Raw genomic sequence first — 72,089 nt, forward strand, 5'->3', positions numbered from 1 at the left:
ATTTCAATAAGAGAACAAACCAAACTTTATATAGTAGATAATCATTTGTCATTGTTATTCTTATTATTATCTTTGATATTTTTATCATAGTTAGTAAAGTACAGGACGGCGATGATATACTACTTTAAACGTAGGAATATAGTTCGGTATTTTCGTTTAAAATTATGACAAAAATTTTGGCATAAAAAATAGAGATTGGAAAAAACGTACTTTTATTCATACGCGTATATTCGGAAAAAAAGTACTTAACAAAAAATGGCTTTAAAATTTAGTATATCTCAAAATTTGCCATTTTTAACGAAAAGCAAGTCACAAGACTAAAAGTAATTTACAAATTATTCTATAGTTTAATTAAGGAAATAATAACTAAATTTTCTAGTGAAAAATGTCAATAAGCATTAATTTAGTGACTAGTGACTATGGAAAAAGATTCTCCACAAGACAAAAAAGATTATTGCACATACAAGATCCAATATAAAAGTTTTTTAAAAAAAAAAAATTGGCAAACCCATTGACAGGAGAGGGATGCCAATCCCAAATTTAATATAAAAGTTGGTTAGTGCTTTATATTTCTAATTATTTAAAAACCTAAAGTAATGGTATGCCTACAATATAAAAAGTCTTAATGAGAGGCAAGAAGGTATTGAACTTTATGCATCCAATTTTGCTACGTCAACAAATTCTCACTTAATTACTGTCTTAGATTTTCTTCCCAGGCCCACTTACTTGCACCGCCCAAACCTTCTCTAATTACAAAAGGTACTCTATACTCTTTTTTTTTTTTTTTAAATGTAAGTAAAAGATTTCAAACTTAGAATTAAAATCTCTCACTTACACTTCCTTTTATCGTACCACACAACTCGTTCATCTTCCCTATAGTGCTTTATACTTTTATTTGTACCAGTGTGCAAATCGTCCCAAATGCTACATCTATAGACCAATTGTAAAAGCTCGAATAAGATTTTAAGTAATTGTGAGAATAATTGCATAGTGCAGTTAAAATATTCAAGATCATTTAACCTTTTTTAAGTAAGAGTACAAAATAAAGTATAAAATGATTGGGCTTTATATAGTAGATAATCATTTACCATTGTCATTATTATTATTATCTATTGTTGTTATTGTTGTTATTACTATTGAAATCTAAAGCACTTAGTATAGTAAAAAGGGATAATTTCATTTTGCACCATCTAACTATATTTGAATTTTCACTTTAATCCCTAAACTTTAAAACGAGGTACTTTCCCTTAATCTATAACATATTAAATTTATCCCATTCAAATAAAATTTATCCCACTTTTATTCGTAAAGTGTAAAATCTTTTATACTTCAATCCCTAAAGTAAGACAAATTTTATAATTAAAAAATTAAAGTGTTTCATTTTGAAATTTGGAGGCTAAAGTGAAAATTGACGGGTGTAAACCCAAATTAACGGGTTCAACTTTGACTGGGTCGGTGGTCAAACGCCCCCAGTCAATTACTTGACGCCGTCAGTAAAGCCGTCTTCTGTACTCTATACTGGTAGTCTGGAATCAGCCCATCAATGCTGAAGAATCCATCACTACCCTTTTTGAGTTTTTCAAACCAGGCCAACCGCCCCATTATTTACTATTAAACAAAACAAAGCATCCGACGACTTGTTCTTTTATCCATTTTTTATTTCTAATCAGCGACTAATCATCATTATATTGAACTAATTCCACAACTAAAAAACAATAATCAGAATACTCAGTCTTCATTTTGCATAATTTCATTCCTTCTTCTCCTCTTCTCTTCTCTTCTTTTCTTTAGCTTTATTGGCCTACAAATAATGCTGCTGCCGCAGGCCGCCGCTGCAGGTTTTGATTGATCGAAAGGTTTGGAAACCGAGAAAAGAGTTGGAATTTGGGATTCGGAGTTCGGAATTTTCAGCTATGGCGGCGAATTCGGGTAGTAAGGAGACGGCTTTGAGGCTGAGAGCGGCAGCGGAGGCGGCCATAGAGTGTATAGGGTTGGGTTATGACATGGCGGTGGACCTTAGGTTGAAGTATTGCAAGAAGCTGCAGTCACGATTGATCGCCGTTGATGATGATCAGGTCAGAGATATTGCGGTTCCCGGTGGAATTTTGGTCCAGAATGTTCCTAAGTCGATCAAGTGTGATAAAGGAGAGCGATTACGGTTTGGCTCTGATGTTCTGTCTTTTCAGCAGGTATGCTGTTGTATTTATGTGAGTTGAATTTGTCCTTCAATCGGTGGAATTCTCTGAATTGTTACCGTAAGTTTGTATCAGTTATGTTCTTTTGTTGTTTTGTTCTTGTTTGAAGCTTCCGTTGTCTGAAAATTTTCAGTTTTGATTGTTACACATGCATATGTATTGATATAAGAGCCTGTGTTGGAAAAATATTATGCATTTTCAAGTAAGAAGCATTTTCAAGTAAGAAGGTTTTTTTGGTTCAGTTACATCCATTGAATGCGAACTTTGTAGAACACAGGGAATGAAAAGGGTGGAAAACTTAAGCATGTAGTTAGAGTCAGGAGTCTATATTGAGCAATAGTTCCTCAGTTAGAATAGAAAAGTGTCAACTGATTGATTCTTTTGGAGGTATGGCTGTCTATGGTTCAGCTGCAAAAAACTCTTGTTCAAGGAGTGAGGGCTGCCAGAGCTATAGGCAGAGTCCCGCTTTCTTTGCATTAGCTGTATTGTTCTCTTGGTGAAGTTCATGCGCCAAAACATTTTAGCATTTCTTTTCATAATTTCTTATTTTTCTGCAATTTTTATCCTTTTCACCTTCCAGATGTCAGAACAATTCAACCAAGATGTAGCTCTTAGTGGTAAAATCCCAACAGGACACTTCAATGCTGCCTTTGAATTTACGGGTTGCTGGCAGAAAGACGCTGCCTACACAAAAGCCCTTGCTTTTGATGGTGTCTTCATCACCCTCTACAGCATTGCATTAGAGAAATCCCAAGTAATGCTAAGCGATCATGTTAAACAAGCTGTCCCCTCGTCATGGGATCCGGCTGCATTGGCAAGGTGAGTAGACTGGTTGCTTGGAAGTCAGATTCTTAAATTATTTATTTTCTTTGCTTTCCATTCGGTATTTTCAATTTGGTCCTCAACATGTGATTTCCTCAAGGCTTTATAACTTTGGCTGCTTGCTTATGCGGTCAAGTTTCTTTAACTTGTAGCTCTGTTTGTTGATTTTGGCTTATTTAGTAGGACAAACCATATTTAAATCTATTTGTTGATTTGTCATGATTATTAGAACCAGCCATCTTCTGTGGTAGTTTGTTGTGGTTCTTCATAAAGATGTTTTTTCACAGAGTCTTTTCTGGGATTCTGTTTTTGGTGTCCCAGCAATGACAATATTGCACTGTGACCAACCAAATTAGTTGAAACTTTGTCATTTATTTGTATACAATCTCATCTTTTATGTCTTTGTACCTACTGTTGCATGTGTTTCACCACAAAACTACATGTTTCCAAATTTCAACTGTAACCAGACATTTGCAGCCTCCTTATATGTTTTTTTGTGTTTACGGGTTTATTTAGTTTTTCTGGTGGCACCCACAGAGAGAGTGACAGCACAACGTTTATATACAATTACAAGAAAATGTTATCTTAAAATTTGAGGAAATGTATTTTATTTCTTAAACCGTTTGTCCCCAGGATCCAGCAGCATATATTTCTTATTTGGTTATGTGTGCATATCTTTGCAGGCAGTAACCTGTGCATTTCCAGTTTGTTTCCATGTGCATAGCTTTGCAGGCAATAATCTTTATGTAAAGATGTTTAATCTAGAAGTTATCTGCTTCTACCTTTTGCATTACAAATCTTTTAATCATCCCATTATTCTGGTGTTTTAAACCTGGCTGAGTTATACGACTGTGCTGGGTTTGAAACTATAGACTAATGTTTTGAAATGGTTGTTTCAGTAAATTTAAGGTCCGTTGCAGCAGAGAGATTTAACTTAGTAAAGACTGTCATTCCACTGAAGATTGTGGACCTGCAGTTGTTGGTTACAGAATGCAAAACTTAGTTGGCACATCTTGGAGAATGTTCAACCATTGTTAATGAAAGGAGTTTAAGTATAGAGTTATGTTAGTTCAATCAAGTGCTACTTGAAGCAGAGGATTTGAGCTTCAAAGTTCTTGCATTCAGTCCAAAGAGTGTAACAAAAAATGTGTGAAGCCAAACTTTATCTGACAGAGGATTTGAAAAGCAGATGCTTAATTCCTTACCATAATATCACCAGTAGGAATATATCTCACTTCCGCAACAGGAGGTTTTCCTGTGGAATGCTACAAGATGTCTACTTATAGTTCTCATGAGCTGTCATACTACTTAACTACTGTTGTTTATAGGTGTCATCACCTAGGCATGATAAAGATAATATACGATTCTAGTCCAACATCTACAAGTAGTTGATAACTTGTGTAGTTCTTTCTAGTTGTTGTTTAGTGCTATGGATGAATTTCTTTTGATTTTCTTTGTTTTCCAATGTTTGGAAATATGTTCCTCAGATTTGCTTTTTCATTTTGTTTTTATAAATATATCTTTATGGATGAGCTGAGCAGCATCTGTGATTTTCACAGAGTCAAACTTTACCTCATAAAATTGGAATCAGTTTAAGGTTATGTCCAGTCTGTGCTAACTTGGAGAAACTTAGGTTTATCGAGAAATACGGAACCCATGTGATTGTTGGTGTGAAGATGGGGGGAAAGGATGTCGTGTATGTAAATCAGCAATACTCATCACCACTTCAGCCTGCTGACATTCAGAAAAAATTGAAGGATGTTGCAGACAAGAGGTTTACTGATGCAAGTAGACCTTCAAGCACCCACAATGATAAAGTTTATATCAGGGAAATGGTGAGTTCTAAAGCTTATTGTCCTGTAAGGCACATCTTTCAGTGTGCCTTTCTAGGTTTTCTAAACTGTATCTATCCATGTATGTAGGTGAGATCTGATGCTTATTGACCAGCTGATATTGGGTTTGTCAATAAACATCTTGTTACTGGATGTGCAATTGTTTGTCCAGACAACGTCTGTGTTCAGCATGAGATATTATCCAGCATGTAGCTCTTGGCGGTTCTTAATACAGACACACTAAAGGAAAGTCACAAACCTAAGAATAGACAAACTTAGCAATGGAGTTACACTATATTGCGTCCGCACACGAAGACTTGCCTTGGGAATAGGGAAATGACCTCGCTTGTAGATAAGGACTCAAGACTCTAGAGTCTCTCTTGCATTTCATTTCTGAGTATTGAGAATGGTGCTGTGATTCCTTTTTAAGATAGTAATGTTGTTAGTGTTTGGGAATGGAAAGATGCTGTCATCAAAATGTGGGGGAGCATAGAGAGAGTTAAGCTTTAATCCTGATCTAAGAGCCAGCAATGTTTCATACGATTAAAGCTCAAGCATCTAAATCCATTTTCAGTTCTTGAATGGTATAGGTAGCAGCATAATGCAGAACTCATCTGATTATGGTCAAAATTACTGTGACAAAATTGCATTTATGTTTCTCCATTCCTAATAAGTGCATACTTGATTCTTTCATGTCAGTCCTGATGATTTACTATTTGTTCTTTCTTTCATCATCCCTGTCATGGCATCAACATCCAGTCATGTGTCAGTAGGTGTTCACTATTGTGGGCTTTGAATTCTTAAGCACGTCTCTTTTCTAATTTCTATTTCAGCTGGATGGCAATGACAGTGGTCAGACCTTCATGGATACCACTACAGGGAGCATTTATTCCCAGAATGAGGTACTTATGCTCTATATATCTTGCTGAATAAAAATTCTCATGTAAGAGCGGCATTTTGATTCCTCGTAACAAATATTTTTAGTACTATATCTTCAAATTAGAATCATGGAATACTATTTCTGCTTTGTTCCCTTGATTTTCTGGGCTAGTAATGTGATACCTGAACTATTAAAGATAGAAAACAATCTATGGTTTTTGTTAACATTTGTTTAGGCATTTATTCGGTAATGTCAAGGGGAGAATAATAGTGTAAGTCCTTTTCAAGCTGAAGATTAAGCAAACTAAAAGCATATCTTATATCTCCTTAAGCACCAATGGATGGGAAAAAATGCATGGTAAAAGTTCCAGAAAAAATAATTTCAATATGCTGCTTCAAAATTGTCGGATATGAAAGTATTGCAATGAGAGAGAATGAGGAAGTAGCTCAATCAATATTCTGGTGTCACCGCTGAATGTAGAAATTGTGAAATATGAGAATTTGTCCTATATATTTTGTTGAAATGCGACAATTTCTTGCAAGTGCTTCCAAACAGTAAAACTCATCTGAGTCAGCAAAATCTAAGCTAGTTTCGGGTGGAAGAAGGGCAACATAGGCATAAAAATCAAAGACATAGGCTGTGCAGAGGCCTTTGTCTCTAACTGAACTGCAGTGACGTAGCTTCTTATGCTGCAGCCGATACCATCCTAGCTTCCCATTCTTTTCTACTGCTAGTCTGATTTTAAGGATAGCGGGTAAGCAGGAAATCCCGTAGATCTGATCTGAGATCTTGCCGCGTTAAGCAAGCTAATTAGAAGGCCCTTTGCTATCAATAAGAAGGAGATTCAATCTTCAAGTACTATTTTTAATATTGACTTTAGAACTGCTTTTATTTTCCCAAAGTAATTTAAAAAGTACCACTTGAATAATATTCAGACATATCTCTTGATTTTTTGTAGCTGATGACAAGGAGGTTCAAAATTTGGCCCTTAAAGTATTGTATTGTGTCCTAACTTGGCATAGTCTTTTTGATGACTTACCTATTGAGATGTCAATTGCATTAAGCACCATGGAATTGAACTTTTTCATTTTCCTTCTTATGCCTGACTTAGAATAGGTGAATCTAAAGTGGAAGTTGATAAGACCACCTTCAAGCCTGTTAAAAGAACAGGGCAAGAGGAAACCCTTCTTTTATGGTGCAGGAAAATTTATTTTTATTCTTCAAAATACTACTCATTTACAAAGTCTCATGGAGGAGCCTTCTTTATGCAAGGAATACATCAAACAGGAACCAATTGTCCCAATAACAAAGTTGCAACAGCTGAGAAAATGTCTACGCTAAAGTTTCATTCAGTAAGCTCCAAGTTCCTGCCATACAGCCACAGTACACCTAATTTCCTTCACAATATGATTAGTAGCAAATACTACAGATGGAATACAATTTCTGAACACAGTACCATTCCTTGACCTCCAAATACCATGCAAAATAGCAGCAAGAGACAGTTTCTTTCCTTATCATACAAATGATTTGCGGTCAAAGTGATGGCTTAACCAGGACAATCCAAAAGGCCAAGCCTCGACGAATCTATAAATAAAGAACAGTCCAAGTATTCTATGCCACACTGCAGCAAAACATGTAAAGATTGTACCATTTGTGGAGTTAATGCCTGAACAATGTATTACACAATCCTCAGCTTCATCATTCCCAGCTTCTCAGTCTGTCAGCAGTAGATAATCTTCATTTGCATAACAACCGAAAGAAGAAAGCATGCCTAGCACAACCTTTTTGTTTAAATGCCCTTAGGAGGTGGATTCTGCTAAAATTGAAAATTTATTTGTTTCTTCCTTGTGTTATGTGTTTAGTACATAGCAGACAGCAATCTAACATGCTGAGCTGAGTAGTGTGAACTTTTGAATATATGGGGCATAAAAGTTTTGGATGTAATAAAGGTCAATGGAAATCAAGATAGCAAATTGACATCAAACGTGAGTTTCAGAATTAATCACCCTGCAGTAAAATTTAAATAAATTGTCTTACCTGGTTTAGATAGAAACTAAAATGCTGAATGGCCTGATTTTCTCTTTATTGTCTCCCAAAACAAGCAAGAGATAAGTGTTTTCAACTAATAACAAGTTATTGTTTTCAGCGTGATTAAAATTAAATCAAAACAGCTGTGCTCTAAAAAATGCAAATAAATTAGGATGAATAAATATTCCAGTCTTTGATTACAGATATTTTGTGTTTTTCTAGACCATGGCTTTGAATTTGCTCTTCAAGCATATACCATATTACTTGTATTGACATCAATTTCATGATTATATCACTTTGAACAATTTGGATAAAATTCCGAAATTAAGGCTAAAGACCTGTTATATATTGTATAAACCAACTGGAAATTCTGTATTCTTTCTTTTTAGTAGCAAACAAAACATTAAACACTCAAGTTGAAGGTGATGATATTTGGAAGCAAAGAGATCGATGAACTTGATGGGTTTATTCATTTCTAAAGCAGGATATTACATTCTTCTGTAGAAGGAGGGGTGGGAGCAGTAGCAGGAACTTGTCCCATAGTAAGTGGTGTCAAAGTGTCCAGCTTGAACCTGATGTGATTTTGATGTCCTTCATACCAATCTCATCATTGCTGAGTGGAATTGATGGAAGTGGATTTTTGAGCCATGCTATCAACCTTTACCTACGCTGTAAGCTCTGTCTTCAACCATATTACGCAAACTCTGTGGAATACTATTTTTTAATTATTTTGGTGGTAACTTAATTGCTTTGGCCCATTTTAGTTGTTCTGAGTAGAATTGACATCCATTACCAAGTGGCTGACTCGGTTATTTATTAGTTTATTGTGAATGATATGCCTATGCATTCATGAAAGTGCACTGTAGCTCTGACTTAGTGTTTTTTGTTACAATAGAATTGAGAGGTTCCAAAGTAAGGATCATCCTTTCCGGAGACAGACAGATGTGTTTGTTTTACATTTCATAACATGTTTTGTACCATTTCTACATACCATGATATCTTTGGAAAATCAATGAGCTCTGTGGGTATGTAAAATCTCATCAAATCAACATTTGTTTACTTGTCTTCGCTTCTTGGTATATCCAATAAATTGGAATGATAAAGCCATTCTTTTTCACTAGACAAAGTATATCTCCTGAGTTGTGCTATCCTGAAAAGAAATCCGGCAATAATGTGTTGTGAAGCTAATGGAAGTTGCTTTCTAGAGCTTAATTATTGGGTCTCCATCGAATCTTTCCCCTTTAGAAAATCTCACAATGGTGCTCTCGAGTCTGTGGGATAACTAATTTGAGTTGTATAATAGCCTACTGTTAGGCAATCTGCGCTTGTACATCTATCATGCTAGGATTTGTTCATTGTTAAAGACAGTTTTTGAGGATTGGCATATTAGATGGGTTTGGGGATTGGTACATGTAGCCTGCACTTGTCTTATACAATGAGACAAGCTTTGAAGATTGGCATGTTACATAGGTTGACAGTAGTCATTCAATCATCGGTTTTATGTCATGTAATTTTGGCTTTTCTTTCACCCATTACTTGACAGACTTCCAATCAGTTTTCCAAGCTAGTGGACCAGATTAGTTAGTGGGATTACTCAGATAAATAAATTCATTCATTTTTGTCCGCTCTTTTGGTGAATTTAAATGTACAAATGCCAAGTTGTTGGCCATCACGGCTGCAATCAATCTGGAGATGGTGCAAGAATCTCTATAGTTGGAATGTCTTTTTATCCACGTATTTAACATCTTAGACGTTTAATTTCCTAGTTTTAGTTGTATTTGCTGAGGTGGTTATCTACGATTCTGATATTGTAAACCAACTTCAGTATCAAACTCTCCATTTCAAACTGGTTCCAGTATGTTGATGCTATGAGCTATTGAAATTTGTTTGGGGGTAATGCTGCTCACCACTTGGATATGGATATCGTTGTTGTACTTGTTTCTACTATGTAGTTGTCGATTTGGAAACTTTTTGAGAGCATTTGGAACCATTCCAGCATGACTTGAATCACATATTCACGCATTATGCTTCTCACTTGACTCCCTCACACTGTCATATCATCTTAGGGTCCACTGTGGGAGAGCCTAGAAATCTTTCAACTTCTTTGACAAGTGACCTACTCTTGGTATCGCTTTACTCTGGGAAAGGTTGAGAATACATAGATTAGCAAATTGAGTAAAAGGTGTGGCCTTACTGAGGAAGAAGTGAATGCTATCTGTACTTGCTGCCATTGACAACATTTCTCCTATTCCAAGCCAGGTGTTTAGGGCAAGCTAGACAGGAATTTGTGATGCAGTCAAAAAAGAGCTCGCGGAATCTAAAGTTGAAGACTTTTCACGATTTTTCTCCAGCTTCATTGAGGCATCCCTGGACCATTAACTGTTTATTTGGCAGTTGGAATACGTAAATTAAGAGTCCTTGTTTAAGTGTCAACACAGTAGGAACTATATCCTCTTGAGTTTTACTGCTTTCTAGAATTTTAGGTCTTAAGGGTATTTTAGCCTTTTTAGTGTTCACACAAAATTTTCAGTAATTGAGTTGTTGAGTGTTACGAGGTTATTTTGATTGTATTAGAATCTAACTGGAGTTGGTGTTGTAGAAAAGTCCCAGGAAACTTCTTCAACTAATTTTGCTTGTGAATAGGAATTGGGATTATGAATATGATTCTGTTTTTAGGGTAGCTTATAGCTTATAGGTACTCTTGTTACAGCTTATATTACATGTAGATTGATCAATGATCAAGAAAGAATTGAGTCTTTTGTTTAGTCATTAATTTTCTTCTTCCTCATCATACCCTAAATCCTCTTCTTCTCCACTTTCCCCCCTACTGTTCACTGGTAGCGGTCACAGCCCCAATATCTTCTCATTCCTCTGCTGTGCTAGTAGGCAAGTTTTTCCTGTCTTCTCCTCCATCAAGTGGTCTTTTCTAAGTTTCATAATCAGAAGTACTTGATTCTCTGATTTAAAGTCAATTTAACTGTCATCTTAAAGACTTATTCCTCATTTATGGAGAGAAATGTAATAACATCATTAGGTGCTCTCTCTCTCTGATTGATTGAATATTTGGTGCCCTTCACTATTTGAACTATCACATCCTGGGACCTCACTCCATAAACCCTCCTCATTCTTGTGCTAGTGTGAGAACTTTCAGTGTTACCCTCCCTATTATATCCATAATTTGACCATAAATACACAAGATGTATATAGTCACAGTTCCTAGGGACTTGCGTCTTACTGGTCAATCTATTTACTCAACTAATTATAAGTTTCTCAGAGAATTTTTCGATAATATTTTGGAATCAAGCCTGTTTTTTGAATGTCGAACCTCACTTTTTTGTTGTTATTTTTACTGCCTTTCATATATTATTTTGTGCAAGAATGTTTTGCTTTTGCTAATTTGTTTGACATTAGGCCTATAATTATAGTTGCCAGAAGGACAAGAGGTTTGCATATATCATGGAAAATGAAGTGGGATATGTTCCATAATCTGTGATAAATGTAAATGAAAAGCATAACTTTAAGATTTAATTCAATTCCTAGCAGCCATTCTGTGGATACTAGATTTAGAAAACTAAGAAGAAACTTCTAAGGAAAAGAATCAGAAAGAACAACATGCACATTTGACTCAAAAGTTGTAAAGAAAGTAAACTGTATTTACTTTTAAACTTTGACCAAAATCAGGAAGGTTCTTTAAATGTTTAACTGTCTGGTCCACTTGCTACTAAATGATTTTACCATATGCCATGTGGTTCCATCTTATAACTATTAATCCATTACTCAGAAACTAGAAGTCGTCATTGGTTAAGTGAAGTACATACATTATGTAACACAACCTCTCAGAGAAAAATTACTCTAATAAAAATTCTGGACTTCTGTATGTGTCCTCACTCGAAGCAGAAATTTTTGAAGAGTTCTATGAACTTCTTAGTTCTCTTAGAGGATCATGTCATGATATTTAGGCAGGGGATTTAGCAGCAAATTTTTTGTCAGCAATACTTTTCCTCTGTTTGATTGAATGCCTACACATGCTATACAAAATATCACAGCTTATTGTATCTATAGTTGGGATATAAGAGCTCTTCCGTTAGGAAACAGTTTCATTAGCTTGAACATTTGTGATAGTCCTAGCTTGTATTGCAGCTTGGTCTACATAGAGTTCCAGTGTCATGATTATTTACAATCATCTATCCAAGGTTATGTAGCTGCCATTGTCCTCTTTTTCACCTTTTAAATATCAAAGCCAAGTTTTCTGATTCCTCTATGTGCGTATGGTCAACATTCTTATGTCCATCTTTCAGCGTGTTGCCTTAGACTCTTTCCAGGTTCCTTATTGGTGAACATTTTCTTAGTCGCATCATCTTTATTTAGTACCAGATGTGAAACTTGGATTGAGAGTTAGAGAAACCATTTTATTTTACTGCTATTACCATGTATGATGTTATCTCACTCATAAATGAGCCAATAAGTGAAACACTAAATAGATGCAGAGAAAATTTTGCTGAACTGCTTCTGCAGATCACTGTTATGTAACAACTCCGAGGGTGGATAGATGGTCCACATGGTTGGACAAAGGATGAGCTTGATATGAGCAAGCAACAACTTGAATGAAGTATAATTTAATTATGCAAAAGCCATGTTAGGCATATTTACTAGAATTGGAACTGTCAAATTACGATATTCTCCTAGCATTGTGGGCTTAACTTTAGAAAGATGAAAGAAAAAGCATAAGTTGAAATTAAACATATAAATTTTTTTTGTAAGCAAAATTAAACATATAAATTTGATAATTGGCAATTTCACTTTCTGAGTTGATGAGCTTGGCATGTATTCGACATTAATATGTGGTCCACACTAGTGAGCAGTATGAGATGCTTTAAAGATCTCATCTCATTGTGCCTTCATTAATGTGTTTAACTATGTTACAGCAATCATAATATATAAATGGTATTTTTCTTCAACCTGGAAATATTAATCTCAAGTCTTGGGGATGCAGATAAACCACCAATTGAAGAACTATATCAGTTTTTGGAGTTTCAACTTCCTCGGCAATGGGCACCAGTATTTGGTGAACTTCCCCTAGGTCCTGACAGAAAGCAGCAGAGCGGTGCATCTTTGCAGTTCAGCTTAATGGGTCCAAAGCTATATGTTAATACAAACCCGGTAACAGTCTCATAAAATCGAGTGCGCTTAAACTTTTTGTTGGCATCTTTGCATTGACAAAGGACTTTAAACAGTTATCTGTTTCAGTTCCTTAACCTTGAAACAAGTATTTCAGCAGGTTTCATAGTTGTGATGTTTAGAATTCCTGTAATCTGCCTTTTGAAACTCTGATCTGGTAGTAAATCCTGCAGAAAATAATGATTTTTCTGAATCGCTTGTTTGTTCAAATTAGGACTCTAGTTTAGACTTATCAGAATATATATATATATATATATATATGTATATATATCATAAGCTTTGCATTTATATGGACCTAAGGGAATGAACTAGTAAATAAAGGGAAAGGAAAGAATGAGAAAGAGCACATAGAGTTGGTTGAATGAGGGTTGGGAAGTAGTGCTACATAGTAAGGGTTGGTGGGAAGGAGCTGAGAAGTGCTATATAGCAAGAGTTAGTGGAAAGGAGTTTTGAAGTGGTCTGACATACCTAGAGATATTAAGTATTTCACTGATGGTGATGTTGAAGCGAATAACATGTCTTGCTTTATCTAAAGTAGTGACCTCAAACTTGAAATCTGTTATGAAGGTCAGTCTGCTGGCTGCAGCTACTTCATTAGTGACTTCAACTTGATGTATCTGAAACTTTTGGTTTTGATACTTTATTTTCTTTTTCTTAGTTTTGCTTAAGGGTAGAAAGGTGTAGGATTCCTGATTGTGTCTTGAAATAATCTATGTTTCACAGAAGTTCTCTCCAGTATTATTTTCTACTGGGTGGGTTTGTTTTAGTTCCTTTATGCTTGCCACACAATGACAGGTATTTAGCACAAGTGTTTCCCAAAATAGTTGAGAAACAGTATTCTTCTTGCAGCAAAATGTAAATGGAAGTACTTATAACATGCAATTGGAGGTATTGAGCACATTTATTTCCCACATAAACTGAGAAACAATATCCTTCTGGAACCAGTGTATTTGGAAATGTTTATTTAATACAACAGGATGTACTTAGTGCAATTTCCACATAAGTTGATAAACTATGCATCTTTAAATCTTTTCTCTTCACCAGATTACCTGGACTTTCTTTGTGGGCCTTTTTATCATGTGCCTGTTGCTAATATGTTGTATTGGTGGAGGTTTAAGAGTTCAATAAATGAACCATGTGAGTGTGATACTTCTGACCCTACATATCAAGGCAGTGATACTTCTGACCCTAAATATTAAGGCATACAAATTGTGGCTGGCTGAATTCGCTTGTCCCTTTTTTTGTTCTTATGGATAATCACTTGGTTTCGCATGTTTATTACAAGTATTGTCAAAAGATAAGTGAGATTAACGCATCAAATAATGATTTTACTTTCACCTTGATTGCTTTCTTGACTTGCCTTCCTAATGTAATTTTAGATGGATTTCATCTGATTTCTCCTGTTCTCTGAGATAGCCATGCTGCTTTAGCACAACTTTGAGTGTAATGCTGCCCTTCTCACCATAAATCTTAGTGAAAAAAGAAAGGTTGTCAATAGGAAAGTCTTTGGATGACAAATATGCTCTCTTTAACGGGTTCATTTATTGTGTCTAGTCTTTTTGCAACTCAGATATGTTGAATAATTGTTTAACGATGTGATTATTTATTTAGTTGGTGCAATTACTTTTAATAGGTTGATGTGGGCAATAAGCCTGTGACCGGACTTCGACTGTATTTAGAAGGGAAAAGAAGCGATTGCCTAGCAATTCATTTGCAGCACCTTTCCTCTTTACCCGAGAGCTTTCAGCTTCAGAATAATTCAAATCACAATGCAGGTAACTCATATGACCACAGGTATTATGAGAAAGTCCAGTGGAAGAGCTTCTCACACGTATGCAGTGCTCCTGTTGAATCTGATGAGGACCTTGCCATTGTTACTGGTGCTGAATTTGAAGTCAAAGAATCTGGTATGAAAAATGTTCTTTTTCTGCGCCTTCATTTTTCAAAGGTCATTGGCGCCATGGTTGTCAAGAAACCTGAGTGGGATGGTTCCACAGTGCTGGGCCAAAAGTCTGGAATTATCTCAACATTGATTAGCACTCGCTTTTCAACTAGTCAGAAACCTCCACCAAATCCATCTGATGTAAACATCAACTCAGCACTGTATCCTGAAGGCCCCCCAATGCCAGCACAAACCCGTAAACTCTTGAGATATGTTGACACAAAGGAAATGACAAGAGGACCACAGGATTCACCTGGATACTGGGTTGTTTCTGGAGCGAGGCTTGTGGTTGATAATGGCAAGATATCTCTTCGTGTGAAGTACTCTCTTCTGGCTGCCATCTTGCCGGATGAAGAGGAGCCATTTCATGGATAATTTTGTGGACCAAACAGCTGAAGCAGTAATATTGCGAGGCAAAAGAGGGATGTCATTTCATGATTGAAGTCACAGATTTTTCTTATATTTAGCGAGGAGTTTTTGAGAGTTCTTGTATGGTTTGAATGGTATCAGGCAAATTGCTGCACTTCTTGTGTTCTAGCATAAAATTATGTACATAATTCTTGATGTTGGAAGAATTTAACTGAAACAGTTACTTGTTCGGAAATAGGAAATGGAGAACAGGTAAATATGCATCTTATTATAGGACGAAAATACTTGTTTACACAGTTTTCCTGTCCCCATGTAATTTCATATTGCCCGAAAAAGGGTGGAGAGGAGGGCGGGAATTCTCATTCAGTGGAGTTCCAAATCTTGTTTCTTGTTTCCTACAATCTTGAGATCACTGAATCATCTCCTTGCATAATATGGAAAATCCACAGGTCGGGTCTTTCTAGAAATCTGAAGAACAAATATTAGTTTTTTCTTTTTCAGTTGTCATAATTTCTACTAATAAAACTGGATGTGCAAGCTTCTAATGTATAAATAAATATGTGGCTAATTGTTCTTCTAGCTCTTGCTAGGTTTAATAAAATCAGAGTCAACCGTGAACTAAAATTTTGGGAAGTATTTGCTAGACTTTATTTATTCACGGACACAAGTTCAAGAGAATGTTTTTATAGCAACAGAGGAAACAAAAATACAGGCCCCAAATGCATAAGCAAATTTTGGAGTGTGTTTTTCACACCGATGGTAAGACAGAGTATGCTGTATCAAAGAAAGCCAAAAGCGCAACACTGGTGATAAGATGGTGTCTTTGTAGTTATGGAGATCAAAAGTTAAAACCACCAGTTAATTTGGAAAAAATGGTGAAGAGATGGCAAAATCGATAAAGTCAGGAGAGGAGTGAAGTGGAGGAAGCTTTGTTTCTTTGTAAAATTGATACAAGTCATATGAGGGGAAATAAACGGGCAATGAATTACGAAACTGCGAAGAAATCGAGATAAATTATTAGCCTAGGTAATGAAATAGTGAGTTTTTGATAATTGAAAATCCCTTAAAGAATAATGAATATAGAATAGAGATAAAGATGTTCATTCCAAATGGTTGAATAACTTGATGATTGCCATATATACAAAAGTAATTCCCTCAAAAATATATGTGAGAGTGGATGGAATGTCTGCATTCGACGTATGAGTGACAATTGTGCCAGAATTTTTTTATTTGAGTAATAAAAAGGGATAATTTCAGAAACCTCCCTTGAGGTTTTTGACAATTTCACTCAGTTCCCTTTAGGTTTAAAAAATTACACTTACCTCTTTTGGCATAGTAAAATACCTATAATGCCCTCCACTTGGTAGACAATTTTAAATTTAAGACAATAAATTTACAAAACCCAAAAAAAATCTATTTTTCTGTCTTTTATCTATTTTCGCTTCTCTCTTTTCTAATTAATAAAACCTCTTTTTATTATTTTCAATTTTATAGATATTAGCAAATTGAAATTACCAAATCAACAGAAAGAACAGATTATGTGTCAAATTAAGAGAAAACAAAGAGACTCACAGTGATACAAAAATAAATAATGAAATTGATGAAATTAGAAGAACTATAGATGTAGAATTTGTCATATTTTGTTTGTTGTCAAGAAAATCTTTTATAAAATGTCAATAATTACATAATGATTTCTTTCATTGGATTAGAAATTTTTTATTATGATTTTATTATGGAGATAGAATTTATTCTCTACTTTTGAGATATTAATATTTTTAAAGCCATAAGAGGTTTATAATGGCAGTTCTAGGTCAGACTAACTTGTATTGAAAAGGTATTTGAGCATTGACATTTAATTTTGGGGTACAACCAGTTGTCAATGGGGTTTGTGTGTGTATTTTTTTTCTTTTTTCCTTTTTTTCTGCGTGACAAGTTTGATACTGTATATGCAATTTGAAATTTTTTAGATGGCTATTTGGTTTTAAAATTTATGTTTGAATGATTATTAGAGATTAGACTTGTTGATTTATGCAAAGTATGAAAAAAATGATTGAGTATACTATATTTTTCTTTCTTAGTTTTGTACAAAAGGGCAATTTAGGATTTTTGTAAGAAAATCTATCTTGTTGAATCTACATTGTTACTAAACATTAAACGTAGGGGAGGTATATGTAATTTTTAAAACCTAAGAGGAGCTCTATGTAATTGTTAAAAATCTCAAGGGAGGTTTGTGAAATTATCCCTAATAAAAATGGCATTCAACATATATTTTAAAAATGCGAGCAAGCTCATATAAAATTTATAGTGTACATTGAAATGGTAGATATCATTGAATAAAATTAAAATGCAAATATAAGTGGTATTAGCTTATGGGGTAGGGATGCTACGAATATAAATTATTTACTGTTATAAATTTGGTAGAAACTGTGACTACATGAAGAATTAAGGTATCGATCAAGCAATGTACCCTAAGTCATTCGTACAACTCTACACCATAGAAAAATTTGAAAGTTTGTTTCGATGTTATTCTATAATTTCATAGGATTGTTAAACGTTTAAAGGAGAAGAAACTTATTAAAGTTTCTGTTTCAGAAGTATTTGTGCTTGAATCTAGTTTTTCTAATTCCGAAGCTAACCCTCGGGTATTAGATGCCAAAAATGCATCTCATATTTATGTGAACATGCAAGGATGAAAGAAAAGTAGATGACCGAAAAATGGTAAACTCTTCATATGCGCAGGCAACGGTAGACATGGTCATGGTTCCAAAATTGCCGGTTCTAGTTTAAAAACCAACGATTCCAATCCTACTAAAAGATGGGATTTGAACTTGCCCTTATAAGCATCTTAAAACCCCAATTTCGATCCAATTTTAGTTCCAATTTTATTTCAATTACAGTTCCGATTTCTTCCAATTATAGTTCCAGTTCTTTTAATTATGCTTAAACACTTGTTATAAAATTGATTTTAAGCAAATCTAATAATGAATGTAGAAAAAAAATAAGAACATTATTGCACTATCATGTTCAAGAAAAATTTTTTTTAAAAATGATGCAAATTTTATGAAAAAATATTATGATTCATTAGATTAGATTGGTTGTAGACTTAAATTAGTTATGGGGTCTAAACTTACTAATAGGAAGAGACAACGGGCTGTTGGAGAATTGGCGCTGCTGGTGTTAGATGCTGATTATTGATATTGAATTTTAAAATGGTCAAATAGATCTAGATAGCAATTTTTTTTTTTATAAATAGCTTGAACCGAATCTAAGTAGCCAGTTCTATTTTTCGTTCAAGTTTTCCTTTAGTAATGGTTATGGTTTCAAATCTAGTTTCCAAAATTTCTTTTGATTCCAGTTTGGTTCCAGTTTAAACCTAAACCGTGGCTATCCCTAGGCAATGCAGTAAGAGTTGTTCATTAGCCATAGGAATTTACATACATTACCTTGTGGACTTACTTTAAGATTAAGCAATTGTTACTATATTTCAATATTGATTGGAAATGTCTCAATATACTATTATAATCATTTGAATTGTTTGTGCAAACAATTACACTGTCACATAGAGAATAATTTATTGACTCTATCACATAGAGAACAATTACACAAATATAAAAATCAATTACATTCTGTCATATAGAGAATAATTTATCGACAAGATAAAATAATTATCCATCTGAATTGTTTATGCAAATCAATCTAGTAATTTTGATCATTCTATCAACGATCACATACTAGTTTATATGTCTCCACACATTATAGTAAATGAGATCTATTGCTTCATTTATAAAGAAGAGCCATGATATGTGCTAGTGTATCCCTATTAACAATATCATGTCTTATTGATACTTCATTTGTAAAGAAGTAGCATAATAGCTAAGTATAAACCCTAAATAAATCCAACAATATCGTCATCATATCAATTATTTTATTGATTTAGTTTAATTTTTTGGACTTTATCATCCAAATTACAAAATACAAGCAATCAAATTGATCAATAGTAAAAGTACACAAAAACCCTAGAAGTTTATTGATCAAGACATACATACTAACAATACCTCATTTAGTCGAGCAAGCAAGAGCTCTAAACACACTAGTTCGCAACCTATTACTTTAGCAAGAGATTATTTGTTTATTGGACTTATCAGCAGTAGGGATGCTGAGTTTATAAATGGTTGTGCATGGCGGAATGAGTCATTGCCGCCAATCAGTGTTATGTCCACCGTTGTGCTAGGATATGTAACTTTCCTTAATCGCACTTGCATACATGACAAAACAGGAATATCATTTTTCAGGACTTAAGTCTTGAATGATGATCACTGGCAGTTTGAGTTTGACCTGATATAGTGATTGTAATTTCCCTTAATGTGTGCTATTTAGATGATGTAAATGCCAATAATTTCGAATTAGGGTTTTATATTTTGCTGCAATTTGATGTCACTGTTGAGGCCTTCATCATAAGTTTTGCATAGATACTCTTTAAGTTAAAAGAAAGCTACTGCTTAATATTTTGCTAGTTAGTGGAGTTGTGTGACAGATTCCATACTATTTTATCTTAAAAATTCTTAGGGCCATGTCATATTTTTCTGAATCATCATAATAAACAACTATCAAATTTTCATAAGGATCAAGAAGAATGTGTTGAAATCAAAATTTCACTGTGTTTGGCTTTTTGGGGCACAACAAGCCATCACTAATTTGACGTCGGAATCATTTGCAAATCCCTACTTTAATACATTTAAATCGCGTTACCTAAATGCAAAAATGAGAAGGATCTCTAACTTAAACCAGATTTACAAAAGTGGGCTGCATCTTGAATTAGAAAAGTCATACAAAAAATGGTTCTTAATGCAAAAATGAGAAGGATTTCTAACTTAAACCAGATTTACAAAAGTGGGCTGCATCTTGAATTAGAAAAGTCATACAAAAAATGGTTTTTATGTTGGTTAGTTTCCATTTGGACCACTACGACTTTCACAAGAAACCTTTCAAAGATATTGATCATAGATAGTGTAATTAAAAATTGAATTTAGTTCACAATTTTCAAATTCCAGAGGTGATTCTTAGTCAATTTTAAATATTTTTATTCTTGATATGAAAAGATCGAGAACAACTTATTTGTATATATAAAAAAAAGCCCTGATTTTGAATTCATGAATAAGTTAACATAGAAGAAAGATCGCTACATTTATTGTTAAATGGGGATCTATTTATAATTTTTCGAAGTGTCAAGTAGAAACCAAATTCCAATGTCTAGGCTTGTGACGATCTCATTTTACATCTTGCAAGACTTTCAGAGACATTTGCGAAGCTTCGCCAATGCTTGTCCGAGTACTTTGTAGCCAATGAATATATGACTTAACTCGTGAACTTTGTATGAAATCTTGAACGACAATAGGTCTTGGAAGCTATGCATTAATTTGATACGTGAAATAACCAGGAAATGCAAGTCGCTATTTTGACTAAATCTACGTAATTGGTTAAAAATTACTTCGTTATTTTATATTCTTTCTTTCTTGAAACAAAAAGAAACATTACATAGACTTGGCAAATTGTGGTTCAACGTTAATCTCATACCTATTGTGATTAAGGCATACCTATTGTGTCATTTGTGTGTGATTAGTAAAAGCATTATATTTTGTAAACGAATTTAATAACAAAAGGTTTAAAGACATTTGTTTCACTTGTTTTGCCTCTAATGAATCCAGGGGTAATTCTCTAATTTCTGAGATTGAATTTGAGTTCCTTTTCCCAGGAATTTGACTATAAGATGATGGTAGAGTAGTAGTACACCATTCCAGGAGGTTTCTTTCCCTTATTCAAGAATTACTCTAATTAACAGATACCTGGTTTTATAAAGGAAAAAAAAACGTGAAATTTACCACAAAAAAAAAAAAAGAGAAACACAAATAAAAGATAAAATAAGTATGGCTGCAAACTATCAGAACTCAATAAAATTGAGGAACATTACCAAAAAGAAAGTTAAAGAAGAAAAAAAAAAAAAACATCGACACACACTATATATACAAATATAAATCGTACAAATCCCCACTAGATAGAACTTGTATTTAATACTTGAACAAGTGTAAAATTTTTTCAAAGTCACAATTCCATGAGGGGAGAAAAAAGGGTTTGTTATGAGATATGGCAATGGTTCTTCAGTATCAGATGTTTAAGTTGAGTACATAAAATGAAGAGGTAGTTTTTTGTTTCAATACTTTTTGGTGGAGAAGTTGAAGTCTTATGATTAGGGCAAGAGCTAATTAGGAGGAGTTGCATGATATACTTGATTGGAATAGTAATTAATGCGGTTACCGCAATTGGTCAGAAATTAATTAGAAGAGTAAATATGATATTTTAAAAAGTGATAATAAAATGTTTACAACAAATCAAACTCTGCTCCTACTTTATTATTGTAGTGATTTAAAAAATAAAAAATATTAGTAGTAGGCTGGCGGATTTTTACATCGTTGGTGATCTAATGAATTAATATCAACAGAGTTTCATTACAAATAAATTTTTTAGACAATGAATAAGTGACTCCAGGGTAATCCAATGACAAAACATCCCATTTCAAGCATCCTAAACTGCAATCTGTTTCTTCCACCGTTAAACTGCATTAAATTTCAATACTCCTGGCATAATTTTAAACAAATTTCCTGTATCCCTAAAAAGTAGAAAAGCACAAATCTGCTTTAACATTACTAGAAGTACATCAACAGTCGTGAAACACGGATCCTTGTTTAGTTTACACGGGAGAACCAATATACATTTCCATGATATTACACTCACTCGCACAAGTTTAGCATTTCAATCCACATACTACTGTAATCCACTTTCTGCTATAACAGAACAATAATAAGATTAACAGGATTAGGCAAACAAAACGGACCAGGAAATAGCCAAAGACAGTCTCCAAACTCTCTGTCTAGCCTTTAATTTAAGTAGACAGAGACTTATGCTAGACATTCTTCATCCTCTTCCGCATACTCCAAAATGCAGCATGATATTGGTTCTGCAGCCAGATGGAAACTAAATTTAGGAATCCGAATCAAGCACACCTCAAATTCATGTTAGAACAAATTAAACAAATGTCATGGGGTTATTATTGGAAAATCTCCTCTTCCAAGGGGAAACATCCGCATATTTTTTGTAAATGCTGGATAAACCAGATTGTAAGCCCCGTATTTCATATTTAACGAGATTTCATAGCAAAACCTCATGAATGTTGCATTTACGATGAGAGTACCGGTTAAGGTGATAATATTGCAATTACAGCTTGTAACTCAGTACAGTAATAATATTGCAATCACAACTTGTAACTCAGTACAAGTCCTCCAAATTACAACTCAAGATGGTAGTTGACCCAATGCCATTTTGGTGATGCAGCACATATCTAAAGCTATCTTGTTTTACCCAAATTTAACCTACACAGGTGGAGTACAGATCAGAAATTGCCTATCTGTTTATCTTGTGCCGATCTTTCATCTATACCCATTTTTATTTGTAAGGAAAAAATCCTGTTAAGACAAACTGAAATTTATTTTCATGCCATTCAATTAGCCAAAACATTTCTTGCTAACTGAAACTTACAAATTACATGAATCCAAAACTAACCTGAAAGTCAAGTCTCCAATCAGCCTCAGTGATTGATACTATGAACTTTTATGTCCAAGATGAGTGCTAATATGCTTACAGTAGGCATGTCAAACGCTAGCTATGCTGACCTAAACCAATTCATTTGTTAATTAGACCACACCCAAACCAAGGCCAAGGCCCAGATCTAAGTTACTGAAATGGAGAACCTTCTGAGTGAGTCTTAAGTAGAAATGTACCCAAATATAGATAAGTCTGTGTACCTAAATCACACCAATTAGTATTACCAAATTGCGTAATTACAGATTATAACGGGAGTTGTCCCATAACTGCTCTGCAAAAAATGGTCTGTTTAGATAGGTAGCTTTACCAAATACTAGTTTTTCAAATATAATGCTATAGTAACACCCATAAAAAATGCACCAAATACATCCAGACAGCACACCAAAAAATAACTAGGGAAAAGAAAAAGAAAGAAAAAGAACCACCACCCTCCTATTCCACCACCAACCCCGCCACCCTCCTCTTCCCCCTCCTTCCTCTCTTACTCCTCATCTTCCCCTCCTCCCCTTCTTCCTCCTCTTCCCCTTCCTCAATTCCCCCACCCTGCTCCCCCTCCTTCCTGCAACCAAAACCAGATCTGGCAGGGGAAAGGGAGAACGGTGTGGGAGGGGGCAATGGGGGGGGACGGGGAGAGATGGCATAGGGAAAGAGATAGGAGGTGGAAAGGAGGAAGGAGAGAAGAAGAGCAAAGGACAGAGGGGGAAGAGGCGGAGGAGAGCAAGAGGGGGAGGAATAATAAAAAAAGTTTAAACATACCAAAGAAATTCTAAATTTTAAAATACCCCAAAATAGAATTCTACAGTAATGTTCATTTATTACGGTGTATTCATGAGAGACACTAAAACCTACAACTGGAGCTGCTGTTGAGTTAGATGCCAAATGAATACTAAACCAGAAGACAAACAACCTAGGGAAGTAAAATTACTTAAGAATTGCAGCTAATCCTTAACAATTATAATCCTCCTAAAATCACACACCAAGAGAGGCAAAAACCACACCCTCAATGGCCACAATGATGCTCGAAGTTCTCATATCCAATATATCTTTCTCATAATTCGGGAAGTTGACCCTGATTTCAAATACAGCAGAAGAAGGCAAAACTTGAATTTTAACAAAATACGTTATGCAGAGATGTGGATCTGGAGCTACTTTAGTAGATAAGTTATTGTTTGTTTTAGATTATTTAATAGCAAGAGTAGTTAAGCATCGGCTGCACAAACTATTTTTGTCCATTTAATCGTGTGTTTTCCAAGACTCTGGTTTCATGTATGAGCTACATGACTTCAATGCATTTTATGCCAACAACAATTTTTAAATAAAAAATAAAACTTAATAAAACAAGATTTTAATTTTGATTGGAGGTCACAAAAAAAACTTAAAAGTCCCCAAGTGATTTTGTACCTTCTGATTACAACTTATCAAATTCAAATGAAGAATATCGAACAATGAAATTTCTTAAATTTTTTTGGTCAGCCAAAGACCTCTCGAATTTTTGGTGTGCCTAAGATGTTTTGTATTTATTCCTCTTGAAATTGCCCGCATTTTTACTTTTAAAGCTAAGTTCCACTACTTATAGTTTCTTTAAGTACTCCTAAAGCTCAATTTACTGCCAAGCATTCTGCGGAGGGGTAACTGATCACCACCAAACGTCCTCCATGGAATCATTCTTTCAACACCAGATACCCGCATTAAACATTAAACCAAGAAATAATGAAATATATGTATGTTTTCTGTAGCTCCAGCGCAGGAAACCAATAACTGAGCTTCAAGTTCCTAATTTTAATCTGAATTTGATATAGTTGGTCTAGTTTGTAGGATTTCTCTGGTCACACGAAGAAAATAGAAAATATAAAATAAAACAACTCTCCAATGTTCAGTAAAAGACTCTGCACAGCTACAATTGTACAACATATGACAAATTTTGTTTCAGCTCAATATCTAAAATAATGACAAGAACTTAAAACCAAGAAAAACTATGATGCAGAAAGGCAAATAGCTTACTTGCATCATAGAACGAGGATTTGTTGTATATGTTGTCTCAATGGTTGAGGATTGCTGCAACAGACAAATTTAAGAGCTGAATTCCAAATGTAAGCCACATAAGTCTAAACTGAAATGAGTCATTGAACTTGAAAACAAAGTTACCTCAAATTCAAATCCATAATGAAGAGCAACCTTTTTCACATCTTCCAAACTTAGTTCAACAGACATTTCCTACATGGAGGCAGGATTGATGTTTAAAAAAAGAAAAAAAAAACTCAAAAAGAGCTGTGACAGTCAAAAGATAATAGATATCCACTTCCAAAGAAGAGCCTTACATCTTCTTGACCATACATGTCTGCAAAGTGATAAAGTAAGGGACCCAAATTTATCCAGACCTGGAAATCAACGAGATTAGATATGCCTTCCAACAGATTATAAAGAAATTGATAACAGATTTTTTCAAACTACTTACTCCCCCGTCCTTGAGAATTCTTGAAATGATATCAATGTATTGTACAATGTTATGAGCAGTGTCAAGGAAGAAGCAAGTCACCACAGCATCCCAAGCTCCTGCAAATGACACACAGACAGCACTCAGTGCTCAACAAACAATGTGAGTTCAGAGACACAAATTAATACTGATATTATTAATTAGTTAAATAATGTGAGTTCACAGACAGCACTCGGGATAAAGCGTAAGATATAATAATTACATTACTGCACATCATCTTGTCAAGCAACTCAAGCTCACTCCCGCTATGACTGATAAAAGATCATTTCATCTCAATGACAAAATTATGTCAACCAAAAAAGTACTTAAGCCACATTTCAACACTACTTAAGCAGGGTTAAAGACCAATGAATCTTCAATAGCTTTAACGCTCGGCTTGAATCAGCTAGTCTACCATCTGTACATTTCTGTGTTCTGTGAGTCACCAAGAGCTGAATGTTAATATATACAAGATTGGTCATGAGACAAAAATAGACTCTGTTTAGCAGTGAACCTTTAACTGCACACAGTCAAGGTATTCCGCAGTGCTCGTCTGTCTAAGGATGGAAATTAAGGTGGGTGCCCGTGGGGGGCCAATGGGGCGGGGCCGTGGAAAATTTTTCCCCCGGTTAAAAAATGCTGACCCGCCACCCATTAAAAAAATTATATATGTATATATATATATATATATGTAATATATATTTAATTTAATTAGTTAAAAAACTTATAATAATGATATTATTAACTATAAGTACTATATAATGTACATTAGTATATATAATATAATTAATATTATCAATTATACTAATAACTATACATGTTTGCTAATAGAAATTATTAATTAGTTATGCTAAATTTACTGATACATTTATACTAAATTCCTAATTACACTCAACACAATAATACTTTTTTTCTCAAAAAAAAAAAACCCAATAATGACTTGGTGACTGTATTTGTCTCAAAAGTGAAAACTTGACTACTTTAGTTGTATTTGTCATCATGTCACTTGACTACTTTAGTTGTATTTGTCATCATGTTGGATTGTATTCAAATAGTTTTTATTTGATTGTTTTTGTGGGTTTCAATTCTGAAATTACAGTAAATAATGGCTGGAAGATGTGTTGGTATTTACGTACTCGATTTTTGGCTAAAATTTGGCTACAATGCAATTATAGGACAAATTTTTTTTAGCCCTCCTGGGGGCAGGAGGCTGCCCCGCCCCGTTATCATTCCTATGTCTGTCTCATTCAGGCACAATCTTTAAGAACTCTATCAAAATGTAATTGCAAGCTAAACAAAACCAATTAGCCATTAAGCTCTTGATATCAATGGACATTTGATTGATAATTCAAGAAATTTATTCACTTGAAAACAGCTGAGGACCTCCAATGATGAGGAGAATTTTCTTTCTCCCTGCCAGAGGAGGTTCATTTATAATATCAATTTTTTTAACGTACTTGGCTCTCCCAGATTAGACGAACCATAAGTATCTCTTTATTGTTGCTAAAGGGAATCTTTTAAGCAGACAGGGTAGTCTGCTATTGATTTAAGTCCAGAAAAACTGTAGCAGCACGGTACTACAAGATCCCCTGACATTTTCTGTGATATAGCAGTAACTTACACAGTCTCTGTCATACTTTGAACTTCCATGCAGTTAGAAGTAATTGCATGCCAAACAACATAGCTTGGCTAATTGTTAGCTTCAGGAACATGCCTCCAGACACAGGCTGTTGTCATTTCTAAAAATTTCATCTCACAGCAACTGAGATGCTCACATCCTGGGAGACCAATACTTTAACAGCTCTTTTCCAAGTTTTGAGGTCATAAATTCCACTATCACCAAAACTCGTCCGTTTCAGACCCTAAGCTAGCAGTAAGGAAAGTAAAAATGTTACACTTCACCAAGAATAAGGCTTTCAGCATAGACTATTTACCATGCTACTTGCAATTCTGTCTACACTATGCAACTTCATCAGCCTAGCATTAATGTTCCATGTCAAAATGCATTCCAGTGAAGCAAACACTCATTCAGGGATATGGAGCTATAGAAAGCAATTTTCACAAAAAATAAGATTTACCACTAGACAAACTATTCTTTAATAATTGATCTCAGCTTCTCCATAGCCTTCAAAATAAAACCGAAGATGATGAACTTATAAACAAGATTATGTGTCTCCATAAATGTCCAATCAAGAACCCTAAAATTCTAAGCAGGAAGTTACACACTTACAAGGCAAATTTCTCAACATAATCATGAAAAAAAATCACAAAACTAGGAGTCCTTTAGATCCCTTTCTTAATCCAGGGTCACAGCAAATCCCATGTGCAGTGACTGGAGATTTTTTTTTTTTTAAACCAACGGCACCACACATTGCATGTGCAGCAACACAAGATTTTTTTTTATTTTTTTGCATTCCAATCCCTAGGAACTGGAATGCAAAATGTCAATTTTTTTTTAAAAACCAAAAAAAAAGGAAGTGATGGTGTAGCCACACATACCATGTCTGGCTACACTTTGAATATGCATATATATATATATATATATATATATATATATGTGTGTGTGTGTGTGTGTTTAATTGTGAGTGTTAGCTAGATTACTTGTCTTACAAAATGTCAAAAAAAAAAATTTGAAAAATGTATTAGTGTGTCCGCACATATAATGTGTGGCTATACTTTGAAAATTTTTTTTTTTAATAAAGTTTGGTTTACATCATATGCACCACATCTAAGGTAGTTTGGTTTCCACTTTGATTTTTTTTAATTAAAAGACAAATAATTTGTTAATGAAACTGGAAAAAAATTTTCAGTTTGTACAAATTTCCAACATTTAGAACATCACGATTGATTGTATAACTTTATTCTTTGGATTAATATTAAAATTATCCAATATGTACGAATTAAAAGTTTTGGGTGGTTTTAATTTGGGATGTGTAATTCGATTAAAAGTGTTCTTTAATTGTACTAGGATTTCAAAAATTAAAAAAAGTTTATCTTGCATTTCATACACAATCTACATTTATTTTTGCTTATTTCTTAATCAAGAATTCAAAACATAAATTAGTTTATTTTGCAATTCATACACAATCTACATTTATTTTTATATCTTTCTTAATCTATAAATCCAAATACAATTAAATAACACTTTTAATCGAGCTACACATCCCAAATTAAACTAGCCAAAACTTTTAATTCATACATATTGGACAATTTAATTTCAATCCAAAGAATAAATTTACACAATCAACCATGGTGTTCTAAATGTTCAAAATTTGTACAAAACCAAAAATATTTTTCAAATACATTAACAAATGTATTTGGCTTTTTAAAAAACTTTTAAAAAATTCAAATGTAAACCAAACTACATCATATGTGCAGCACATACGATGCAAACATACTTTTTGAAAAAACAATCAAAGTGTAGCAGCACATCATTTGTGCAGCTACACTAATACCTTTTTTTAAAAAGAATTTGACATTTTGTAAAACAAGTAATTTGGCTAATACTCACAATTAAAAAAATATATTCAAATTGTAGCTACACATATACACTACTACTTTGAAAAAATGACATTTTGCATTCCAGTCCCTGGAGACTGGGATGCAAAAAAAATCTTGGGTTTAAAAAAAAAAGGGAAATTTTGCTAGTCACCACACATTGGATGTGTAGCAACCCTAGATTAAGAAAGGGATCTAAAAGATCCCTAGATCTGTGATTTTTTTCATGATTATTTTGAGAAATTTGCCCACTTTCAAACAAGAGTTTCAGAAAAGCCAAAGGAGGGAAATTTGCAGGACTTGCCCCAGAAACACTGCTCAGTCACACCTATTAAAGTTTAACCAGCCTTGCCTATAAAAGCCTACAAGATGTCCTTGTAGGCAAAAATGATAGCAAATAAATTTTGTGAAGAGGTTAACTTTAAGATTTCTCACCCACTGAATTGACACAAACTGATTATGCAATATAACGGCTCATACACCCAGCGCGCACGCACGGGGATGGGGTAATAAAAAATAGAAAAATATTTGAGACTGTCCTCCCTTTCTCTTCCATCTTTAACCTTAGTTTTGAGCATTATTCAAATAGTATTGGTTTAATACAATAATTTAAGCTTCAAAACACGATTTAAGTATTGAATGATCACATGTTCTGATGATTCCAAAAGATGATTTGATCTTGAAGCAAAATGTATAATAAATATTATCGCCACTACCATTATTCTTATATTTTAGTTACCAGCGAGAGGAACGAAAAAGTTCTGTTCCTTTACTTACCTACTTGGTTTGGATCACTGTAGACTTCAACAAAATCACCACCGCACATTGAGAAACCTTCAGTGGTCCCTGCACTGTTTTTGGAGGGATATACTCAATATTTTAAGAAAATAAACATATCTATTTGACAACAAACATTGCAGAAATACCAATATCCAAATGGATGAGGAAAATTTGACAAAAAATCAATCTACACATTCAGAAATTTCAACTCCACAACCTTCAGAAAAGCACTTTACCAGAATGAGGTAAAACAGAGGAATTAATTTAAGTGTGTAAACTGGTTACAGCTTCGGCCAACAGAATCTTTTAGCAAAGAGTGCTGGTAATACACTATCAAATCTCTTTTATCCAGTCAGTTGAAGGAAAAGAAGCAGCAAAAGTAGTCAATAATCCCAATTAATTACAGGAAACAGCAGAGGAGACAGTTAGTAATGATCACATGCACATAAATATTACCGACATAAGTGACCATAAACAAGGACACATCCATAGCACCAATTGCTGCTCAAGATTTCATCAAGCTGAAGGAGGAGCACTAACTAGGGTACATTCAAAGACTACTGATAAGGTGGCAGGAAGATGCAAAGAGAATAACGGCTTACAAGGACGCCAGAAAACATGCATGATATCAGCATCATCACCAACAGTCAAGAAATGTAAAACACAGAACGAGAAATGCTAACTTATAATGAAGTACCAAATTCTACAGAGCCAAGCACAGCATCACAAGATAAACTACTGTTTGATCACAAATCAAAAAGCATGTAAGAAGGATCATGAACAACCACCATAAACAGACAGAGACACACAAGGGGTAATGGAAGTGCCTGTGTTTTCATTGTGAATAGAATAAATTGCATGAAATGCTTGATCCCAAGCATATTTCCATCAGCATAAGTTTCAAGAGGAATGACCAAAATTTGCTTGAAAAAGAGACAAAGCAACTACAGTAGCGCCACCTAATAGCTCCAAACTCAACAGTTGCAAGACTATGTAAACACTTTCCAAGTGTAACAAGTAAACCTAAGAAGCAGAAGCAGCTCCCAAACACCCCCCCCCCCCAATAAAAAAAATCACCCAGGCCAGCTTTCACTAGGTTGTCCTCCTTCCATTTCAACAAATGAGATCCCAGAAAGCTGGACAGCTTTTAGTGGCAAATTCACGAGGGAACATATCAGGGTAAAGGCTTCATACTTGAGTCATGTTCAGAATAGCTGGAAAGGAATATTTGCACAGGCTTTGCAAAACATGAACCAAATTCCCTGACCTTTCCTTCAACAGAAGGAAAAATAATAATAAAAAAAAAAACTGAAGACTAATGATCCTTGACCACATTCTCCTCCTGGTACATTCAACTTTTGTGACACAAGGACCATCAAGCAAACTCTAAACACTGAAAATTCAAATACCTCTTCTCTTTTTCTAATTGATAACTAAAATAAAATTGATTTTTCACCAAAAAAGTATGCCTTCTCCCCATTTCACCTAAATGGGTTTAAGCAACCACTAATGCCCAATCACAGACTAGCAGCTTCAATCATCCATATAATATGCAAAAAGAAACTCCAGATTTGTCATATTTGTCTGCGTGTGTATCTGAATGTCTTGAGTGAGACCATTGCTCAAATGCTAATAAGTAGCTTGGTGTATACAGAAACCTTATAGCTGTACATATAAATACGTGTATTCTGAATCCTGTCAATTCACATCAATCGACGTAGTTCAAGATGGAGTTATAATCAGATAGCTAGCAGATACATGGTGATTTTTTCTTTCAAAGAAATGAATTTATGCATGTTATTGCTAGATTTTGAAGGAAAACAACTGATCCTAACAGAGAAGAATGGAAACATAGCATGATGTATAATTGGAAAGTACTAAAAATACATAAGCCACACTGCACAAAAAAATGTTTGAACCATTGGAGCTGGAGAAAAGTTTATCAGTAAACAGCAAAATATGTGAATGTGGTATCATATGGTCATAAGAATGAAGAATATACAGAAGAAAGTATAATTGTTCACGATTGTGACACATTAATCATACGTAGCGGGATGTATATCGGGAATTGCAACTGGACGAAGCTGATCATTATCGGAAAGAGAGTTGCAATTGCTGTGTATCCATGGGTAGATTGTCCACTCCTCGGCTGTCTGAGCACTGACAGGCAAAAGTGACTTAACATCAGTTTAATGACCATATTGGCCCTGAATCTTTGATAATATAAAATATTCAAGTAGTGTCCTCACTGGTTAAGAATAAAGCTTGAACAGATCATCATATAGTATGAAAATTCATTGCCTTGGCATATGAACCCTGCCATACAAAGGAAAACATCAGATGCCTGGAGCAAAAAATTCCATGCGCATGCAAGAAGTTTTCAGCAACAGAAAACGCACCAAGACATGAAATTTCTAGAGCCAGCCTCCCAAGTCCAGCACCAGGGACTAAACAAGTAGGTGGACTATCAAACATGAACATGCTATCAGTATTCTTCAGAAGAAAACTAAAATACTTAATGCAGTGACAGACCAGCAGAATGTGCATAAAGGAACTCATCAACATCAATGTCTGACAAGGTGAAGTACGTATGAGATGCATTAATCTACACAAAACTATAGCAGGACATGAGAAGGAAAGTGACCAACCTCTCTTTACTACGATGAGGAAATAGATTTTGAAGTTCTTCAAGAATGGGCTTATAGCATTGGTCCCGTTCCTTCTGCCCCTGTACAATTTAACTAATGGAATTATTAAATGTACTTCTTCATTTAATTCTTTCTTACTTTCTCTGTCCTATATTTTCATCCATTAACAGCATCCTCATGTTAAGATTACCATACATAATGGAAGAAACTTCAATGAACACTTGATGATTACCTCGGATGCCCAATCTCGTACAATGTTTCTAATGATACATCGTACCTGGAAATATATCAGAAGGTAAGACGAACGAGACAAACTTTATATTATTAAAAAAAAAAATGAGATACATCAAGAATTGAATTTGAATCCACTTAAAAATAATATAAGAATGTTCGAAACTTTACAATTTCATAAGGTCTTTAATAGTTAGATACATGTTCTGAGGCATTTAAATTTGACTTATGGACACCGAATGAAACTGAAAGGTAAGCATTACCAACCCTAACTACAGGACAAAGAAACATAACGAAAAAGGGACCAATGAGGTTCTAGTGTGACTGCAAAATTACTGGATGAGAAATTAAAGATTGAAAGAACAACACTCTTCATCTGATAACAATTCTAAATCCTTCTAATATAATTGATGGTCTATAAATTTACATCCTAATATCTTATGAATGCTTATAGACATATAACACCAGGAAGAAACAGGAAATTATGCATGAAATGACATTATGTGGAATACAACAATTAGAGAGATACTTGTGTAAATAGTAAACATAAAATTATTGTGCATAGTAATTTTATCACGCATCTGGCAGAAAAAAACTGTTCCAATACAGAGTTGGAGGGATTATAAATAAATCAATATCAGCCCGAAACCATTCTGATTCAGCAGAAAGATAAGAGTTTCCTGAATTTGGCAACTCCAGTTATACTGCAACGTTAAAAATAGCAACAGAACTAAATCGCTAAAAAAGTAATCATCAATCATAGTCCACGAAAGTATAATAAGCGAAAATCTTCTTTGCAGAATACCTTATCTACATCCACTAAGGGAACATGCAGTTGCAATGATGGGTCCAACCAATCAGGAGGAGATGACATAACCTGCAATGGAAAATCAAGTAAGATAAAAAGAAAAAATCATACGACAGGGAATGGAACACAATCAAATGCTCTAAGCAAATAAAAAAAGATAGATAGAGCACAAAGTAACATTCATGAGCATTCTTTTTCATTTTTACTCTAGCTATTAGAACAGATACAAGAGGCGGTACAACATTCCAGCGAAAGAAAAGAAAAGGTTATTTTTTTCAGGTTACCATGAAATTCATGTTTAGCTTTTGTGGCTAAGTGTCATTTTCAAAGGAACTTATATTAGCTAGTAAATTGTTGCCAAAGAAAATATAAAAATCAAAAGTCTTGAGTAAAGAAGAAATGTAGGATGAGAACAGCATAGCCATTAAAACAATATGACCATAAAATTTCTTGTATATGTAGTTGTTTGAGTTGACAAATAAAAGAAGACATCAGACACTGCTACCTCCCTTCCCACCCAACCCAGCCCCCTTCCTCCCGTCCATCACAGATTCTCTCCTTGCTTTTCGAGAAAAAGGGGAAGCATGGGCCAGCCCCTTGAGTAATGAAAGTGAAGAGCTTACATTTCCAGTACAACCAAGAGCAGAACAAGTTGCCTCATTGTTAGGGCAACCTTCATCTCCCTTGTACTCCAAGCCTATACCGCAGCTCCCAGCATTGGTCTCAGTAGATTGTTCATTTCTCATCTCCTGTTGTTATCTACAGAGGTCAAATCTCATAATGAAAATGAAAGATAGAGAACCAAATACTCCTATTACAATGAAAAGAAAGTGTCAGAGTTCATTCATCGTTATTACTTTAGGAAACCTGCAAATGACATCTCCAAGGTTTGGTCCATCTGTTTTCAAGAGAGGAACTCTTCCATCTTCTGAGGGAAGCTCGCTAGGGCCAAGGTTTCTCTGACCAGGTAACAGGTGACTATCTGAAACATCGCTCTGAAGTTCATGCTCACAAATATCAATGTCCTGACTCATATCAAGTGGTGGCTCAAACATCTGCAAAGAAACAAAATTGTTGAGTTTTTGTGACAATAGTAGGTCTAAACAACACATTTCAACAGACCTCAGCACCAATACAATGCTAGGCAAAATTAGTCACCAACAGTAAAGGTATTAAAAAGAAAGAAGCAAAGCAGACAAATAAAAATTTTAATTACCTTAAGCATCTCAAAAATGAAAAATGAATTCTTTGGAATGCACCTGCACCAAGAATAGCAGAATTATCAGAATCAGATAAGAAGAGTAACTTATCAATTGAAGCATTTTATTAGACATGAAGCATTTATTCTCAAGATACAAATGACAATTATCAGAAACACAATAGAGTCAGGTGACAGGAAATTGTAGATTCATGCAAGGAATTTCATTCTAATGATGATCATAGAGATGCACCTGACTATGTAAGACAACTTACAGTTTAATGAGCTTATAATATCACTCTTTAAGAGGAATCAAGAAAAAAAAGTGCTGTCAGAAAATATTCTTAGACAGATTGAAGTTTGTCATCACAGAGCACTATCTTTACTTCAGTTTTCACATTGGCATTTCATAAACAAGCAAAAAATGGTCATCTGAGCAAGAGAGATGGTTTACAATGTAATAATACAGCATAGGAGTGAAATATAACCATTTGAATCTGATTCTGCATAGATCCATTAAAAGTATTGAAGAAACTGTCAACAAAGACCTGAGCTTAATTGGTTCGCATAAGAATGAGTAAATTACGTGTATGCAAAGTAACTTAAATTTCAGAACACTCGAGAGACGAGGATCTATTACTCAAACAGAACCAAAAGAATGCAAATAATCTAATTCACCCTTAGTAAAAAATGAACTGAAGGTTACAAAAAATCATACCATCTAAGTTTCTGAAATTTAGATGGAAGGTGACACAGCAATGCCTGCAAAATGCAAAATATTTATCATAAGAATCAGGCTAAACTTTAAGCATATTAAAGCATAATGGCTGAAGAAGTAACTTGGACATCACTAACTACACCAAATATACAAAAGAGCTTTTATGACTGCTTAAAGCATATTGCAGGAACATGTCTTTTTGAAAGATAACAAATGACAACTATGCTAAAATGTAAATCACCAAATAACACAAACAGCTACAAGTTGCAATATTTATCCTTAAATACTCCTAGAAGGTTCTGACCATACTCATAAATGCCAAAGTCCATGGAACTAAACTCTTGCTTACAAGAAAAGATTTATAGATGATATGGCACTGGGTTTCACCACCCAAATTACCAAATAAAGCAAATTATTAGGCAATACTGTCTACACTTTTCTTAATATTTGAGTCATATGGTACGGGCATGGAGCTTGTAGCTGAAGCAGAAAGCATGTTATAATTGACTAAGATCCTTGAAATGTTAGACAATATTTCTACATCTGTTCTGGAATGATTGAGAAACATATTTATTAGATTGTAATTCATGCTTATAAGTCTTATCAGCTACTCGAATCCTTGAACCACTGTTTCTAGTCGAGCATTCAAGCCAGATAAACATACCCATGTCCACTGGGTTCGATATGCAACTTTACTTTGTGCAATTTCATTTATACTGTCTCTGGTGATCTATTTCAAGTATAGTTGCATTCAACTTCACTTTTTATCAGGCTTGCAATTTGCATGAATTCTTTTGAGTCATGAAATTCAAAATGACCATCAACTTTTGTGGTTAATAACTATAATCTGAAATATCCAGTATCGTATTTCACATCCTCCCCCCCTTTTTATGATAAGGCAAAGCACTTTCATGGCCACTTAAAAGTACCTGCTACAATATTTCGAAACTTTACTATTTGCAATCACAAAAAGGCAACTCAAATTTTGATAATGTAAATGTTACACACTATTATGCATTCAATTGTTAATATAGTTGATTTTCTCCACTGTACAGTAGTTCCCTAAGTTAATCAATCCTGGCCACTCAATTCAAAAAGCTTCACTTCTGCATAATCAGCTGGATGTCTTAAGCATGCACAGAAGTAATAAAACAAAATTGGAAGAAGAGAAAAACTACTTTAAATTACGAAATTCAAATAAATAACTATGTTTGGGTATGGGTCTTAATAGAGTATTGGTCTTAAGTTTAAGAAGCTTAGGCCGAGTAGGTATTTTCTAGAGGCTTCAGAGTTCTGCCTAATTAACAAGATGAAGGAACTAGCAATACCACAAGCTGGAAGCAGAGAAAGGCAACCTTAAATTACAATTCGAACATGTAACTACTTCTGGTTATTTTACAGAGGCTTCAATGTTCTGCATCATACAGAAGAAGACTTGTTGAACCAGACAATTTGAATTAAGCAATCATTCTAAATGGACAAATTTCAAATAAATTCATTTAGAGTAATTGTTTGGCTAACTTACAATTGTCAGAAATAGTTCGAACAAAAACAGAATAACTAGAAAGCACAGGAGATAGCATTCAAACTTTTGTCTTTCCCTCTTTGGGTTCTGAAGCCCTAGCTTCCATGAACTGCTTCTGATCTCAATCTTTTCTAGCAACGGCAGAAGCTATGTTCCCCATCATCACTCTCTGCCACACACTCAAATTCAACTCCACATATGGGGCACTCAAACCAACCTAAACACATGGTTAGTGAATCTATTATTTCTTTTTCCGGACACCTGACCAGTGGTGGAGGCTATGATGAAACCATTGTATGTAGTTGTAAGTTTTCTTTGCTACGTACACAAGGAGAGGAGTAGCTTAAAGGCATAAGAGACATGTAACTTGGTGATTGGGTAGTTCGGTCTTCAGAACTCAAAGTTCAACCTACTCCTTGGTTGATTCAAATCCAAATTCCAACTAAAGGTAGCCAAACAAGCTAAGGGATTGTCGTTAAGAATTTCAAATCCACCCAATTCCCTCAAGCCAAATGCACCCTAATAGCAATATTTATCGTCACAACCAATTGCTGTACGATGATTTTGCCCTTTACAATGTCATGTAATACACAAGTTTATTACCATTCAACAAATTAGTTTTTCCTAAGATGAATACTTACTAAACCTTTTGCAATTCAGTAACCATTGGAGAGTTGGATTTTATAAGCCAGCTTAGCAAGCTCATACAGCAATCCTCTTGAGAGCAGTGATCACCACATGAACAACCATGGAAATTTTGGTTGATGGCATTGTGGTTAAGAATTTCAAAATCCACCCAATTCCCTCAAGCCAAAAGCACCCTAACACAACCAATTGCTGTACGATGATTTTGCCCTTTACGACGTCACGTAATACACAAGTTTATTACCATTCAACAAATTAGTTTTTCCAAAGATGAATACTTATTAAACCTTTTGCAATTCAGTAACCATTGGACAGTTGGATTTTATATGCCAGCTTAGGAAGCTCATACAGCTATCCTCTTGACAGCAGTGATCCCCACATGAACAACCATGGGAATTTTGGTTGATGGGCATGGCATCTTTGCAGCTTGCTACTTTTGCCAAAAATTAAGAACATTTCTTCCAGTATTCTAATAAAAGGGTCTTCTGCTGTTCCACATCTCGTGCTGGAGTTTCGTGACAGTATGCAAATTCCCATTTCTCACCTCTCTCAACCACATTCTCGCACTTTACAATTATTTAATGCGACCTGTGAATTCCTCTTAACTTCCACTTTTAGAAACATTGAGTAGTGTCTCAACTTCACTACCAATATAAAGAAAAAATAAAAATCATCACTACCTTATCTTTCTCATTATACATAAATCAGGTTTAATTCAGCTAAATAAACATTAAATATATACTTAAAGTAGTATAATTTTCCAAAATAAATTAACCAGAACACTAAAATGACAGAATTTCCTACCACATTATTTTCCTTTATTTCCCTTTAAATTGAAAAAATTTAAATAATTAACAAATCTCAGAAACCAAAACGATTAAAATAAAATACTGTGACGAAAATTGGACCTTGTGAGCCGGCGGAAGCCTCTCAAAAGATCTCTCATTTCTTTTTACAGCCTCCTCCGCTGCCTCTGGATAGCTGCATAATCATCCGCATATAATGAACAACTAAAAAATCTTTTAAAAATTAAAAAAGTCAAAGTAACACGAATTCTTATTTAATTCTTGCCGGTTAAACTCTGAAAACAAAAATCATAGATATGAAAATCAATGCATACTTGAGATAAGCGCTGATGATCCGCCTAAGGGATTTGACTTCTAGGGCTACTTCGAGTTTCATCCGACGGAGTTGCTCGTCGTCTTCTATGCTTTCTGTCCCCATCGTTCTCTCTTTCTGGGTCCAAGAGTTGTTCTCACTACGCTCCTTCACCTTTTTTGTTTTTGAGGGTACGCTCCTTTACTTAAAATCCCACTGGGAATATTTTGAGTGTCAAGCAAAGTGCATTTTGGCTTAATTACACAAACAACCCCTCAAGTATTTGACAATTACGAAGAAGTGTCAATTTATTGGTGCGTTTGGATAGTAGATTATTTTTTAGGTTACTTTTTTAGATTGCGTAAATATGAAATAGGCATTTGGATAGCAAGTAAATCGTGTAAATTAGTGCTTAGACAGCAACTCAACATTGAAATTAATCAGTTGACTTTGACTTAAAAATTTTGATTGTGGGACCGAAAATCTCATCCAAATCACACTTAATACACAAACCGTACACATTAATCTAAAGCTTGACATTTTAAGTATCGTACATCCATCAATTACGAATTCAAGCAATTACCTTGCCAGAATATGACATTTAATTCCAAAAACACCTAACGGCATCGCTCCCGTGCTGCGTACATTTCAATTGCTATGTAGCCTCGCTTAGCCTTTCATTCCGCAAGCTCTGAAGGAGATATGTTCAATGCGAATAACTGTGGTACTGATCCGCCTACTTCTGGCTCTTAATTTAACTGCACATCCTCTGACTCGAACCTTTGAAAATGTGCATCTCTTGGTTGGTGCATCCTTAAAAAGTTGTGCAGCGCACAACAAGTAATGACTATAGTTATTTGAGTACTCATATAGAAATTATTTACCGGACCCTTTAAAAATTTGAATTTTTTTCAGCACACTGAATGTACGCTCAATGACATTGCAAAGCTGTGAATGCCAAGTATTGAACAAACTCATTGCCAGAAATTCGAGGCCCACGTTCTTATACATGGGCATGAAGCCAGAAACATTCCTATATGCCGCATCGATTAAGTAGTATTGGCCTAATTGAAGAATTGAAGAAGTTATTTTAGTTACTAAATGCGCTAACTATCACTCGTTTAGTATTTAAAGCATGCCATTTATTGACTTAAAAAATTGTTACGATTAATTACCAGGTGGCGGCAGTGAAAAATCGGACGGATACGCTAATGCAGACTCCAAGACTCGCGCATCATGTGCACTACCCTCCCATCCAGCATACACATAGATGAAACGCATGTCATGATCACACACCGCCAAAACATTCTGTGATTGAAACCCGTGTCGATTTGTATATGCCATTTGCTCTCCTATCGGAGGACAAACTGAGATGTGGGTGCCATCCATCACTCTTACATCATCCTAATATTCATGGAGAACATATTTGTTAGTTTGTAATGCTAGAACAACAGTGATCCTTCTCTTAAATCTTCCTTATATATTACCTTGAACCATGGATAAAAATTTGTTGAGTTTGCAATTCGTAGATGAACTCCAATCTGATCACCCGATCATATTATTTTAGTTGCAAATAGACATAGGCCTCGGAGCACTTTCCTTATATTTTGATTAATCGTCTCAATGGATGGATTAAAAATAGACCCCAACACGCGGTGCGTATGCTTGTGGCTCACTAACATTAAAGTTATAGCTAGCGCCTCCTGTATGGGCACACATTGTTGATAGTTTTGTGGAATGTACTGGCGCTCCACAAGGATATCGAACAGTTGCATAAAATTATCAACTGTGATTTGCATATTGTCTATTGATCGTCTATGATGACTGTTCAATAATCACTCCATCCATTGTCGACTACTTAATGAACCATCATGCTGCGGAATAGGTTGATTGTTGGTTATGTGTGCAAGAGACAGATGCATTAGCATTAATGAGGCACTCATAATTAGTAAGGCCTCATCCTCCTCATCCTGCCTTATGCGAACTGAATTGCATCCCCTAGCACCACGGCGGTTGTTCCATGCCATGACAATTGAGTATATATTTATATATATTGTTATATAAGTGTGTTCATGTGTGTATATCTAATTCCATAAACTTATATATATACGTGGACGTATATAATTGTTTCTATCTATAAAAGTAACACACAACATATAGATTGCATATTATATGGAAAGCTACTAGTTACCCAATCCACGGGCACACGAAGTATTAGCAGATTGCTATGCCCGTTCATCGGAAAACTACTAGTTACCCAATGCACGAGCACACTAAGTATGAGTAGGTATCTATGCCTGTTCGTCAGAGGTCTTCTGTCTCTAAAACTCGTTCTTTCTTTTGTATCGCGAGCAATTGGGGTGAAATGCATATTCTAAAACCATATATTTATAGCCTTTCTGGCTGACGAACCAGTTATCAGATAAAATTTTGAAAAATCGAATAGTAGGTCTACATAGCAGAAGAACACATGCATTGCCGCATTTTAAGATATTTGTATGAAGTATAGACGATAGAGTTAAAGCAGACATGACAAGGCCCTGAAGAAAGCCTGGGAAACATAACAAAACTCTGACAAAACCCATCAGAAAGCACATGCATTTCCTGTAATGAAAAATTCGTAAGAAAAGTAAAACTAACTAAGATACAAATTCCTATAAATAAAAAAAATCATCTTATAGTCAGTCCTGACAAATCCCACTCTACCAAAGTGGGGTAGGAAAATACACACCAACAAACTAATTAAAATGATTGCTGACCTCTATGTTACATGCATCAAAATCGGGCATGCTACACACTGGTGAAGTTGTGCCAAAACACAACTTCAGGTCAGCAACAAATAAAAAAAAAGGGTAAAAAACAAAAAAATCCCCTATACTAAACCTAATATACAAATAAGCCCTCTATGATTTCAAACTATACAACGCGACACCTCATACTTTGAACTAAATTATAACCTTGATGGGAATCGGTAAAATTAACGAGAACTGATGAAAGGACCAAAATGCCCTTATATAATAACCAAAAGGCAATTGAACAGAATCATTGGTCTGGACTCAAACCCTACGAAGAGAGAGGGAGAGAGAGAGCAACCAAAGCCTAGCCAATCTGAATCAAGTAAGAAGAGCGAAGGGGACAAAGATTTCTTCCTTAAAATCGAAAGCAAGTGGGTATGTATGTTATACTTCGTTCATGTTATAATTAGTTAAAATTAGTTCATGTATGTTATAATTAGTTACGGTTTAGGGTTGTCCATCTCAGATTTTTACTAAATTGATTTCAATACTTAGGGTTGATGATGTTATTTACTTTAATAATATGCAATATTTGGGTGTTGACCTTAGACAAATCTTGATTTTGTAAGTTTTGGAATTGGTACTTTGGATTTAAAGTCGAGATTTTTGCTGATTTGGGACTGCAACTTCGAATTTAAAACTGAGATTTTTGTTGATATTTGGGTGTTGACTAGGAGTCATGCAAATAATTTCTATTTGGGTGTTGAGTAGGAGTCATGCAAATAATTTCTGAAATGTCCATTTCCGATAGAATCTGTTTGTGTGTTTGAGTACGACTCAATTACTTGTTACAACTAGATATTTAACAAAGACTTGTGAGTAAAACTATAAATTTCTATACCTGTCAGTCTTATCTGGTTTAGTGGTCTAAAATGCTATTAAAATTGGCTGTGTTTGTGGTTTTCTATTTATTTGATTTTATGTATATCAATGATGGAGACATAATAGTCGGGAGACTAAAGCATATTTATTATATTCCTTGAAATATTCAACAGAAGAAGACAAGTCAAAGAAAAAAGTAGACATACATATGCATTGTGATGAAAAATTTAGAGAATATCCTGCCCTCCATTACACAGGAACCCGTATGGCTATCTTTAAAAATAGACTTGAAGACCAGATCTCCATAGTTAGCCTTTGTAGGATATTTAAAAAAGTGGATGAGAATGCAACTAGAGTGACTTTCTATTTTTGTGCTCCACAAGTAGACTTAGATAATGGCCTACATCCAATTGGGGACAATGGGATGTTAAATTGATGAATAAAGCACATTGGGGTTTGGCAACAAGGATAATATATGCCTGCAGTGGGGATGATCCTTTTGAAAAACCACTAGAACATGGTAAGGACAATGTGTTGGAGCCAAATTCGACAATGGATGCATCAACATCAAATAAATGTGCAAATGGGGTACATAACACCAAAATAGACAGCGACGATGATGGGGTACATAACATAAAGAGTTTAGAAAAAAAGAAGAAGATGGGGTTAGTAATTACTATCCAAAGAAAACAAATTATACTGATGATGATGAGCCTGAATGGCTGAAGGAGGGGTTGGAAACAAAAGAGTATGAGAACATTTTCGCAACTAAAAAAGATGTGGACAGAAGTAGTAAACCAGAAGGTGGGTCCATATTACATTCCACCCATTTTAAGCCTTATCATATGTTCTGTTTTCCTGCAAAGATGGATTTCAAAAGCCTTACCAAAAGTGAAACTAATAAGGAAAAAAAGTCCAACAAAAGTAAGAAGCAGTCTGTAGGGCCAAACAACAATAGAGAAATTGCACCTCATATCTCATTTCAGATTTCATCTGAGGCTCCATCTCAAGCTGCTGACCAACACCCATCTCAGATCCCATCACAAGCTGAAGCAGCGAACAATAAAAATGCTGAGGAAAAATCAATAAAAGAAGGAGCACCACATACACCAGAAGAGGATTGGCAGGAACCAGTAGTTTCTGATGAAGAGTTGCTGGACAAGTGCGGATTTGATTATGAAGGCCATGAAGACTGCCTTGACTTTAACCCTGAAGTGGAGTTTCTAAAGCCACATTTTGAATTGAAAGTTGGGCAAAAGCTTTTCAATTTCAAAGTTTTTAGATATGTGTTGGTCAAATGGTTGGTAAGAGAGGGATATGAGGTTGAATGGGTAAAAAATTACTCAAAAAAGATTATTGCCAAGTGTGCATAGGGCTATTCTTAGAGGATTCGTACAACGCCAATCCAAGGTGAAGCTATTTTTCAAATTAAATCATTGAAGGATCAGCATGTTTGTGCTAGAGATTACAACAATAAGTATGCAACAGCCAAGTATTTGAGCGTGAAGTACCAAGACAAGATAAGAGGTGACCCGAAGTGTGCCGTGAATGGATTTCAGAATGATATTAGAAGAGATTTAATGATTAACGTGTCCGTTGCCAAGATACGCAGAGCAAAGAGAAAGGCAAAAGATGATATGCTTGGCACAGATATGGAGCAATATCACCAACTTTGGAGTTATGCAGTTACAATCCGAGAGACAAATCCTAGTAGCACTGTCAAGATTAAGGTTGATACAGCAGAAGAGGGTTCACAGGAGACATTTGAAAGACTGTATTACTGCCTTCATGCTTGCAAACAGGGGTTCCTCGATGGCCATAGACCAATAATTGATCTTGATGGGTGTTTTTTAAAATCTGCATTTGGTGGTCAGTTGTTGTCAGTAATTGGTAGAGATGGCAATGATAATATGGTTCCAATAGCAGTAGCAGTGGTAGAGGTAGAGAGGTATGACTCATGGAAGTGGTTCCTGGAACTATTAATGGCTGATCTGGGACTTGGTGTGAAAAACATACCCTGAACATTCATCTCAGATCGACAAAAAGGACTAGTCCATGCAGTGAACGAGTTATTTCCAAATTCTGAACACAGGTTTTGCTTGAGACATATGTACCAAAATTTCAAGGAAAAGTTCAAAGGAAAAGAGTTGAAAGACTTGTTCTGGACAGCTGCAAGTGCTGGGAATGAAATAGACTGAAAATTAGCAGTGAATTCCCTTGAAAAGTTTCAAAGGATGCAGCTGAATGGCTGCAAAAAATGTCAAGTGTTTTACGGAGTAGGTCACATTTTAGACAAATTAACAAATGTGATATTCTTGTCAACAACCTTTGTGAGTCATTCAATAACTATATTTTAGAAGCCAGAGAGCTACATATCATAGGGATACTTGAGTGGATCCAAAGAAGGCTCATGCAAAGGATTCAACTGAAGAGGTCTGGTATGCAAAAATTTCAAGAAAAAATCTGTCCTAACATTGCAGAGAAGATTGACAAGAATCTGAAACTTAGTAGGCTGTGTATTCCCACATGGGATGACAAGAACAAATATGAAATTGACTGTGAGCCTAGAAAATCTGTTGTGGTGGATTTGAACCAAAAGACTTGCACATATGGTTATTTCCAGCTTACAGGTTATCCTTGTACTCATGCATGTGCTGCAATAGGAGCACGTAGATTGCCTTTGCTTGATTATGTGCATACATGCTATAATAGAGAAAATTACTTGAGAACATATGAGCACACTGTCACACCTGTCTCAAGTGATAAGTACTGGGTGAGATGTGAAGAACAACTCCCAAATCCTCTTGCAGTTCGAAAATTGCCTGGCAGACTCAAAAAAAGGGCAGCCGATGAACCTAAAAAGGGTTAAGTCTCAACCAGGACGGGTCTTGTGGTACATTGCAAGAGATGTTTTCAGCCAAGACATAATTCAAGGACCTGCAAGAATGCCATTCATCCCAATTCTAAATTCTACATGGTAACATAAACTAGATTTTCCATCTTATTTGCTATCCCAAATCATATTAATTGAACATTAATATGAACTTGTTTTTCATAGGTACCTGACACTAATGTAGCTAAATCAAGTTCAGCAATTCATTCATTAGCTCCTTCACCAATGGTGCCCCCACAACCAGTAGTCCCAAATCAAGAACAAACTTCACCTGTTCAAAAAACAAGCTGCAGGCCTGGGAAGCAGTATACGTAGCCAACAATTGTGAGTGTGACAAAAAATGTACCTGCTAGACAATCATGTTCTCAGGTTGGATTAGATGAACTGCAAATGTGATTTAATGAAGCATCTTTCATTCGGACATTCATATTTTCCTCTCCTGTGAATGGCACAACTTCACTAGCAAAAGGACCCCTTCATCCTACTGTTACTGATGTCTATACAACCTAAGGTCCAAGAAAGCAAGAAGATGTGGACAGAAGTAGTTCAGTTAACATAGCAACTTTAGAGTTGATTTTAGAATGAACTGTATGTTTGTTGATTGCCTTTTGTGTAGTTTTAAGGCATTAGTAGTTGCTATTAGAGTTGGTGGCAAACATTTAAACAGTTTTTGAGGGAGTTTTTGTTTGGTGGGATACTTTTGTCTACTTTATTTGGAATTATTATCAACTATTGAAAACTTTAATGTACTTTGGTGGGATGCTTTTGTCTACTTTATTTGGAATTCTTGTCAAGTGTTGGAAACTGTAATGTACTTATTGATTGTTTTAATGGAGAATTCTGATTAAGAGCTACAAGTGTATTTCTCAATTGCAAAAGACGTTATTACGTGTACTTATTGCTCAAAACTGTTTTCAATGCACAAATATGATTAAGGGCTGTAAGGTATATAATAGTTGTTTGTTTCTTTTTGGTAGGACATTTTTCGAAAAATCAAAAGAATAAAGTGCACATTTTCATGAACAAAACAAACTACCAAATTTCTTCATTTTCATTCATAACAAAATCATTGTCTTATTTTATAAAAATTATCATCAACAAAAGCAAAAGTGAAAAAATAGATACCATTAGACAATTGCTAACTAGTACTTTCAAGTTCTTCACTTCATCATTCAAGTTCTTCACTTCAGAATTCGAGTTCAAGCACGGGAAATGTTCTTCAACCGTTGGCCTCCCAAAAAAGCTTTCTCTGCTGGTTTCATCTCTATAGATGGGATTACACCATGAGAAAAATCTACATCCATCCCTTTCACACACAAAGTACAGCATCCCTTTGGATGGCTTTTCGGACTCAACAATATTCACCTTCGCCTTTCTTCGACAGTCACAAATCTTATATTGGTACCATAGATCCCTAACTCCACTACACCCTCGAGAGCTTGAGAAAGACATGAGCAAATTTTTTAGCCAGTCATTTCCCTTCATCAGTAAATAAATCTCAATTTAGTTATCAACATTCTTACTTTAAACCCTAATAACAACAATTTATTAGCCAAAACCCAAAATCAAAACTTTTTACCTTAGCCAATATTGTGTAGTAGCTGCTTGGTGGTTGACTTCATCTCTGGAGAAGTTTTACCTTTCTCTTCGATTGGGTGGTAATTTGATTTCTCCCAAAGGCTAGTTCAATTTCTCTCAATCAAGTAGAAAATCGATTTCTCTACACAAGTATCACTGGGAGTTTTATTGGGGGCTAAGGGGTACAATAGAAATATTTGCTAAAAATTAAGTATAAAGAATTTGTTTTTAGCTTCCAGTACATTAGTCCCGTTAATTTTACCAATTTCCGTCAGGATTACAATTTAGTTCAAAATATGAGGTATCGCATTGTATATTTTGAAATCATAGGGGGCTTATTTGTATATTAGGTTTAGCACAGGGGGTTTTTTTATTTTTTACCCTAAAAAAAATGTCACAGCAACAAATATAATTTCAAATATTAAATTTTCAATAGCTACAACTCAAGCCAAGCCCTTCTCCCACATCAATTTAAAGATATAGTCGTATCGGTCTGAATTAGAATTTCTAAGGAACACAACTCATTTCCCCTCTCTATCACTGTTGGCATAATTGTAGTTAGCATGTATTCTCCAATCGTCGGGAATCTTTATTGTGTTGATCACGTTCTGACATTGGATTACACTATATAGGGACTCAAACTCCATCCTACTCCGTCTGTCCTCCAGTGCAAGTTCGGAGTAGTTTCCAATTTTACTAATAGCATCCTCAAGACCAGTAGATGACCTTGTTGATTTTGACCCTCTAGTCCCCTCCAGCTCACCACTTGTCCCTAGACTTGAGACTGGCCGTTTTCCTCCCACAGCCCCTGGGACTGGACGAATATAGTAGATATCATTTTCATCCCCTTGTTCGCCCATGTCCTCAGGATGATCGTTCCTCGAGCTAGAAGCTTTACCTTTTCCCTTCCGACTCTTAGCAGAAGTGTTGGCCTTTTTACGACGAGGCGGTTTCGGTGGAACTATCTCGCTTGCAGATTGGGCACGACTCTCTGTGGTGTGTTTTTCAAACAATATTGGGGTCAGCCGATCATACTAGTAGCATGAGTTCTCTTTTTCGAATTCAGCATATGAGGAATTGGTTTAATGAAAAGCAAAATAGCAGTCAGCACCAAGAAATTTTGCCCAAACTACTATATAACTACTTGCCAAACTAACAGGATAGTTAATGTATCAGATAAGTATAAATCTGAAGCAAACTAGTAACAATAGAGCAAGAGACAGCACAAAGGGAAAGCCAGCCTCATCCCCTGCTAAATAGCAGGTATGAACTACCCGGGAATCTCCATATACTATTTGCACATTAAAGCTATTATATCCAACGAACAAGCAATTGAAGGGTCCCGAGACCGTCTACTAAATTTGGTATTAAATAGTATTCAACAACACAAATAGCAATAGCTGAACTAAATGTCTAGTTCCATCAAATTTTTTAATGTAAGAATCAGCTGACAAGTTAAAAAAGCTGCAAAATCTACCAAGTTTTACAAGAATCAATCATATTAATACACATAAAAAGAAAGGTAAACAGCAAAGCTTTTTCCCGTATGGTCATTATACACATGAACTTAAATGTCCTCCTAGCACAATTTCCTTTGTTTGAATATTTTCCTAATTGAAGATAGGATATATACAGAGATGTTGAAGCAGCAGTGACCAAAACACATAGCATATATTACCATACTAATACATCTCCTATAGTAATGCACTACCCTTATGGCCAAAGTGTGACACTGAGTTTGAAGCAGGTCTGAATATCTATTTTTGGTCAACACCAAATGTTGAGCATGTGATTCCCTAACTCATTTGTCAACAGTTTGCTCAAATGAACAAGTATTCATTTCAAGATCATTCTAAGTAAGTAAATTCACAAAATTAAAGGCAGTTATAAGTGCATAACTGCACCAAGCTTTCCCAATGTTCGTCATCAGCGGTGAAGCAGTAGCTATCCGTAACCCACCCAATCCTGGTCTCTGATTTTGAGGATATCCCACACAGATTATAGGACAAGTCCTATTTTTTCTTGATGTGATAGAATCTGGTCTGTAATTGCTGCCTAGTGATAGTCATGATGCCATTACTGACCAAATGGCCTGCCAACATATCATAGTTCATCTCAAGCGACTTCTTATTGTCCCACTAGTTATTTTCCCTAAAGCTAACATAGGCTATCATAAAAGCTTCGTCAATTGCATCGGTCCATTGAATCCTAGAAGCCATTTGCTGAAATATGTGGAAAGAAAAAAATGTATGAGCAGGCTGGATATTAGAAAATAGTTTGAAGTGCTTTGGAAAATAGAAATCGATAAATAATAGTACGAGAACAAAGGTGTTGGATGAAGTACGAATTTACTTGGTCAACGTAGGTGGAAAGGCAATTGATGTAATTGTTGAAGGCAGTTGAAGAACGGGAGGAGCAATCGGAAGTACAGCTAATAGGTGAAGCTACAAAATTCCAACAACAACTAGTAAAACTCATGTAATTGGCAGGGAAAATGAGTACAAAATACTTATAGACAATGGAAGAGGGACATACAATCGCAAGAAGGCTTCTTCCTCTTGTCAGAGGTCATAACCGAAGATCTAACAGCGTCAGCACCAAGTAATGGCAGCAGCTAGACATGTATATTATTATTCATCAGTTCTAAAGCTTACCAAGTACATGAAAGAAATGCTTGGCTGACAAGTAAATACAATAGCAAGTAGATGAACTGTAATTGAGGACGATGAATCTCACTGACTTAATTTTTTGTTAGGTTTGTCCCCCCTTATAGATAAAACAATTAAGAATAGTACCAAAAGGCACTTAAAACTTGGAGTACTAAAGATTAATTTTTTTGCATTTTTTTTGTTGTGGATGCATTTTTTTTGTTGTGGATAAGGATATTGTGAAAGGACTGACAAACCAAGAGAGTAATTTTGAAAGTTAAATGGTAATGGTGGGTAATACACGAGCTATTTTTGCCTTGACTTATTAATTTGGTATTACCAAAGAAATTCAATTCTCTTTAGTGGATACATTTGTGTGCATTGTGTATAGTATGAGCCTTCATATACGCAGAATTAGTGTAGCATAACTCAAAATCAATATATTTATGCTGTTTTCACATTAATACTAAGTAGAAAATCGCCTCCATAAACAATAGATGCTGACTCAGCTATTGACAACTACAATTGCTTTAGGCTTTTTGGCAACCTTCTGGAGATTTGCTTTAGAATGATTTATAGCTTTGACAAATTTTGTTTTCCAAGGCTAAGACATGGACTTAAATTCGTAAAGGCTTTTTCCTCAAGCAATAGCTTGTTGAAACTTTAACAATTAGCAACCTCTTCAAGATTTGAAATTGCTGAAGTACAAATGAAAGCGTTGAAGCTATTTTCCTATCCCAGTTCTATCAACCATTTTTTATTTTTTGGATTATAATACTGGCCAAATTTATGAGACAGTAAAGACATGCACAGTTAGATTTTGGGTACAAATATTTTGGTTTGCAACAGTTTATAATGGCCAGAAGTTGCAAAAAGCCTGATTACAAGTGAGGCAAAATAAAACAGAGCACCTACAAGCAATTGAACTATAAGTGTAAATCTCATCACAATATATACTCTATTTCCTTTGTTTCTGTACTCAGAAGACAATCAATTCCATGTAAATAAAGGCCATGTGAATTGTGAATTTGAAAGCGATAAATTTTTTGAGTTGAGGCATAAAAGAGGGAGAATAGCCACAGCAAACAAGGAGACAATCCAACAAAGGAAACATCTGAAATTAGCATGATTCATTCCAATCAATAATTAGAAGACAAACCTAACTCCCATGTGAATGAGCAGCCAGGAACATACCTGCCAAGAGCTTGCTCGTCTAGCCGTGTTAAAGCTCTTTCAAATCGCCGGTCGAAAATGCAATTGACTGGCGAATTAAAACCCAACACCTTTTTCACCACTTTCAAATTATTTTTTGCAAGTTATTGTTGGCCGATCGGTTTGCTGGATTTGCTTGGAGCTATATCGCTTGTGGGATGTAGAAGAAAATTGGAGAAAAATTGGAGAGAAGAAAGGTGCACTTTAGTTGTCGGTTTGAGTGAAAAGTAAATTCTCTCTTTCTTTACCCAACGGTTTTTTTTTCTGACTTTGCCTCAGTGGTTGCCACGTCTTCTGTTGTTTAGTTAATTGCTTGTGAAAATGACTGCTCACAAGAAGGAATCCAATGTGTACGGTTCAACTCTTATTTATTGTGTACAGTCCAAACTCTTATTTATCAAAAAGGTTAAATAACAGTCCGATTTTACATTCCAAACGCACCCATAGTTTTTTAATTGACGCCTGGTAAGTGAATGCGAGACATTTCACTGCTAAATAACTCTAAAAATTTGTCTAAGTGGAGAATGTTTAACCGTCTTTGCTGAATAACTCTAAAAATTTGTTGAAGTGGCGAATTTTTAACCATTTTTTGAATATTGTATGTTGATATTTTGCATGTCCTATATACATATATCCTTATACTATATAAGAATGAGTTGTAATCAAAGGAGGTTTGAATTTATACCATATGGATAGAGGCTTTTTGTGAATGTGGAATGCTGTGTAGTTTTTTTAAAACTTTTGGTACAATTGGGGGCATTTAAAATTTTGATTTATGGAGACATCTAGATATTTTTTAAATATGAAATTATTTTGCAACAGTTTTTGCATCGAGTACAACTCATATAACCTTATGTATTGATATAATTATTGAAATGGTGTTATAGACTCATTTAATTAAAGTATGACTTTTGTTGTGTAATTAATATAAAGACATATTAATACGTTATGCAATTAACACATTGCTATAACTAGTCGTTGAAGGATATTCCTTTGTCTGAAACAACTTATATTTATTCTTGGACGATTTTCAACTGACATATGTAGGGGTCTTTTAGGAATGGTAAAATTGTAAAAGTATTGATAAAATGTACAAGTGTGTGCTACAATTAGAATATACTATTATTAGTTTTATCATATTTGATAACTATTTCTTTCCAAAATATACTATTATTTGTTTAATGAAAAATCCTCCCTAATCATAGGCATCAAACACTCGCGCGATGGGCGGGCACTTTCCCCCTAGTATTCTTATACTATATAAGATTGAATTTTGATCAAAGAATAGGTTGAATTTCAACCGCATAGGTGGGGGCTTTCTAGGAATGTAAAATGTTGTTTATTAGTTTAAAAGCTTTAAGTACAAGTTAAGGAAGCATGTATTTGGGTATGTTTACTTAAATGACCCTATTTTAATACATTTAAAGTTGTCATTGATGAGCCATCTGGGTATTGATGGAATGTGTAATTAGTGTGCAACCGTTTTTGCATTTTGTACAACCTTTATATGTTTGTATGTTGGTGTAATTACCGAAATATCCCTTAGCTACCAATAATTCCCCTTTTAGCCGCAAATAACCGTTTGAAATGTTGATTTGTCTGAAACGTTTGAATGGCAATCGGATTTAGGAAATAAGCCAACAATTTCTCTATCAATGGTAGGAACCCATTTCTCTATCATTTATAATCTGCATGTACCAGCCACAAACGTTGGTCATTTTATCCCCTTTCAGCTTCAGGAGTTAAGTTTTCCCTTTTTGCTTTTGTCTACAACGATTTGCCTCATCGTTTTTTCTTCCATCCGAACTCAACTCTAAAATTACCTATTATTTCGTCATTAATTACACCCAATTCAATTGCCGAATCGTTGGTATCTTAATGCCTAAATGGTTGATTATCAGTTTCTCCCTGTTCGTATTGTAGAATTGGGATAATTCTACCTGGTTTCATACTAATCAGCTCAGAATGCTCTTCAGTCCTAGCTACTCCTGGTGGTTCAGCGTGAGGTTAGATTTCACCCCTCCAATTTTTCAGTTCCTCCCTTAATTTTGTCGGTGTATTCTTAGTATTTACAATTAGCGACTCTTATCACGTTGCTTAGTTGCAAGATAGCATTTTTCGCATTGCCTAACCCCAATTGGTCTGGATTGATTATAATCTTATAGGTTTGGAGCAACAGCAAGAAAGAGCTCTCGGTGGGGATCATGGAATAATGTTAGCTTTCTGTGTTGCTCTACCTTTCTGCATTATCAACGACCTTTAATTTGACACAGTTTTATTGTAACACTGTGTGAATTGATTAATTATATCGTTTATCTTTCCATACTAAGTTTTATTTCTTCTCATAATGTACTATTATTTGTTCAACGAAAAAACCCCTTTCCCCACAGGCACCAAACACCAGCGCGATGCGCAGGCACTCCCCCCTAGTATAGTGTATAAAAAGGAGTTTGTGACTTATATTTGATAAGTTTTCATCCACTTGTTTTAGGGTTAATTTAGTAGTTTAAATCACTATAGTAAAATAGTTAAAGTGAATTGTACAAAAATGTAACAAGCAGACATGTAGTAAAATGACATTTTTAGCCTTTATGTGCTCATCCAACACATAATGTAGATGCAGATGTATTATTGAAGGTTACTATTTTGATAAATTTACCTATTTACCCTCATATGTGGTTTGTAAGTTTTGCATCTGTCTAAATTAGATGGTTTTTGTGGAATCTCTAATAAGTAATCATTTAGAATACATAAGATTGCATTTAATATGTATTAAAGAAGTAATTTAATTTGTTGTCCATACAATTGTAACTCCCGCTATTTAAAATTCTTGCTTTTACTTCCATTTCACTAGAATGCAATCTTCTTTATTAATTTCTTTCTTTTCCTCTTTTAAGTCAAATAAATTGATCCAATAATCAGTGTCCTTCTCTCTCTTCATTTGCTTCGATGTTTTTCTACTTACCCTTTATAAGTTTATGTTGCTATCTATTGTCTTCTTTTATATATATATAGGATTTGAAGGTATTGTAAGCTAGTGTTTTAGAGAGACAAATTTCATTTTGTTATTAAGGTAATGAAATTAGTTATTTTAAATTATGCTTCACTTGAAATCAAATCTATTTACTCTTTTATTCAAAGTTTTTGGTGGAATATTTCTATTTTTCTATCTATTTTCAAAATTCACGTTGTTTTGTTGGTTTAATTTGTGGAATTTTGTTTAATTAGTTATGCTAACGTTTAATTTAAGTCTTCATATGACTTAGTCTCTTGGTTCGTTTTTCTGAATTGGTAAAATTACTTTTTCTACATGTCATTGACTAAGATTTTTCCTCAAATAGATTGAAATGTTGCTTCGAATTCTTTGATTATCATTCTTCTAATTTAAGGTAAATACCGTTGGAACTGTGATTTTACTGATTAAATTTACTTGTTTACAACTTCTTTTTAATATGTGGCTTTGTGTTTCGGATTAAGTTTCTCGAATTTTTAGATTTCTTATTTTTAAAATTACTTGGTTTAGATGACATGTTAATTGCGTATGTCAAGCAATGGTGTAAATGAGTGATCTACAATGTCCTACAATTATATATATATATATATATATATATATATATATATATATATATATATATATATATATATATATAATTGGTAAAATTACTAGTTTCTTTTTCTTCCTAAATTTTTCATCACTGTCATTTATTCTCCATACACAAAAGTCGCAAACTATTTTTTCTCTTGATGCTCCTTCCTCTCTCTTCTCCTCTCATCCAACTGGGGATGAGACATTACTGTGTTCGTTAAGGGCTAATTAGGACTCGGAAGTAGGTCGCGTAATTGGGTTTTTAATCCGCCTTTGAATTGTTTCAGAAGAATAGGATTTGAGTTTTGAGGTAATTGTTTATAAATATAGTTTAATTGCTTTGTGTTGTTCTTGATTTTCTAAAATTGCTAGGAATTCCTAATAGTAATACCCTAATTTGAATTTAGTCACTAGTCCCTAATATTGGGGGAATAATTAAAGTTTTTATTTAGGATTCCAAATGCTATTTTATTGTTTAATTGATATTCAACTTTAATTTGGAATTGTCAACATTAAACTCTATTATGTATTTAGAAAATATCAGGTTGTTTTCATAGAGAGTGATTATGGACTTTTGACTTGAAGAAGATGTCAAGGAAGAACTAAGAGCCAGTGAAAAACTAACGCTTCATTTGGATTAGTTGTTTTTTGGGGTGTTTTTGAAATATTTTACTGTAGTAGTGTATATAAAAACTTTATTATAGATTTTTTTAAAAATATTTGATATATTGTATGGATGAAATATTTTTTCAATTGTTTTTGTTTGAATATTACTGTAGCATTGTATTTGAAAATCTTGTTTTTGAAAAATATGCAACTTTGCCCCTTCGATGAACTGATCGAATCTAGTAGCTAACACAGTTATGCCAACGAGAGTAGGTAAGGATTTCTTTTGATTATCAGACCCATCACAATGACTCACCTTAGCTACTAAGATATTAAAGAAAACAATATGCTTTTTGGAAGATGAATCTATCAAGACTCAAAAAGGGAACCATTTACCACATTCATTAATACTAGTAGGCATACACGGTGAAATTTAGTTTATATATGCCTATATTAGTATAAAATATGTAAATATATGAGTGTTGCGCCCCATTTTTTTGAAAAATAAAATAAATCTAGTGCGTTTAGGTGTTAGAAAAATGAATTTTTGATTTGAAAAATGAGTTTTTTATTTTAGAAAAGTAAACAAAAGAAAAGGGCCTAAAATGGGACTTAAAAGTACGGCAGTTTTGGATCAAAATAATAGTTTAAAAAGGATTTTTTAAAAAAAATAGGAGTCGCCACTTGGTATCGAGTTTAGGTGTACCAAGTCACTTAAAAATGTATTTTTGATAAAAAAATAGATAAAACCCTTTTTTAGACGACTCCAGATCTTTGATAATAAGAGAAAAGAGTTCGGAAGTCACGGTTAAAGAAAGGGAAGGTAAAGGTTTGATAGAATCATACCTAAATCACTCTTTCAACCTAACCAAAGTTAGTTGCGAGATTTAGTCGAAAATTTTCTTAATCTAACCTATAGACTTATCACATTGGGATGTTTCTACATGGATGCAAAACCTAAACCTAGAAGGGTATCGAGGGGCCGGAATATCTCTTCGAAATTTAATTGGTGTCAATCCCATTAATTGCGACGTCCAAGAATGACTCTTTGAAGAGGCCACGAATATGCAAAAATGAGACTCAAAGGAAAGAAAAATTATAATATATAAATATACATGACTTAAAAGAGAGGAATGCAACATAATGGGTGTGGGGACTAAGATTCGTGACTAGACGAACTCTCATGATTATACTTTGTCTTTTTAAAATAGGGACCTTATTGAAATAAAATCAAATTTTTTAGGGCTATAGTATAGTTAATGAAAAGTATACGGACCATTTTGCAATTTATGCATTAGATTTTCTTAACAAACCAGGCCATTGGGTCATCTTTTTTTCTTTTGTGGGCTGAAAGCCACCCGGCCCATCGAAAACCCAAGGAAAGAAATGCGGACTAGACTATCATTTTTGACCAAACAGACCCAACTAAAAGGGTGGGTTGGCCTGCCTTTTACCAAGCAAAGAAAATCAATCAAAAGTGTTGGGCTTTACCCTCTTGACCCAATGCCAAACCCAAGAGAAATAAAACAACAACCCAACTAAAAATATTTCTTAACCCAAAACCTAATCCAACAAAACAATAATTCTTCTAAAAAAAATTAGGCTCTATTCATGCCCTGAAATCTGAAAATAACATGCTCAGAAACATGCTTAGGACATCTAAAAGAAGATTAATGCTTAAAAGGAGTAAAAATAATCCATTTGTAGAAGTTTTTGAGCAAGAGTGAAATTACGTGAAAAGTCAAGGGTCAAAATGCAGTTTTTAAAAGTTTCATGCAAATCAGAACCGAGGCTTTCTTCTTCATTTCATCTTCTGCAACTTTTCTTTGCAAAGTATCAGCTTTATACGCGGAAAATCATACAAAACCCATTGATTTGTCAACTAAAATCCAACAGAATATACCACTCATTAACACAATCAAAATCTCCGATACAAAGCCTTTTTGAAGATCAAATAGGATAATAATGCAAGAAAGAAGCCATGAAACTGACTTCGACAAAACCAACCATGGAAACACCAAGAACTACAAGTTATTCGGCCACTCTATCAAAAGCAAACATCAAGCCATGTTCTACTCTATTTTTAGCTAATTTTTAAACCATCAAAAGAACAGCTTTCCAAGACATAAGAAATCTCAACCAAAAATCAACAAAAAGGCAAAATCCCATAAACTCATGCAAATATCTTAGATTAGTGTCGAATCAAACTAAGAACCGAGATGGCAAACTAGAACCTTGTGAATAATACTGATTATGAAAAATACCAATTATGAACAACCAAACTAGAACCGAGAGAACGCGAATGGAAGCCGATTATGAAAGTTCCAGCAAGAGGGCAGCGAAATCAGGGATGACAAGATGGCAAGTTTGAGGTCAGATTCGAAGGATTTCTAGTCATTTTTTCCACAAAGTTTCTGAACGAAAGTTTCTCTCCTAACTTCGTAAATATTCCAGAAATTGAAATCTTCTTAAAATAAGCTATATTGAAAGAGAAATAGTGGTCTAAACCTAGCTAAACAATCAGCCTCGGTCCGAAAAATTTGCAGAAATTTTTTTTTTCTCTCCGTTTTTTCCTTCGTTTGCTGTTTTTTTTCTTGCTCCGCTGCCTCCTCTCCTTTTTTTTTTTTTCTTTTGGGCTGCGTTTTATTCCTTTTATAGGAGCCCTAACCTCCCTTCCACCCTAAAATTAATGGGGTGGATTGAGTTGCATATTCATGGCTCTTTTGAGCCATTAGATTCACTAAACTTCTAGATTTTTCTGGTAGAAATCAAGGGAGTGAGGTGGCAAAGGGTTAGGGAAAGAGAAAGAGACAAAATGAGTGGAATTGAAGGCCAAGAAATGGCCTCTGCAATTTTCCTTGACCATCCATGGGTACGAAGCCATGAATTTTTTTTTCTTAACTGATTTCTGATTTTGTTTTGTTTTGTTTTCTTTTCTGCTTTTCTCTTCTCTTCTTTTTTCGATTTTTCTACAATGATTTTTCTCAAGAAATAGAAAATGAAACAAAATAAATTAAAATTGAACTAAAATAAACAAAAATAGGAATAAAATAAAGAAAAATAAGAAAAATAAAATGATGAAATTTTGTTGTCTACAATGAGATGACATTGTTTATTGTGAAATGAATTATACATGGTAGGAAAATTTATGTAATATAATAATACCACTTAAGAATTGGAAGAATAAGATAGCAATGAAGATGCAGCCAGTCCAATCAAAGTTGAATAGAAACAATAAATATGTAGCCACTCCACTTGAACTTTAATAGAAAGTAGAAAAATGAACCGATAGTTTCGACTACTTTCTCCACTATCTAGAAACAATCTAATTATGTCCATAAACTTCTATGAACTTGTGGCTTTTGTTGGATACAATTCCTTTCAAATTACAAGAGTTTAGCCAAAAGATGCTCTATTAAAATCTCTTAAGACCACACAGCTGTTGGTCAAGGACCATCAACCAAAAGATGCAGAAAAGTTTATAAATACATTAGGTAACACAAACTCATGGTTAATGCATAAGAGAAAACAAAATGCACATGAATATGCTTGATCAAATGGTAAACATTTGAAGAAACTAATATAAAGTCTTACATCACTACAAAGTTTTTAGCAAAAATGAAACACCTGCACGGAAGCAAAATTGCACCACTTACATACAGGTTGCATATATAGTTAGCAATTGAAAGAAGACTATTATTCTACATTCCTCTATTTCACAACTAAAGCATACTTACTATATGTGAAAGAAATACACTTTAGTAAGTACAAACCACAAACCAATAAGTTTGACACATTGCTAAGCTGCCATCACAAGACCAAGTGGGTCAAGATGCATTGAAACCTCAGTACTACCACTTTAAAAGTCCACCATCAATTTTCTCCTGTCAAATATATTCGTTGATCTAGATATATGCTATTCTCAACCCATCCTACTAAATGACGGTAGGGAACACTGATCATCCTACTCATACAAGTGAAGAACCAACAATACAAAATATACAAAGCATGCTGCAAATATTTAGTCCAATATTTTAAGACTACAAAAGGTAGCTTCTGATATTTATGAAGTCTGACAATATATACTTGAACATAATATAATATATACTTGAATCTCATAACTAGAGTCCAAACAAGACTTTTTTTTTAATGAAATTTTATCAGAATTATAATAACGAACACCCTCAAAAGCTGACAATGTGGTGTATAAGCAACTTCTTATTCTCAAAATTAAGAACCATTTCAATTATTTCTTCATGCTTACCATTTCATCACCGCCAGTAGCCACTGGTTTATGGTTATCAGCCTATAGAAAATAATTGAAAGAGATATCAATCAATGAACGTGTTTTGTCAATATGTTAAAGAGGCAAAATTAAGGTTTTAATAATTCATGTCTATATTTACAATAGAAAAGGGACAGACAAGTGTGTCCAAATAGGAATGCTCATAAGACAACATATACATTTCAAATTTAAGCATTAAAAGCACAATGAGAGAATAAAAATTGATATTATCAGCATAGTTTAAAATCTCCAATCTACATAAAGAATGCATTGCTCTCATTAGCTTCCATCATACAAAAAAATTGAATTATGTTTTTAATTTCACTTTTCAACCAATAAAATATGCATGAAAGATCAAATTCTTAATTGCTGTAACATGTCATGTTAACAAAAAAATAAATCCATCTAATTTTAGTAGTTTTTGAAGTTGGTTTTTATTTGGTAATTAAATTAGGATTGGTATCGAAGTTGGTTTAGGAAATAAAGTTAGATTGTGTTTAGGTGTTAGTATTGGAATAAGTTTTACAATTTTGTTTATCTATTTAAGGACTTATAAGGCCACAATTGTACTTGAGGAAAATCAATTTGCTAAATAGATTTCTTTTATCCTCTTGTGCCTTCTTACTAGTCTAGTCCCGCGTACCTTCGTATCAATTTACTAATCACGATTATTTAACATGGTAATTGTAGTGATTTGTGGCCTCTCACTTCCATACATTCTCGTACAATTTGTATTGCAAATATAAAAAATAAGCCTTCAAAATTTTAAGGTCGAAATCACTTCTGCTGTATAATTTTTTGTACTAATAAGTGGTATTAGATCTCTATGTTCAAGAGTTTGATCCTGAAATATCTGTAGCGCTTGGAGTTTGGACAACAGTCTAAAAAGAATGACTGTCGAGATTGTTGGTGTTGCATAGTGATCAGAAAAACGATCCTACGAAATTGTTGATTGCCCATAGTGGAGTTCGATTAAGTTTGAAGTCATGGAGACAAAGAAATTCAAGCAGGGATAGAAATATATTTGTAAAGGTTCGTAAATTGTTTTGAATTGCTATGGAATGAGAATTTTTTATGGTGAAAAACTTAAAGTTTTACACATACTGAGTGGTGAAGAAGAAATATCTGAATGGTCAAAAATAATATGAAAATTCCTTAATATGTGGTTGGGGTGAATTTCTTGAGATAAGTTTGAATAGCTGTTCATCAAAAGAAATTGAGAAAAGGGAGACTAAATTATTTTTCAAAATAATGTGAAAATCAATGGTTGAAGAGTTTTATAGATGACTTATACTTTGTTCTCAGTCACTTCAGTGATTTTGGTCATATTTCTTTTATATTTTGGTGATAGAATTTTCATATGAATCTTGTCATAAGTCAAAAATTGGTCTGGAATGAAATGTTAATGTAGAAGAAAATATGTTTGTTCATGATGAGAAAATATATAAAGATTTTGATATGGTTGAAAATTTTGATTTACATACATTATTTAGGGTGATTGATAAAGAAAAATCTGTTAGTGAATGCACTAATTTGGTTATGGATGGAGATGTAAAAGAAATTATTGTTACTTGTGGGATGGATGAATCTATTGCAATCATGAAATTAGGAACTTTTGTGGTGAAAATTATTTGAAGAAAAAAGGCATGATTTATTGGTTACTAAAAATTATATGGTTGCTTTTCATGTGGAAAAGTATTATTGCGCTTCTAATGGTGAATGGGTTAATATGAATGAGTTTTTTTACCAAGGAGAACTAGTTGCCAGAATGCATATAAAGTACAAGTCTTATCCACTTGCACGTATGAAGATGAAAATAAAAAATAATGAAAAGTTGGAGTTGTTTATCGTCTACACTACTAGGGACCTTGCAATGATGATTCAAGCTAGAGATGGCATTCGACCCGATTACAAAAAGAGGTTGGTTTAAGGGAAACAATGTTGAAAAAAAAAATAATAAATCAAGCTAATTTTAGAAGTTTTAAAAATGGATTTCTTATTTGATAATTAAATTAGAGTTGGTATTAAAGTTGGTTTAGGAAATAAAATTAGGTTGTATTTGGGAGTTAGGATTGGAATGGATTTTATAATTTTATTTATCTACTTAAGGACTTCTAAGTCCATAATTGTACTAGAGTAATCAATTTGTTGAATAAATTTTTTTTATCCTTCCATGCCTTCTTATTAGTTTAGTCCCGCATGCCTTCTTATCAAACAAATAGTCTCGATTATTTAACGCAGTTATTGTAGCGATTTGTGGTCTCTGACTTCCATACATTCTTGTATAGTTTGTATTGCGAATATCAGAATAAGCCTCCAAAATTGCAATGTTGAAATTACTTCTACTGCATGAATTTTTATGCAAACATGTAACTTTGCTGTTGCATATACTAAAGAGGAAAATTTTGATGTCTGTATAGTATTTAAATTCACAGACCATCACATATGGATCCTTATAAAGTGTATCTATTTCCCAAATGCTTTACTTCAAGAAGCATATATCATTATGAGACATTACTTAAAAGGCTAGCTTCATTAATTGATATCACTAATACTGTTAGAATAATAAATTTTGAAAAATGCAAGGCAAAGATAGATCATAATTGCACACAACAATAAACTAGGAGATAACAAAAAACAGAGCATCAAGCAAGACTAAATAGAACATATAAAAGAGAAGGGAAAAGACAAGGCAAGCAAATCCACTAATCTAACAAGATTAAATTTCAATGGAATAGCACCTTTATGAATAGGACAATGCAAGAAGTAACCTACACACTTAAAAGAAAAATAGGTGGAGAAAAAAATAGTCATTACTAATTATCAAATACAATGTGCACGATAAGAGAATAGTGACCTAAACCAACATAAAAAATGAACAAAAAATCAAGAGGAATGGCACAAAAAAACAGAAAGTACAAACGTGAATTTCACTATATAGTAGATTGTGCCTGTAATAAAACTGGAAGTTTCATATCGTGTCATACATTTTTGTATCAATATCCTCGTGTTCATTCCTTGATGTCAATATCATAACTGTCGGTATAATAAGCGCCAATGACTTGATAAAAAGTGTAAAACCTGTGGATAAAGGATTCATTAACTAAAGTGAAGCTTGTATCTTTGAGTGCACATGAGAAAATACATTGATTTTGCGTATGCCGGTAAGTAATATGATAGAAAAATGATGAGAACAAATAAGTACCCGATTAGATCAATATTTTACCTTTTACATACACGAGAAAAATAGACCCGGAACCAGTTATGAAAATAGACATGAGAAAAATATATGATTAGCTATGAAATGTTTACCTACAAAGCAAAAATCATAGCCTATTTCATGCATTGACTATGAAAACGTAAATTTCATAGCCAAAAGTGTCAATCTTTTGCTACAATACCTTTTAGTGGTAAAAGATGAATAAAATTATAGTGCAATATTTTCCTCCAAAATTCTAATAGTGTGAGGACTCGAAAATCTATTATTTTAAAATTCCTAATTTTGGCTTAATTAATTATTTATTTGGAATATTTGCCACGGATAATATTTTCTAGCCTTATTAGACCTAAGTATATGATTTTATAGTTTCGTTATATTTTAAAAGTGTCTCGTTCCAAAAATTATTTTTCTTAGAAGCTTGTTTAGTGAAAAGTGAAAACGTGTCTGAAAACTTTAGCCAATTGGGAGTACAATAAGCTCGGAAATTTGGAGACATGTATAATTGTCCTAAAATAGGTAATTTTAGGTTTAAGTACTCAAGTGATAGTTAGTGATACGATCATTATAAGAATTTCTTGAAGGTTTCACGTTATCGCGCCTAAATTGGAAATACGCGTTTTCACGCGCGCGATTAATTGAGGGACTTTATACCATTATTTTGGGACAATTAAGAGTAAATAATATTTATATGAATGTAAGTGCCTTAGAGGTTTAGTGCACTAGTGCAACAAACTTAAGAAAAATCGAGCACAAAACGCACGCGTATGCACACTATTTGCGGTTGACTTTTACGCACCTAAACTATTAGACGTTAAGCTTTCTTTGTACGTCAAAGGGTCAGACCAAACATCTCATTTCTCCAAGCTTCCATGGCCGGCTAGCAAACTGCAAAGGAACAACCTAAGCTCCTCAACATTTTCCTCTAAAAATCTTACTCAAATCACCACAAAATCTTCTCAAATTTTAACACTACTTAGCCTAAGACTTTCATATCTAGCTAAAAAGGGGGAGTTTTTCACGGCTCACTTAGGAGCAAGGAAGGGCCGAAATTTCTGACTTGTTCATCGACTAGAGTAAGTCATGATCAAGCTTTCTAATTTCAATTTTTGGAAGTTCTAGTATACCTTTTAACTCTTAATTTCATATGGGTTGTTGAAAAAATGGAAGGTGGGCTCTATGAACTCCCACATCTGTCTTGATGGCTGATATGGTGATTGATACTATTTATAATGTTGGTTTAGTGTTTGAAATGGTGGATTAATGGAGTACAATTAGTAGAAACCTCAAGGAACTCATGGGATAGAAAAAATTCCGATTCTGCCTCTGCCTTATTCGGTTATTTTAAGGCTAATTTTTGATGATTTAATTGCTTAAATATGATGTTTATGTGTTGTATTAGTTGTGTAAAAATTTTCATTGGAAAATATTAAGGTGTGGTTGGGCAAATAAATTTTTTTGTGAAACTAGTTTAGCTGGAAAACTGTTCCCGTGTAGCTCTGTCCAGCGATAGTATTTCGACCGTAACTTTGTCCTCCGACGTCGAAATCAACTGCCGTCGGTGGCATTTGAAACTAGACATCCACACATTTCTAACGGTATAAAATGCACGTTTTGGTTCCAAGTATGTGAGTCAAACCAATCGTTTTAAGAAGACTGCCCTGTTTCTCTGTTCTGCTGGAATAATTTGATGATGCTGCAACTTTAAGCTTAATTTCGAGCCAGTTGCATGCTGAAACTTAAAACGATTTCTTCTGTGAAATTATAACCCTATGAATGTATTTTCCAACACTATCAACCATGCTCAATTCCGAGTTAGATTGAGTGAGCCATGATCAAAATACGATGACTGCCTTGTTCTTGAAAATCCTTGAATTTGAACAGATTTGATGTGAGACTCGTTGTGGTCTTACTAAATGAATTTCTTGGTGCTAAACACCTACCAAATGTACCATGTATGCTCCTTAGATTTTTCTTGCACAAATGAACCATGTCTGGAGGTTCCTTAACCGAATGTTTGGAAACGGAGAGAAATGGAGCTAAAGGCAGTTTGGCCTTAGTAATTTCAAAACTTTGGTTGATTGGTTAACTACCTTCCCGAAGGTATTTTTTCACGAAATTTGATAGAGAGATACCCTTCATATAGGAGTACTATACTGCAAAATTTGACACCAATCCAAGTCCGTTTCGACACTTAACTAAAGGTCCAAAGTCGGAGACCCAAATCTAAAAATTGTTCAACAGTCTTGAATTTTTCCCAACTTTGACCTACCATATCTTGGTGCTCGAAACTCCGATTCTCGATCCGCTTGTTCTGTCCTAAACCTTACTTGTACCTCTAATTGAGTTATAAATTTCAAGGGCTGGTTTGCAACGAGTGAATTCTACTGAATTTCCAAAGTTAGCGAAAAACCAACCCCGGCTCAATCTTGGGTGTTCTGGAACAGCAACTTTAAACTCATTTTTGAATACCTTCCACTTAGATTCATGGAAAAGTGTCTTCTAAGAACTTTTAGTACTTTCAAAGAGGTTTCTAACGGTATAAAGTTTTCCAATTTTAGACTTGTATCGAGTGAGATACGATTTTTCAAAGATCCATATCAAAACTGAAATTTTCCAACTTTCAAGGAAATAGAGTTTTCCAAGAACTCTTTATTCTTTCGACATTATGCAAACGTTTTAACCTCGATTTCCAAGATAAAAATCCAAATGCTCCTGTACTTTATGAAACGCCACTCGAACCTCGATTTACAAGTAATTAAGGTTTCTTTTCACGAAATTTTCTAAATTATTATAGTGCACAAATTATTTCACGATAATTGGGTTGTGTGAATAATAATTCATTATTATTTGCTCAAGCGCACACGAGAACCATCAAGAGGATCCTACGGTGGACGGTTGAACTTTTCTTAACCCTACTTGCACTTAATACTCGGTGAGTGTCAAGTGTTTGACTACTTGAACTCTATGGACTTGATTACATGCTTAGCCTACTAGGTTTTGAAAATGGAGTCGAGTGTGTACTTTATCGCACTCGTTCTCATTTGAAACAAATGACTCATGATTTGCCTGATTTTCATGACCTGAAATACATGCTTAATCCTATCAAATGCTTGAATACATGATATGGTATGCTATGATTGCATACGTCGTTGGAGTGATTCTGCTTGACACTTACATGATACATGGGGAACGCCCAAACTCATAGGCCGAGCTTGGAACTCGAGCCGGCATGGGCTTGATCGGGAACCTCGGTGAGTCATGAGACCCACATGATAAACTTGATCTAATGAGAGATCTCGCTTGACATACTCGTGAAGTATCGCCTTATAAATGTCGTGCGGGCCCGAAGCGGTGTGTGGTGGACGGATGAGAAGTAAGTGGTGAACTACGGATATGAAATATCAACCCGGTTGACGGAGAGTCATCGCGGGGAGATATACGAATGACATCGGCAAAATGTGGAACTTAGCTCCTGAGAGCTACCATATCCTTGAATTGTTTCTGGTTACATTCTTGTTGGCATTATAAATTACTTGAATTGTTACTTGAACTTGTTACCTGAACTGTGTGCCTGCATTTGTGTTCTTGGCATCTCGAGCGTTTTTGCTCACCCTGTAGATTTGTTTTTTTTTTAACAGGTTTGAACTCGGAGGTGTACTCGAAAACCTGCCTGATGGGCTTTTGCTAGGATTTCTATTACTTTTGACTATGCCTTGATTTTGAGTTGTACTTTTGGATTTGAAATGTAACTTTTCGGATTTATGATGTACTTTGAAACCCCGACGTACGAGTTGGATTATGGATGAATATCATAAATTTCCTTAGATTGCGTGAAATTTTGCTAGTACAATCTAAGGAAATTTCACGAAAACGAACCTCAATTACTCGTAAATCGAGGTTCAACTGAAGTTTCTTAAAGTACAAGGGCGATTGAGTTTTCATTTTAGAAAATCAAGTATAAAACGTTCAAGTAATATCGAAGGGATAAAGAGTGCTTGAAAACTCTCTTCTTTTGAAATTCGAAAAATTTTCAGTTTTGATACGATATTTTGAAAAAGCGTATCTCATATTCTACATGTCAAAAATTGGAAAACTTGGTACCGTTGAAAACCTGTTTGAAAGTACTAAAAGTTCTTAGAAGACACTTTTCCATGAATCTAAGTGGAAGGTATTCAAAAATGAGCTTAAAGTTGCTGTTCCAGAACACCTAGGATTGAGTCGAGGTTGGTTTTTTCGCTAACTTTGGAAATTCGGCAGAATTCACTCGTTGCAAACCAACCCTTGAAATTTATAACTCAATTAGAGGTGTAAATAAGGTTTAGAACAGAACAAGCGGATCGAGAATCGGAGTTTCGAGCACCAAGATATGGTAGCTCAAAGTTGGGAAAAATTCAAGACTGTTGAACAATTTCCAGATTTGGATCTCCGACTTTGGACCTTTAGTTAAGTGTCGAAACGGACTTGGATTGGTGCCAAATTTTGCAGTATAGTACTCCTATATGAAGGGTATCTCTCTATCAAATTTCGTGGAAAAATACATTCGAGAAGATAATTAACCAATCAACCAAAGTTTTGAAATTACTAAGGCCAAACTGCCTTTAGCTCCATTTCTCTCCGTTTCCAAACATTCGGTTAAGGAACCTCCAGACATGGTTTATTTGTGCAAGAAAAGTCTAAGGAACATACATGGTATATTTGGTAGGTGTTTAGCACCAAGAAATTCATTTAATAAGACCACAACGAGTCTCACATCAAATCTGTCCAAATCCAAGGGTTTTCAAGAATAAGGCGGTCACCGTATTTCGATCACAAATTACTCAATTTAACTCGGAATTGGGCATGATTTAAGGTGTTGGAAAACACATTATAGGGCTATAATTTCACAGAAGAAATCGTTTTAAAATTCAGCATGCAACTAGCTCAAAATTAAGCCTAAAGTTGCAGCATCATCAAATCATTCCAGCAGAACAGAGAAACAGGGCAGCCTTCTTAAAATGATTGATTTGGCTCACACACTTGGAACCAAAACGTACATTTTATACCATTGGAAAGGTGTGGATGTCTAGTTTCAAATGCCGCCGACGGCACTCGATTTCGACATCGGAGGTCAAAGTTACGACCGATACACTATCACTGGACAGAGCTACACGAAAACAGTTTTCCAGCTTGACTAGTTTCACAAAGAAATTCATTTGCTCAACCAAACCTTAATATTTTCCAATGAAAATTTTTACACAACTAATACAACATATAAACATCATATTCAAGCCATTAGATCATCAAAATTTGGCCTTAAAATAACCGAACAAGGCAGGGGCAGAATCGAAATTTTTCTATCCCATGAGTTCCTTGAGGTTTCTACTAATTATACTCCATTAATCCACCATTTCAAACACTAAACCAACATTATAATTAGCATCAAACACCATATAAGCCATCAAGACAGAGGTGGGAGTTCATAGAGCCCACCTTCCATTTTTTCAACAACCACAACAGCCCATATGAAATTAAAAGCTAAAAGGTATACTAGAACTTCCAAAAATTGAAATCAGAAAGCTTGATCTTGACTTACTATAGTTGATGAACAAGTCAGAAATTTCGACCCTTCCTTGCTCCTAAGTGAACCGTGAAAAACTCCCCCTTTTTAGCTAGATATGAACTCCAAGTTTTAGGCTAAATAGTGTTAAAATTTGAGAAGATTTGGTGGTGATTTGAGTAAGATTTTTTAGAGGAAAATGTTGAGGAGCTTCGGTTGTTCTTTTGTAGTTTGCTAGCCGGCTATGGAAGCTTGGAGAAATGAGATGTTTGGTCTGACCCTTTGACGTACAAAGAAAGCTTAACGTCTAATAGTTTAGGTGCGCAAAAGTCAACCGCAAATAGTGCGCATACGCGTGCGTTTTGTGCTCGATTTCTCTTAAGTTTGTTGCACTAGTGCACTAAACTTCTAAGGCACTTACATTCATATAAATATTATTTACTCTTAATTGTCCCAAAATAATGGTATAAAGTCCCTCAATTAATCGCGCGCGTGAAAACGCGTATTTCCAATTTAGGCGCGATAACGTGAAACCTTCAAGAAATTCTTATAACGATCGTACCACTAACTATCACTTGAGTACTTAAACCTAAAATTACCTATTTTAGGACAATTATACATGTCTCCAAATTTCCGAACTTATTGTACTCCCAATTGACTAAAGTTTTCAGACACGTTTTCACTTTTCACTAAACAAGCTTCTAAGAAAAATAATATTTGGAACGAGACACTTTTAAAATATAACGAAACTATAAAACCATGTACTTAGGTCTAATAAGGTTAGAAAATATTATCCGTGGCAAATATTCGAATAATTAATTAAATGAGCCAAAAATAGGAGTCGAAAAGTAATAATTTTACGAGTCCTCACACCATCAATCTATTAGAAATAATTGGCTATATTTCTAACTTCTTAACTATGAAATTGGTGTCGAAGGGCTATTCTGCGAAACCAATTGCCTGTGTCACAGGTTCTAATCAAGTGGATTAATCTGGGATTCGAAGAAGCTACTTGGGAGGATCTTGACTTCATCAAAAACCAGTTTCCAGAATTCCATCCTTGAGGACAAGAATGCGCTCAAGGGAAGGGTATTGTCAGGAACACTAGGTAATGCGACGTAGCTTTGGGGAATGCGGCGTAGTTTTGAAGGAAGCTCAGACTTCTGGCACATACGGTGTCGTTGCACTTAAGAAGTTAGTTAGGAATTCTGTTGCAATTCGTTTCAGTCAGTTGCATGGTTAGTTGTCAGCTTCAGTCACGTTTGCATGGTGGTGTAAGAAATTTCTATAAATAGCCAAATAGAGGAAAGGCTTGACAGACAAGATTCATCACAAGTGTTATCAATAAAATTCTCCTTTACTTCCCTCATTTCCCTCTCAATTCATGTGCCCTTCCCTTCTTAATTCCCCCTATTTTTCTTCTTCCGAGAAATCATCAGGTTAATTCCTGACAGATAACTAAGATAGAGATATGGCCTTATCTTGGCGCCTTAGCCTAGGCATGCTTGACTTTTGCCCTTAGGATGGTCAATCAAAGGTGAGGGTCATGAAATAGAACTAAGAGTGAACTTGAGACAAGTTAGTTAGGGACAAAGTATAGGACGAAGAAAACTACTAAGTTGAGTGTTGTACGGGCAAACTGCCATCACCACAACAATAAGACAAAAGACAGCTGGAGATTCCTGAAGTAATGGAATGACACCATGGGGTCAACTAACAGTTAGTGGTGCGGTCGCTCCGTTCATTGTTTGGATGTGTGAGTCCAAGACTAATGGAAATAATGCAATGATGGGACACTTGGCTGGCATCGGCGGATTGGATGGAGATACCTATAAATAGGAGGAACTTACTTGCTTGAAAGGACATATTTATCTTGATCTTAAACCCCTTTAGAGCTCTCACTGCCACCTTTTATCAAGTTTCAAGGATCTTAAGGACTAGTGTTTGGTTAGTTAGATCATCATCCAACAGCTGCACTCTAGAGGCTTCAAATCGTAGAGCTTACTAAAAGAACCCCTCAACGCATTATCAAAAGAGATAGAAGTATTCTCACAATCTTCTTCAAAATATAACTTATTTCCACATGTAGCAATCATACTATTTTTTCTAGGGTCTATTTCCATATTACTATATAAATTAACTTCAAACAAAGCATGGAATTAGTCTTTAATCTACAGGGTGTATAGAAAATTGGTGTAGTCTATCTTCAATCTTATCACATCTAGCTTTATATTATTTAAACTGGTCGGAAATCATATTTGCTAACTTTTGAATAACTACTTTCCCACGTGAAAAATGTTCATTTTGGACCAATTCAGATTGAAAATCAGAAAAATTATTGTAATCACCATAAGTAAATTGATTTCCTACCCACAATCAAAGGAATTAGACAAGCTAGGTTTACAATGACTAGAATAGGGGTTATAATGCTCTAATGCAACAAATTAAGTTACATATTGTGATTGAAAATATTCATGAGTAATATGATATCCACAACACAAAATTGGAATGATAGGTATTAACATTTCTATTTTGTTCAACCTTATGCATCAAATTATCTTGTTTAGTATTTAACATATACATGTCATCAAATTCAAACATATATATGGGTCTTCTTTGGTTATTTCCACCATTGAGTGCGCATTAAAAGTAAAATGGACCCTTTATCCAAATTTCTTCTCTCGTACCCTGTCTGCCTTTGTTAACTATCCTTCTAGAGCTCTTAAAAGTATCTTCAAATCACATGAAGGTACAATTTATCAAGAAAAATAAAAAAATAGCACATACTAATGAAAAAGAAATAGAACACACAATACATAACAAACACATGACACAAGACACTAGAAACACAAAAAGATACAAGTAAAAATGTCTAAACTATTAGTATTCATATTGATTAAAATCTTCCCTAGTAACGACACAAGAAATTTATGTGAAGTTAAATCAAATCCAAGTACATGGATCATACGCAGGCAGGACGAGCATTCAAGTGTCCTATCTTATAGAGAAGATGAATTGAATACCAATAATGTTTATCAAACTTCTTTATCATTTAGACTATACAATCATATGAAGATATCAAATAAAGAACACTAATTAATTAAAGCTAAACTTAACCAAGAACAAACAATTCCTAGGACTTAGATTTGCTCAATTATAACCCTTGATTTTAACTTTAGAACATGTTAGGAATTACCTCAATACGAGGTCTATAGCTCAGTTATAACCAAATTACAAAAAATTGTCATCTAGAATCTCAGTTGGATTTGGAAACTAACTTTCTCAATTTTTTCAAGGTGATTTCAATTTGATTTCCTTCTTCCTTTAAATTGCTCAAATGTTGAACTTGAAACCTCTCACATAGACATCCTCCACCCATGCCACCCAACCCATCCCTTCCCCCTAAGAACCTTCGTTGAATAGCTCTTTAAGTACTCTTAAGCATGAATTAATTCCTTACTCCAAAACCTATCAAAACAAAGTTTAAACACCACTTTAAGTTATTATTTTTAACTTTAACTTCAAACCATACTTATAACACAAAAAACCTAACAAAAACTATAATTTTGACAACTTTTACACATAATCACACTAAAGTTGAACTTAATCACACATGCTAGCATATATAAATATGACACAAATCATCAATCAAATAAATGCATAGTTGTCCTTGATATCTACTTAATTAGTCAATGAAACATGCTAACAATAGTTTCCTATTTCACCAAATATGAAGATGGAAAATCACCACATATAAAGAAAGCATAAATTCATTTGATGTCTAATAAATACAATAGTTCTCCAAATCACCCCATAAATTTAATTTGCTAATTCACAGCAAAACCTTTCAAGAATGTAAACCAAGAGTAGTAAATTAGTTATTTTATATGTGTTGGATCAGAAAATTCAAATGAACATACATACATTTCAAGTCTTAAGTGGTAATAAATGATAAATAAAGATGAAATACTATCTTCAATATAGTAGCAAACTATGACTCTTACACTGATCGTAATACAAGTACTTTGCTAATTAGAAGATCTATTATTTGTCAAACTACTATCATTCTTTGATCTATTCAAATTACTTCATAGGATTAAACGCCACAAATATGGTTACAGACCTGTAAAACTATGTCAATCCATAATTTGCTAGCATGATGCGCAATTTTCTAGAATCATTGTTATAAACTCGCAAAGAAGCAAAAGTATGAACCTTTTTAAAGAATATAAAATATATGGTCTTTTCAAAAATGAGATCTCGAAGAGTGAGATAAAAGATCATAGAGATTCATGTGAGGCCACATTGTTTTTATGCAGTCCCCATGAAATGTTTTTCAAAACTACTAATGAGAATTAAGAAAAAGGGAATAATAATTAAATAT

General features: G+C 34.5%; 2 protein-coding genes and 1 long non-coding RNA gene across 6 annotated transcripts; 1 reads left to right on the forward strand and 2 right to left on the reverse strand.

Moving 5' to 3' along the window:
* Nucleotides 1-1,754: 1,754 nt before the first annotated feature.
* Nucleotides 1,755-15,528, forward strand: LOC113699161 (MACPF domain-containing protein At4g24290-like). 2 transcript variants are annotated; one of them, XM_027219302.2, is made up of 7 exons: nt 1,755-2,189; nt 2,776-3,014; nt 4,651-4,852; nt 5,683-5,751; nt 8,239-8,428; nt 12,751-12,917; nt 14,569-15,528. In XM_027219302.2, the coding sequence occupies exons 1-7, from the start codon at nt 1,914-1,916 to the stop codon at nt 15,250-15,252; spliced, it is 1,827 nt and encodes a 608-aa protein (XP_027075103.1). In that variant the 5' UTR covers nt 1,755-1,913; the 3' UTR covers nt 15,253-15,528. The 2 variants fall into 2 exon arrangements, with proteins under 2 accessions (XP_027075103.1, XP_027075104.1); XM_027219303.2 differs by having other exon boundaries at nt 8,242-8,428.
* Nucleotides 15,529-21,918: 6,390 nt separating this feature from the next.
* Nucleotides 21,919-38,731, reverse strand: LOC113699722 (uncharacterized). 2 transcript variants are annotated; one of them, XM_072056481.1, is made up of 18 exons: nt 38,547-38,730; nt 38,335-38,407; nt 35,257-35,300; nt 34,557-34,599; nt 34,198-34,395; nt 33,964-34,089; nt 33,338-33,409; nt 32,534-32,578; nt 32,302-32,381; nt 32,053-32,117; nt 31,903-31,969; nt 31,700-31,813; nt 29,651-29,724; nt 25,358-25,455; nt 25,221-25,280; nt 25,048-25,116; nt 24,904-24,957; nt 21,919-22,258 (listed from the first exon to the last, which is right to left on the reverse strand). In XM_072056481.1, exons 1-18 carry the CDS (start codon nt 38,648-38,650, stop codon nt 22,205-22,207), a joined length of 1,440 nt encoding a protein of 479 aa, XP_071912582.1. In that variant the 5' UTR covers nt 38,651-38,730; the 3' UTR covers nt 21,919-22,204. The 2 variants fall into 2 exon arrangements, with proteins under 2 accessions (XP_071912582.1, XP_071912583.1); XM_072056482.1 differs by lacking the exon at nt 21,919-22,258 and adding an exon at nt 22,887-22,970 and having other exon boundaries at nt 38,547-38,731.
* Nucleotides 38,732-47,004: 8,273 nt separating this feature from the next.
* Nucleotides 47,005-50,763, reverse strand: LOC140010254 (uncharacterized). 2 transcript variants are annotated; one of them, XR_011817556.1, is made up of 5 exons: nt 50,455-50,763; nt 49,148-49,226; nt 48,965-49,056; nt 48,512-48,834; nt 47,005-47,603 (listed from the first exon to the last, which is right to left on the reverse strand). It is a non-coding gene; the product is annotated as an uncharacterized lncRNA (long non-coding RNA). The 2 variants fall into 2 exon arrangements; XR_011817555.1 differs by having other exon boundaries at nt 47,005-48,834; nt 50,455-50,750.
* Nucleotides 50,764-72,089: the final 21,326 nt, after the last annotated feature.

Source organism: Coffea arabica, chromosome 7c (assembly GCF_036785885.1).
Source record: "Coffea arabica cultivar ET-39 chromosome 7c, Coffea Arabica ET-39 HiFi, whole genome shotgun sequence".
Classification (NCBI taxonomy): domain Eukaryota; kingdom Viridiplantae; phylum Streptophyta; class Magnoliopsida; order Gentianales; family Rubiaceae; genus Coffea; species Coffea arabica.

What these genes read in the sequence shown, in the direction of transcription:
- LOC113699161 (XM_027219302.2), top strand. Translation starts at nt 1,914, where the DNA reads ATGGCGGCGAATTCGGGTAGTAAGGAGACGGCTTTGAGGCTGAGAGCG. An exon ending in ATGTTCTGTCTTTTCAGCAG is followed by an intron (nt 2,190 to 2,775) that starts GTATGCTGTTGT and finishes TTCACCTTCCAG; the next exon opens with ATGTCAGAACAATTCAACCA. An exon ending in TATATGTTAATACAAACCCG is followed by an intron (nt 12,918 to 14,568) that starts GTAACAGTCTCA and finishes TACTTTTAATAG; the next exon opens with GTTGATGTGGGCAATAAGCC.
- LOC113699722 (XM_072056481.1), bottom strand. Translation starts at nt 38,650, where the DNA reads ATGGGGACAGAAAGCATAGAAGACGACGAGCAACTCCGTCGGATGAAA. An exon ending in GGCTTCCGCCGGCTCACAAG is followed by an intron (nt 35,301 to 38,334) that starts GTCCAATTTTCG and finishes TGCATTTTGCAG; the next exon opens with GCATTGCTGTGTCACCTTCC. An exon ending in ACATGTATGGTCAAGAAGAT is followed by an intron (nt 25,117 to 25,220) that starts GTAAGGCTCTTC and finishes GCCTCCATGTAG; the next exon opens with GAAATGTCTGTTGAACTAAG.